The sequence below is a fragment of the Thalia democratica genome, chromosome 8 (assembly GCF_965202585.1).
Source record: "Thalia democratica chromosome 8, ktThaDemo2.hap1.1, whole genome shotgun sequence".
In the NCBI taxonomy this organism is placed as follows: Eukaryota; Metazoa; Chordata; class Thaliacea; order Salpida; family Salpidae; genus Thalia; species Thalia democratica.
This window is the reverse complement of record NC_139172.1, coordinates 6,255,451-6,311,791: the sequence shown is the minus strand read 5'-3', so window position 1 is coordinate 6,311,791 and position 56,341 is coordinate 6,255,451. Positions and strand designations below refer to the sequence as shown.

General features: G+C 25.3%; 1 protein-coding gene across 2 annotated transcripts; it reads left to right on the top strand.

Moving 5' to 3' along the window:
- The first annotated feature begins 18,622 nt into the window (after window positions 1–18,622).
- LOC145842116 (uncharacterized) lies at window positions 18,623–44,632 on the top strand. Of its 2 annotated transcripts, XR_014370190.1 has the most exons (22): window positions 18,623–18,744; window positions 22,009–22,134; window positions 22,897–22,996; window positions 23,263–23,379; window positions 23,871–23,955; window positions 24,944–25,111; window positions 25,347–25,452; window positions 25,880–26,089; window positions 28,709–28,821; window positions 29,321–30,022; window positions 31,013–31,202; window positions 31,522–31,606; window positions 32,008–32,161; window positions 32,631–32,752; window positions 33,097–33,184; window positions 33,425–33,577; window positions 34,818–35,000; window positions 37,104–37,334; window positions 39,109–39,213; window positions 39,839–39,868; window positions 43,989–44,038; window positions 44,336–44,366. XR_014370190.1 is itself a non-coding variant. In XM_082949502.1 (21 exons), exons 1-21 carry the CDS (start codon window positions 18,663–18,665, stop codon window positions 44,358–44,360), a joined length of 3,195 nt encoding a protein of 1,064 aa, XP_082805628.1. In that variant the 5' UTR covers window positions 18,623–18,662; the 3' UTR covers window positions 44,361–44,632. The 2 variants fall into 2 exon arrangements, 1 of the variants encoding a protein (XP_082805628.1); XM_082949502.1 differs by lacking the exon at window positions 39,839–39,868 and having other exon boundaries at window positions 44,336–44,632.
- The last annotated feature ends 11,709 nt before the right edge of the window (window positions 44,633–56,341 follow it).

The window sequence follows — 56,341 nt, the reverse complement described above, 5'->3', positions numbered from 1 at the left end:
AGCTTTGCGTCGTATTTTTGTCACTTTTAGTGTTCCTGTTGAAATATCTACAGCTTGTGTTCCAGAGTTTTCAACAAAAGTTACCAAGGATTTTCTTAAACAAAGGGGTATGCAACATTGTATGTCATCTGCATATCATTCAGTGTCAAATGGTAGGGCGGAATTAGCAGTAAAGGCTACTAGGCGTTTGTTAATGGGAATCGTTTGTCTAAATGGAGAACTAAATAACGACAGAATGGTACAAGCTATACTTACGCAGAGAAATACGCCTGATCCAAGATACAAACTATCCCCTGAACAGATCCTTTTGGGACGAAATTTTAAGAAGTTATTACCTTACGTCAGAAAGAGTGTTATGACTAACAAAACCCCGAAGATCTCAAAAATGTGAGGTGACCTTTGGAATAAAAAGGAAGAGTCTCTCAGTATTCGTTTTGTTAAGTCTCTGGAAAATATAAATGAGAACACAAAATCGTTGCCACCACTGAATTGCGGTGATCATGTCGTGATACTAAGTCAAACAGGTAACTTTCTTAGCAAGTGGGGGAAAGTGGAGTGGTAGTGAAGAACTGCCATCAATGTGTTGTCAAGGTTGATGGATCAGGTCGCTTAACTGTTGAAAATCGTAAGTCTCTAAGAAGATTTACCCCTCCTGTTTGCAAATCTCTAAGTAGTATGCCTTATATGAGAAAAACAAACATACCACTGTAAAAGTTTGTCTTTTCTTGTAAAGTTGAGAAAAAAATGCCAAGAAAGGTTTTAATGTTATGTGTTTCCAGAAGGAAGATTCTATTTGAATAAGATTTTATCATAAATAAATATATCTTTCTTGGTTGAGTTTATTTACAAACTAATTTCAAGAATGATAAAGTCTGTAATACAAAACATAATTAAAACTAGGTAAATACTCATACAAAAATAATATTTTTTTAGTTAACAGTACTGTGTTATACGTTGTTCACAAAAACATATGCCATTTATTTCTTTTAATTATCTTTTATTTTTCCCAAAAATGTAATACTTTAATTTTCTTGTATATTAGTATTTTTCAAATTCAAAATGAATTTTTATAACTTTCACAAGCTAACACAGTTTACAGTGTTAATTTGAATAGCACAGAGAAACCATTTAGTTCAATAAGGAAAAGTAATGCAAAATTTTGTTTTTACTTAGTTGTTATCATTAAGTTTTATTAAGAGCTGAAAATAAACCGCAGGCCGAAAATTTATGTCTCATTTTTGATCTCGGTGACTGCGTTGTTAATAATACAACAAAAATTGAAATATCTGCCTTGCAAGACGAAAACGACGCGCTGAAAACTGAAAAAAAGATCCAGATGTCCTAAAAAAATGGTGCTGTGTTACAGTCATAAATAACCAACGGTTACAATAAGGAAATTAACAATTATATATACGATCTATCAATAAGAGGTGTTCTTGACGAATCAACTAGAGTTGCAGGATGAGGAAAAAAATTATAATATTTATGTAGCAGAGGTTAGTGATAATAAAGAGTTATAGAGTACGGAAATGAAAGTCCCGAAATATGCACAAATATGTAAGATAAAATCGTAGACTGCGATCACATATATATCGTTCAATATATAAGATAATAGCTATGTATGTCAATTTTAACGACTTCAGTTACCAAAGTTGAGTTAATGGTTTTTGAAAATTTTGTCATTTGTAACACTTTTCACATTGTTTTCAATATCGTAGTTACAATAACTATGTTTGTACATTTCTACAAAACTATTTTAAACAGTTATTTATGTCTCCTAAAATTCACATGAGTCACAAATATTTGTTTTTATAATTATTATTTAAAACGAAAGCAGTATACATTGATTAGCCATTATTTTATTTACAGTAGTTCTTCACTATTAATTTTTAATCATTAAAAAAAAACTACTTAAACCCTATCTTATTAATTAAATTAAATAAATTTATTAAAAATCAATGAGTTCTTAATATTTGCTCATATTTATAAAATGCATGGCTTACCACGACTTTATAACATTTTCTTAGCTTAATTTGTGAAATGAATTTGTTGATAAGAATAATAGCAACTATGTTTTTTTTCTTAATTTTTCGTATTCTTAAAACCTAAAAACTTGTTAAATGAATCTCATCCATTAACACTAAGATATTTGAAAGCTAAGGAGTACAGCAAATAATTTTCTAATACAAAGGTTCACAGTTCAAAAATTTTAGTTAGGTTAATTAAATATTTTTTTGTCATTTTCTATTTTAATGAGCTAATTATAACAAAAAAAACATATTGTTTATATTTTATAACACTCAAAAAGTAGTTTTTCTCAATAACATTTACTACTTTTATACATCAACATTGTATGTTGTGCACTGAATTAATTTTCCAGTAATTTATCGTGCCAAACTTTTGAAAAGATTGAGACTATAATCAACATTTTGAAGCTTCCGTAAGTGTAAGTAGAACTGGAAAGCTTAGTACTACTCAATTTTAATTCTAAAACTTTTTTAATAAAGCTGCATCTCAAAAGTATATATTTTCTATAATGTTTTTAAATGAATCTACTGCTGAGCTGTTAATTGAAAAAATGTTGTATAATAAAGTTGGATAAATTTCTGTTCAACGTTTGCAATTTTCGTAAGCTATACAAATTTAAAAATAAAATATTATTATTAAAACCCTATTATAAGTTAACAAAAACTATTAAGTATATACTAAAAAGTGGTTGATAGATTAGCAAAACTTTAAATAGAAGTTAGTGTACCAACACAGAAATCAGCTCATTATTTTTGCTAGTTTATATAGTATAATCAACAGAATACTTTAATATTTAAACAAAGAGATATATGCATAACTACTACTTTATTGAGCTTCACTTGTGAGTAATACACATTAGTTTTTTTAATTTTTATCTTGTACCGTATTTTGGTTAAAATAAACTTTTCACACAAAGGTTTGTACAATTTTATTGCGTTGAACTAATAAAGAAGTCCGCTAAAAAAAAAGAACAAAAAGAAAGAAAAAACTGTGAAAAGTTTGCCTTCTAGAATTTAGATAATATATGCTTTAATATTTTAAGGGTTTTATTTAACCAAGTAAATTATTCTTTTGAAACTTTAAAATTTTCCTCAAACAAATTTTCTATTAATTGATTACTATAAAAAAATAATGGCTATAAATAAAACTTCAAGCATGATCTTTAGCAAGGTTAAGTCAAAGTATATAACACAATTTTTGATGCAGTAGGCACTTTTACAAAAATTTAATCAACTTAAATTTTATTTCTTAGAAGGTTTGAAAACAAAAGAACAATGTGGCAGCAAAAAAATAAAAAGCTTAGCTGCTAACCTAACATAAAATATAACGACTTTTTAGCTCTATAAGAAAACAATAGTACAAAAAGCTTCATACTAGTATGGAACCAGAACTTATATATATATATAATAAGCTAAATTTGTTATGCATTACTAGCTAGTACCTTTTAATAAAATAACATTCGTTTCTTAAAAATAAGTCACACTTATAATTTTTGTAGGTATAAACAATGTTTTTAGAACTTTTATACCTTTGTTGAACTACAAAACTGTTTTAATTATATCTAGACTTTAAAATAAAATGATTTTTTAACTCTAGCTATACAATATAAACTTAAACTATAGATACTGTTTTATAGAACGTAAAAATTTTTAACATAATCCAATGGTGTCAATTTACTTTTTCAATAGCAGAATATACAAATTCAAAATGTGTAGCTAAATCGATTAAATAGAACTAAACAAATATGAAAAAAGCCAAACTAAGTTATGAGTTTTTAAATATTTATAGATATATAACACCTAAACATAAAAGAAAACCTCTTCATTATCCTACTTTCTTAACATCTCAAACTTTTCATTCCAAAACCTCCATATTTCATGAGATCCCTTCAAAACCTCAATTGAAACTAATTCGAGCATCCAGTCAGGAATTCCACATTTCAGCATCAATTCGTGGCTTCTCGGTGCCCAAGCACCCCTCCAATCGAGCACCACTCCCACGAAAATGGGACTGATTGGCGCTCCGTACTTTTCAGCAAGCCAGTCATCAATCTCCTTTTTATCATACTTTTCAGCGTTATTCTGTTCAACAAGCGCAAGATCTTTATCATCAGCTTCAATAACAAGCTTTATGACGACTGTTTCAACTGGTTTGCTATTTTTCATTGAAAATACTATGTGTGGAATAAAGATTACTTTACTGTTTTTAGTTATTATAGGCTTTTGGATAACTTGATTATACTTATCAGCGTCATTCAACAAAAACTTTTTTATAATTGTGACAACTTTATTGTACCTCTTTGATAATAATTTTTTTGTAAGAATACATTCTGTCATGATGTGATTTAAATCAGCTTCTTTGTTTTTTTGTTGCTTTTGATTACAAAATGGGCAATATTCTGAAACTTCAGAACAATTTCTACTCTCACTTACAGGAGTTTTGAGTAAACCCAATCTTGTTTTTATCATGGATTTCCAATCATGGGGTTCTACATAATATAAGGGATTGCTGATCCATCTACTTTGATACCCGCTTTCATTATTATGGTTCATCAAACCTTTACCATCTTCTGTTTTGTACAATCCAACCAAATCGCATTGTGTCTGTAGCTTTGGTTTAGGTACTATTTTCTTTAATCTTTTAACACAAATACCATTACAGTAAGAACTATTGTAATTTTGGCTTATCCAATTAAACCTGTCATGTTTTCTCTTTAAAATCTCTACAGCAATGTTAGTAATGCCCAGTCCTCCTTCCTTGACTTCAGCACTTAACATGCTTTCTGGGGTGTTTTTTGGTAGATTAAGCCACCTTATAATGTATTTATATATACTTTTTTGTATATCACAAATCAACTCGTTATTAGCTTTAGTACTATCTAGTTGGTGAACAACTTGCGGCAAAAAAATATCCTTACATATTTGAAACTTGTGGTGAATTTGAAGTAAACTTTTGTTTATTCTCTCTAGCTTAAGGTTGATTTCATCTAACTTTGGGGTCAACAGATTTCCATAGGCACATATTTCAGTATTTAAAACTTTGTATTTATCTCCAGCTTCCATCTGTTTTATTTCTTTATGTGCAACTAAACACTTTGGTCCATGAGAATCAACAAACATTTGCTTCAGTTCAGTATCAAACTTTAAATTACATATTCTACTTTTATCAAAATTAATACTTAGTCCATATTCTTTCATTGTTTGACTTATTACATTAACTTTTGATATAAGTTGTTTTGCTGATTGCGCAAACAGTACAAGGTTGTCATCTAACATTAAAAAGTTGTAAGTGTTTTTCTTGAACTTAACAGTACCTTTATTTCTGATACAGCTTAAAACTTCATTGAAAATTAAATTAAAAAACAATGGCAAAAAAGGATCCCCATCTACAAGTCCTCTTTTTAAATGTATATAATCCCCTGTAGACCATTGTACATACCTACTTTTGTGACCATTGTACATATCAGCTATCAAAGAGATAAATTCTCTTGTTAAACCTTTTCTAGCCAGAACATCAATAAGCTTATGGTGATAAACAGAATCAAAAGCTATTGAGAGGTCAATAAAAGCAAAAGAAAGATTGTTTTTCTTTTTCTTGGCTTGTTCTATGCACTTTTGCAAAATTCTTAAGTTAATTATAAAATCATCGTTACTTTCTTTTCCAGTTTTGAGATTAAGTAAATCAGCTGCTCTTGAAAATAAAATACTTGAGAACAAGTAACGCAATAAGGACATATTAACAAAAGGCCGGAAGTCTTTAGGATTGACAGCATTTTCAGATGATGCATATAGACTAATGTTTGATAGTTTAAGACTTTTAGGAATTCTCTTTACTTGTACAAAATAGTTTAGAAGGTCTGTGATCTCCTTAAGAGACTTCTGACTTAATTTATCTTTAGTAATGTTATCTTCTCCTGGTATTTTTCTACGATTAATTTTACTTAAATGTTTCTCTACTTCATCTAAAGTGAAAGGAACAATAAGAGAGTCATAAATAGGATCACTAGTGTATTGTATTCCTCTTGACATGTCAGCAATTGATTTCTTGTTTGGGTCATCAAAAACTGCTTCCCAAAAATCTTTGCTACTTTCAGGAATTTCTTGACTACAGTAAACTTCTTTTCCGTCAAGAATCTTTTCACCTATTCTTCTTTTGCTTTTTTCAAAATTTGATCGCCAAACTCCTACTTGGATAGCTCTTGCTTTTTTCTTATTTAGCCCTTTAATGTCCAGTTTCAAAGGAGGATAAGTTTGTTTTGTTTTGGAGATAGATAAAGGATCCATGAACTCCTTTAAAATCTTCATTAACTTTTTGGTTATTTCAAGGTTGGCTTTTCTTAGCCATCTAGGTAGTTCTTTGGGTTCAATTATTTCCAAAGCTGGTAAGGGTTTGTTCCAATCAACATCTGGAAAACAAGAATCTTTATTAGTTGGTAAAATACTACAGTCCTCATTTACAATTTCATTGTGTCTAAAATTATTGTCCTTTTCGAGATTTTGTATAGATTTTAAAGTATTTTCACATTCTCTATTTTGACATCTTTCTATAGCAATATGTTCTTTTTTAACTTCCAATTTAGATTTCTTAGAACTTTGGTGTTCTTCCAAATTTTTCAACCGAGACCTTTTTAAACTTTTCTTCTGTTCCATTTTAACATTAACTTTACTTGATTGTAACACAAGTCGTTTATAAAACCTGTGAGGAATCAAAATTGTTAACAAGACTAGGGATTTTTTTTAATATAACAACTATTACGAGTTTTAACAATATAAATGTTGTTCAGTATATACTTTTGAGTGTTAAAGTATAAGATAAAAATAGAGCAATTTTTTTTAAATATCTAATATGTAGTAAATATTTTTTCAAAATATCTAAAAACCAAGGTATGTATGCTTCCAGGTTGATAATATAAAGTTTTCATTAAAGAAATAAAAAAATTAGGAAAGCATTTTAAATTTATTTGAATTATGCCTCCAAGTTTTAAGATCAATATTGAAAGAAATGGATAATTACCATATTTCAAACAACTAGAAATGACAAAAAATGACTATCACCACACAACTAACAACAGGTATGATTTCTTAAAAGGATGACCCACCAAAAGCTTTGTACTTTTAAGAAATCATCAGGCACACATAGTCGCAAGAAATTCATTGTTTATTATTGATGGCATGAAAGATCTTAGCTTTGTTGGCAATGGTCTAAATAACAATTGGTTAAATCAAATAAAGAAAATGCAGAAAATAATTATGGTTTAAGGACTGGTATGAAGAAAGAAATTTGGTTGAAAATTGTCTGTTTTTTAGTTGTATTTATGTGTTTTCTTTTTAGTGTTAAAGGCATAAGAAGGTAAAAAGGGTTGCCACTCGTTTTTCATAAAAAAAATTCCAGGTTTTCTAAATTTTTTTCAGGTTTTTCAGATTTTCTTCCAGGTTTTTGAAAGCACATCTTTTTTTGATAAATAGATAATAATATATAAAGTAGTTAGTCATTATTTAGTTAAAAAACTGCTGTTTTAAAGATATAAACTACTTAAGACTGTAAGTATTGAAATTTTTTTATTATGTTGGAACCTGTACTAAATTCTTTTAAGATGGTTGTTCAAAAGCCGTTATGTTGGTTTAAAAGAAATAGCTAAAAGTCTACTTATTTTTTTATTAGTTTGAACTTGTTATTTTTTATTAATTTTTGTTAAACTATTTTTTTAAATGATTATTTGATATTTTAAAAGTTCCAATAATTAAAAAATATCTTTTATTAAACAAGAATTAATTTGAAGTATTTTGTGTTTACTTCATATTTTTCTGTAGAAAATTTGTAACCTTTTTGTTACAAGTACAAAGTAATGTTTTTATTTCTTTCCTAATGACTTCCACTCACTAACAATATCAACAAAAAATAAATGTTACAACATCATTTTTTCCATAACAACAAAGTTAGCTAGAACTACAAATTTATAAGTTATAAAAACTACAAGTTTTTTTAATTTTATCTATTATATAAAAATTAACAAAAACTCAAACTTAAAAATTCAACTTTTTTCTTCAAAATTGTCCACCTTGATTTTTACAAGTTGATCTTATGTTGTAAATCTTTATCAGAGGTATCAGAAATTTCTAACCGCTTGAAAAAATTCAAAGTATTTTTTGAGATATGAGCAGTAGTCGGTGACCTCAATAGGTTCCTAATGGAAGGCACAGACTAAAAATGCAAAAAAAAATCCTCCTTCATTTTTAAAGAAATCTTCTTCAAGTTTTCACAGAAAGTGTATTATTAAGTTTTAAAAAGATTTAATGCAGGATTTGTCTTAACTTTGAAAAATAAAATCTTTTTCAAAAAAAAAAAAAGACTTTTTTTTTAAATATTTTTAAAATTCTAACATTCAAAGTCTTTTAAACTATAAAAAACATTTCCTGAAAGTTTGAGGTCTCTTACTCAAAAATGAAGGAGAAGATAGGTTTTTAGTGATTTTTTAATTTTCAAAGAAAATTGACCCCAAAAAATTTGTGGTCCATACGTTTGTATAAGAAACTTTTTATAAAAATTACAATATCTCAAAAGTTAAATAAGATCTTTTAATTCTATAAAATCTGGCTTGTAATTTGTACTTTAAGCTTTAATATAAGGTCCAATGTTATTTTTATTAAAAAAATTGCAAAAACCCCCTTCCCTATGCCCTTAAATTTTAACCAATTATTTTGTATTATAAAATGATATAATATTTTAAACTTATCTAGCCAATTGCAACTTTTAAAGTGCCTTTACATCCTAATGCACTTTTTTTTTACAGGGTTGCCAAATGTTTTTGGCAAATTTTTTCCAGGTTTTGTATAAAAATATTGAAAAAATACTGTAAAGCTACTTTAAATGTGTTTTTAAAGAAAAAAAACTTTGATGATGACAATTTTTTTTTATGATATATCTTTTTTGTCAAATCAAAATTTTACTACTTTGTTAAAATTGTTCAAAATTCCAGGTTTTGAGATTTTTTGGCAACCTTATTTTTATTATGGTAGAAAAACATCAGACTCACTTGTACCTCTACAACAACAAACTTTTATAAAGGTCAAGCAATTTGTCATCCTTTAAATCTACCTGCTCCTTAAAAATTAACACTAAACTAACAATTAATACTTAATTAAGTATCTAAAATAAATGATGGTACATAGCTTCATTAACATAGTTTTTTCTTTACGCCTTTAATTGACCATAGCTTTATAGTTCTTTCATACAGTTTTTTATGTTAAAAAACATCATTCCCACTTTTTTCTCTATAAGATATTTTAATGAAACTTAAGTGCTAAAAAATATCTTAACGGTCTCAAAATTTATATAAATAATAATAGAGCATTCAAATTAGAATAATATTAGTATAAAATTAAAATATTGTAAATACAATTTTTAAGAGAGGTAAATTTAATGCAGAGTTTTTATTATTTATTTTCTAAAACATAAACTACTTGTTGGTGATAATTGTTTTTAAAGTAATACAGTGTTGATTTAGAAGCAAAAATTAGAGTTCTCAACTCTATGTAAAAAATACAATGTTTATTTTTTAAGTTAACTGAATAAATGCAGTGTTTCTTAAATTTTTTTCAAAATTAACTACTTGGCATGGTTTAATTTCTTGTCCTTGAGATTCACTATTCAGACTTTGTGTTTCTGAACATTTTAAGACAGATATACTTTCAATCAGTTATACAGTAACATGCCGCTTAGGTACACACATTTGTACTTAGATACACCAAAAGTGCGTGCCGCACTCCGGCAGTGCGTATTTAAGAAATTTTATTACATTTAGCAAGATACTGTATTTTAAAAAGCCAGTTAACACACTTTGACGGAGCTTTGTTAAAAATAAATACTGTAAGGAAAGAATAGGAGCTCAAGTAGGTATATATATATGTATAAAACATAAGGTTATTATTCAAACTTGAACACCTTCTACAGAGCTCACTTGAAGGGCTTTTAAATAATTTATTAGAAAAATACGACTTTAAAAACTGTAGTACATGTGTTTCATAAAGCTATATGCTTTAAATATCAGCTAATTTAATCTAAAATAAAAAGCATTTTAGTAAACAGAGATGCAAAAGTTCTACAAAAAGTACAAAAAAACATTATAATGTAAGAGTTGAATATTGTACTTTACAAAAATTGATTTTCGATTTTGTTAAACATTTAAAAAACATCCAATAGTTACGTCACATTTACGTTCTTAGACATTAAAATTCAAATAGGTCATTTATCTTGCAATACAAACTAGATAACTTATTCATTAAGTTTGAAAAAAAAAGTAAGGCAGTTTAAATAAAACTATTTACAACTATAAAAGCATTATGTATTAACTTAGAATATACAATTATATTAATAAATATGAAGCAGTGGCGTCGCATCGCATGGTACTTTTCTTAGGTGGTGAAGAAAAAACAAGTCCGAGTTTCCGGTGCTTAAATTACCCCTACTTGAGTTGTCCCTGCCTGATCGAGTTGCCTCTGCTTTAGTTGCCTCTGCTCGAGTTGTCCCTGTTCGAGTCGCCTCTGTTCGAGTCGCCTCTGCTCGAGTCGCCTCTGCTCGAGTTGCCTCTGCTCGTGTTGTCTCTGCTCGTGTTGTCTCTGCTAAGCGCTATTTTCATTTTTTGATTACTATCGCTTGTGGAATGATACTTGAATCTGTACTGTTTTAGGGAATTTTCAATTTAGCTTACTTACAGCAAGATATTGATTTTGCGGTAATTCTTGAAGAAATTTTGTTATTTTGAGTTTATTTGCGGTAGTCAGCTAAGAGTTTGCGGCAGTGTAGTGAGCAAAATGATCGTTGTCTAAATTGGAGTTTTATAAGAGATTTTGTTCAAAAATAACTAAAACGTTATAGATACTTAATTTTTTCCTACAAAATTTTAAGGTAGTGTAATTGCGGCAGTGCAACACCCCTGATATGAAGTGAGTGTGTGTGCTCATGTGAAAGAGAAATGAAAGATGAGAAAACGCCAAGGTGCTATTTAAAGAAGAACTGTCGGCTGTGTACACAGCTGTTTAAAATATTAGGTCTTTTGTTTAGTAACTGTTTACTATCTTCTACTACAATTTCCATTAGTTCAAGGTTGCATATTTGTCAGATCTTACTCGCGCTACTAATATTGTTGTTCTGTTGGTGTGGTGAAGGATGCTCCATTTCATCTCTGGTTTGGTACCATACCTGTCAAACTACTGCCAAACGAAATCTGACAATTTTGTGATATTCTTTTTATTTACATACTCAAAAGTATATCTATGCCCTATCTTTAAAATGACTTCCTGTTGAACCGACGTAAATTTTCTTAATATTATTATGATCGTTATTTTTTTTATTACCATCACTTAGATTTCATTTGAAACGTACTTTATACACGACATTTTTAATTAAGCAATTACCTTGTAACGGTGAGATCGTTTTTTTGACTGACGACAGTCAAAATTTTATTTTCTACCTTCTTGGATTTAAATAAGGTCTAACTACTTTATTTTTATTATTGTTGTTGTGAATATTATTTTTATGATTATTATTAGTATTATTATTGGCTATGGTACTACTAGTATTATCATTATTATCGTTTCTCTTATTGTTAGTATTGTCATTAACAATAACACTTTCATTATCAATATAACGTAAATCATTAAGTACAATTGTGTCTATACTTTATTTATTACTATATTTACTTAATTAGGCTTTAATATTGTTTATACTATATTATGTTATTAGGCTTTTATTTTATATTAAGATTTTATATAATTGTTTATACTATATTTATTTTAATTAGGCTTTTACTGATACTTCTAGTTATAGGTCTATTATTATTTTTATAAGTGTGGTTGTCGTTATCATTATTAATTACGTTAGGCTTACTAATGTTACAATTAATATCAAATACCGTTATCGTTTTTGTCTACACTAGTATTAATTTTATGTGTATCATCTACATAGTTGTTATTAACATTCTTACCAGTAGTGGTATGTTTGTTATTGTTTGTATTAATATGTGTTGTCATTTCACTATATTAAAGTAAAATAAATTCATTATGTCATTTCATTTTAAATTTAACGTTGTTTATACAACTATAAAAAGTTTTTAAAGTTTTTCTAAAAAAATATTTTACGGTAACAATGATTAACTATAAAATGCTAATCTACTAATCTTAAAAATTCTTAACCTAAGTTACGCTGATGCTATAACAGTATGGTGGGTTATACCATAAAATACGGCTACTACGAGACTAATGAATTTTTTACGAACAGTTATATTTTGAATAGTTATATGTATTATATTTATATTCAGGTCATAAAGTTTTTTATTTTATTGTGCTTGCTTTGACATTTTGAACAAAAAAAGTATTTATCTAAATTGTTATTTTTAGTAACTAAACTACTGTAAAACATTGACCTTGCTATTATTAATTTGTGTTTTTTTTTAATAGCTAATTAAGTGTATAAAATTTTACTCATGCTTGCATATCATTTAGCAATTATTTGGATTTTAACCGGTTTAAAAAAAAACAAAAGTAAAGGATAAAATGGTATGTTACTCCTGTCGTAGTAGACTGTTGTTTCCATAGTAAATGTTGGTAGTAATGAATAAAAGAATTTTTTTGTTAAAGTTTGTTTATATGTATTAACCAATCCTTGACATGACGTTAAACTGTTTTGGTTTATGACTCGATAACCGAAAGGTCCTTTGACCAAACTTTTTGAGCGTTTTCTAGTCGTTAAAACAATAACAAAAACTATATATATATCATGTATACCACAATCCAGGTCTTTTAGGCTAGCTAGGATAATTTAGGCTGGCTTAAAATTTTAAACCAAACGAGATACAAGCTACACTTAGAAACTCTACATGTTTTTAAAAGCATGTAATTCTAAAAAAAATAAATTGCAATGTTCTTTATTTCCATTAATATCGCTTTTTTATACGCTTTCTACATTTATGTTTCAATCATTGGGTATGTAAATATTAATTGCACTGTACTTTATCTTTGTTTATCAAAATTTTGTTTGACTTTTTTATAGTTTTTGATTCATTGTTATAAGCATTGGGTATGTAAAATTAATACTTTTTTTCTGGTTTCCTTACTATTAATTTATTTAAATTTAATACAAAGAATTTTATTTCAATTTAATACCTATGTAATACTACATTTACGTTTTTTTTAATTTAAAAGTAAAAAACTGCATTTTGAACACAATGTTAATGATTTCTTCATGAAGTTTACTACAATTTCAGAAGCAAAAATTTTGAATTTATTAAAATTGTGTTGTAAAAAAACATTATGACTTTAGCTTAAATAGTAAAAAAGGTCGCACATACAGTTCAGAAAAAAACTCTATGCAGTGTAAATTATCAGTGTTTTGTTATGAAGCATAATTTAGCTTGCATTAAACATAGTAAATAAATTATAGTAAATTTTACATAGTAAATAAAAATAAAATATTGTTTTCACAAAAACTAATACATTTGTAATTTTATTTGTTAAACTCAAGTTTTTACCATAGTTAACTAGTTTACTAAAGTTTACTGATTACATATCACATATGCTAATCTTTAATTTTGAACGAAGTTAAACTTAAATTGAAATAGAATATCTCTTCAAAATAACAAACTCCGGGAAGAGTAATTGCTCAAAATAATTTTTCAAAACATTTTTGACGATACAACCTGGATCATCAGACTAGAAATTTTCCCATTGATATGTATCAGTCAGTCGTATCTGCAGTAATTAGCAGATTTAATGTGTTCATCAACTACATGATCCAACTAAATCAGAGTCTTCCAAACTCTTAAAAATTTAAAGTAGTTTGAAAAAATATCACTCCCATTTATTATATAATTATCATATTATATATACATATTATATAATAGTTATATAATGTCATTTTACTTTCTTCGCCGCTTTACTGGTTAACGGCCCCTAAAAGCCAAGATAAACACTATTAATAAATCTTTACTACAAAAAATTAAATAATTTATTTGCTTTAAAAAATTAAAAAAATAATAATACATAACACCTACATTTTACATTAGTCTTCTAGTGTACTAAATTTTTAATACTTTTAAGGTATTAGTGCTGTTTGTCATATGACATCATTAGTACTTTTTTTTTATAATTGTGAGGTGTGTAAATTATGTTTAAACTTAAAGATAGCAAAAGATTAAAAAATAACTTAGCTTTTTTATCTTAAAGTATTATAATATTTTTTATTAAATTAGACGTGTTAAATTTAGCAAGGTCAAAATTATTTTATTATGTTTTTAAAATTTTAAGTTTTTCATCCTAAATCTTAGAAGTAATTTATACCTTAGGCTTTGAGACTATCAAATTGCCGTCTAAAGAAACAAAAGTTGTTTTCTGCTCTGTTCGGAAAAAGAAGTCAAGACTCTTAAACTTATTTGTGTATCTTCATCGCTTTAGACTTTTATTTTTTCGTCTGCTTGTACCTTTTTAATATCGTAGCTAAATTCTAGTTTTTTAAAATTTTTAGCTTCCATATTTTTAAATTATCATATCTAAATTTCATCGATAACAGTACTTTTAAAATCTTTTAAGTTTAAAAATTTTATTTTTATGGAAGTTACAGATGAAAATTTCACTGTGAAAATTAATTTGCCATTCGTGTTATCAAAACAGAAAAATTACAACTTTTTGTAACATTTATTGTAGCTGGGTAGTTTTTTTTTGTGTTTTAGTAACTTAAACCGAAAAAGTTAAAATCTCACGTAAGAAACTTGAGTATTTGCAATTTTTTATGCAGTACAAAGAATTTTTAAACATTTATAAAGTTCTCGATTTGAAAAGTTTTTCTTTTTAATTTAAAGATAGATAGTTTTGTGAAGCTCTTCTGACAGACTTTAGAGTTAGTATATGTTAAAAAGATCTGACGCAAAGAAGAAGAAAGGTTTTATTAGACAAAGTAAAATCTTTTGCAATACCTAATGAAACAAGTAGAATTGTATATTTTTAAATTTAAAACGAAAAACTTAAATACAATATTTTATTAAAAATACTTCTGAACTAACACAAAAACGTGCTAGGTGTTATATATTTATTATTTTTTAAATTTTTTCTAGATTAATTGTTTAATTCATACTGAATCAACATTTACTCTATGTAATAACTATTTACAGTATAAAACAAGTTCTTAATTATTAAAACAGGTAAAATTTTTATTTTTGTAAAAATTTTGAACGTGGTTTTGTAATGCTTGCAATAAACTAGCAAAAATACTATTAAACATAAGTGTCGTGAGTTATTTTTTCCTATGGAAAACGTGTAATAACAATATATTCAAGTGAAGAAACTTATTTTTTACACTTTATAAAATAGTTTTTTTTTTAGTTTGCATTTTGAAAAACAAAAATGTTTAAGACTTAAAAAGGTTATCATAACAAAATTATTTATTTAATTTTGTTCAAACTATCATTTTAATGAATTTGCATTATAGTTTGATGCATTTTCAGAAGCTAAGAATTACAAACATTTTATAAACTGTTCAAATTTCTATAGTTTTAAAATTGTTTAATTTTACAACGTTTAAAACTTTTTCTATGGATAATACTATTGTTTTAGTTGTTTTATTATTAAATGGAAAATGCAATAATTTTATACGAAAATGCTACATTACAAAAATTAGTTATTTCAGTAAGCAGTAGTCTAGTTTTTTTTCACTACATAGATAAAGTTTCTTAGTAATCTTTAAGTTAAGACAAATTATTTTGATTTTGCTTTATAGATTTAGAAATTTTTTAATTAATAATTTGGTTTTATGATTTTATTTTATTATATAACAGAACAGTATATAACAGAGTTTAAAATGTTATCGTATTTTAGTTATTGATAGTTTTTTTAATAATGTAGAAAATATTGTTAAACTTTTCAAACCAGAAAATAAAGTTAGTATCTTATCGTGCTACACATATTAAATTATGTTTACCTATCATGTCAAGGATGAATATTAAAATTTTATAGTAGTTTAATCTGCCATACCACACAATTTAAAACCCTACAGCTACCTCTAATATAGTTTACCACAGATGTTCTTGTGTTAAAACTTTATTTCAACTAACGGCGTTTCACTGCTCTCAAATAAATATAGTTATACGATATTTATAGATTATTATTATCGTTCTGAGGAGATGCATAAAGCATCGAAACTAAGTAAACGATTTGAAAACTATTTGTTTTTTTATAATATAAATATATAGTTATATATATGCTCTAATATAGTTTAAATATTTTTTTTACAAATCAGAACATCAAATTTTTTTAAAACTTAATACTCTTTAGTCTACGAACAAAGCTTTAAAAAAATTGATAAAAATATTTCTCTATTTCAATTGTATTTAAATATGAGATTTAAACATAAAAATACTTTAATAATTGTTAAACTGAAATTATTTTCAAACACTTTTGAAATATACAATATTTTTTAAAACTATCAAACGTTTACATTGAAACAAATTGCAGTTAGCGAAGCGAAATTTTTCAAGTGTACTTTTTATAGGTGTATTATTTCGATGTATCTCAACTATTATTTGTAAAGTTAAAAAGTAAAAACCGCTATGTGAACGATTAAATGTTGAAACTACACTAGGCTTAAGATTAAATTTAACTTTATTTAAGTTAGGAAAGAAATGATATGTTTACTTTTTCTAAAGGATGTATAATAATGCACTTAAAGCTTTGGTTTTTAATAAAACTACCTTTTTATAACCAAATTAAAATTTTTAGCTACAACTGTATACTATAGTGTTAAATAAAATAAAAAGTGTACAACTACTGAAATATTATTAAAGTTCATATTTATTCTAATTAAAAACCTTAAGCCAAATGATGTTAAATAATAATTTTTGCTCAAATGCAGTTTTAAAACTATGCTAGTTAATATTATAGCTTATTGAACGACAAAAAAAAGACGCTCAAAATGTTTGGTCCGAGGACCTGGTGCACAAAGAACCTTTCGGTTATCGAGTCGCACACCACGGGTACCTTTTTAACGTCTTGTGCAGTACTTAAAAGTAAATTAGAGATTAAAAAAAAATCATTGCTATAAAAAAATAGTTTCTAAAGTTTTTTTATTTTATATTCAAATTTACCAAATCATCTAAATTACAATGCATCTGTTATTTGCAAACAATAATGATAATAAATTTACAAGTAAGAAAAAAGGTAGATTTGTAAAAATGCAATCAAATCAATCACATATCAATTTTCATAATTTTCATAATTTTCACAATCAAATAATTTGATAAGTATTTTTTGAGTAATTATATTTTTATATTTTTAATATTGAGACAATAGTTTTAAAGGTTTTTTTTGTATGTTAAGCACAAATTTTTTACTTAAAATAAACATAAAACTTTTTTTTGGTAAATTTTACTGATTAATGCTATAGAAACATTATTATTAAATCGAAAATAGTAAGGGCTAAATATAAAAAAAAACAAATTTAACATATAAATAAAATTGTTTAAGGACACGGACTCAAGGTATTGAAAATCATGCAAGAGTTATTAGTTAGGATTTAAGTGTTTTTAGAAAAACTAATATATTTACATTTCGTAAAACAAAAGATATAAAAAGTTGATCAAAAGCCTCAATATAAATTATCTTTTTTTTAACGAAAAACAATAAACAAACCTCGAAGATTTTTTTAATAATTGACTAAAATTATCGTTTTCTAAGATAAAAAAGTTTATAATTTTGATTTTTAAGTTAGCAAAAGTTAAACGTATCTATAAGATATAGTAATTACAAAACTGCTTACTTTTCAATAAGACGCGTAACCCAGTTTTATTTGATTTGGAAGAAGGTTCGGCGAAAGAAGAAAGGTGAGACTCAAAAAGCGCATTCAACTGTGACGAAAACAAACTTGCTTTTGAGAGCGGAAAGTATTGTGTTGTAGAAGCGCGAAAATTACATTTCCTATTTACTTTATAGTTATCAGCTTACAGAAGAAAAAAAAGTACGTTTTACGCAAACAAATTTTTATACTAGACAAAATTTATATCAAAATGCTTAAATCAGTCCAGGCCACAGTTAATTTTATTTTGTATTTTTTCTTTTTCATCAATGATTAGAACAAAACATTTTTTATTAGTAGAAAATGTTTTTTTATAATTAAAATTAATAGATTCAGATTGATAATAGTATAAATTTATTATAACAAAATTAAAAAGCTTACTTATTAACTTTTAAATTATTAGTTAGTATGAAAAGTTTTATAAAAAACTATAATTAAGTTGTTTATAGAATTAATTAATACTCACTTAGGTGTTAATAAAATGAATTAAAGTTTTATACATTGTATAAGTTTTTAAGTAGATTCGAATTTTCTTTTGAAAACAATTTTGTTTACAGTTAAAATTTTCTAAAACTTTTATCAATTACTTAAATTTATAACTTGTGTTTAATATTTCTTAGAAATTCAGTCCGTCATGTATCATAGACTTAATAATAAACGTTTTAATATTAAACATAGAAGATAACTTTAAATGTTGTACATATTTTCTTACAGCTCAGTATAAATAAAGTCTAAAGAACATTTCGTTTAAAACATGTAAATAATTGAAAAAGAAAGCAAACAGTTAAACAAAAACTACGATGAGTGATGAGTTGACATTACATAAAGATATTAAATACGTTGAAAATAACAGCAATCAAAAATCAATTTGCAAAGATAACAGTAAGTGAAACAAAACAAATGTACAAATTTATTGTTTAGTTTAAGTTTTATAATACTGTTTTTATTTAATACAAGCCTGGCTTGTGTTATTGTTGCAGTAGTAGTAATCTATTTACGTGAAAACTGAAAACAGCATAATAATGGAAAGTTTTCCATTGACCGACAACAGCAACTTTTGTTCTTCATTGTGTTTATGAACTTGTACAAACATTTGCTTTTGGAACCAGCTAGCATGCTTATTTTAACCGACAATTTAAAAATAATTTATTTTGCCACAAAAAACGAAGTTTTTTTTAATAGTATTTACAATTACTTAATATTCAACTATTTTTGATTCGACTTACGGTGTATTTAAAAAAATATATACTAATGTTGTGACATAATTTAAACTTTATTTGCAACTAATCTATAATACTGTTTGTATATGTTATAGCAATAGCTGTAGGCAAAATCTCAATTCTAAATAATAATTTATTTGTACGGTTTACCTTCAAGTTGCTCCTGCCTGTCTCTTGGTTTAATTATAATTAAAGTATTTTTTATTAGTCATTTCTATATGTTTAAATTATGTTTTCAATTACAAAAACATATATTAAAGTGTTTTAACTTTAGCAATTTGATAGGATGTAATCAAAAGGTATATAAACTAAATAAAAACTTTAAAGCTATCTAAAGTTTGGAAAAACAAGTTCAAAATAACAAGTTCAAAATTATTTAACATACACACACAACTGTAAACAAACAAGTAATTATTTGTATAATGAAATTTCAGGCTAACCGCTACTCTAAAAATAATTCAAACTAAGCAAACATATAAAATACTGTTTTTCACTGACATTTTCAATACTTTGAGTATTTTATATTACTATGAACTTTATTTTTAATATAGTGTTCATATTACTTTCAGAACTTAAATTTATAGCTACTTTAAATAAAAAAACATTATTTTACAAAATTTTATTTTGTAGCTGACGATTAACATAAAACACTGTAAATTTTTACGCAAGTTTTTAAAACATTCAAGTATACTAACAAAGCTTTAAATGTTTTAACGTAGTTTTAAAAACTATAAAGTTTGAGTAGAGCACACTAAAAAACTTATACAAGGTTTTAAAACTTCATATAAGACATATAGAAAAATTGGTGTTGCATACAATTTGGTTTTTGTAAAATTATTAAAATAGTTTTATCTATTTTTCAATAAATATAACGAACACCTGTAAATCAACAAACGAGTTTTAAAAAATCATCTTTAAAGTTAAAAATCCTGAATTATTTTTTTAATATTTGATAGCTTTATTTACATTAAATTTTTCAAAAACAATAAAAAACTTACTCACTATTTTAATGAAAACAGCATAATGACTTCAATGTCTTAGAAGAGGAAATATAAAAACTTTTTATAAACTGTAAAACAAATCATTAAATTTTTTCTATAGTATTTAAAAATTAACAAGATGCAATGAAATGAGAATTTATGTTTTATTTTTTCAATTGTTAAGTTTTTGAAAAACTCTAGTTTTAATATACATAAACATTAAAACTTAATAAAATAATATCGAATTAAAACGCATGATTGAAAAGCAAACTAGCATACTATACAACCGTTAGAAAAAAGTTGTAAACCACAATTTGGCCAAATTATAATAAGAGTTGTGTAAACACGAGTTACAAACAGTAATATATAAAGTTTGTTAACGTGCGAAAAAGAAATGCACTCATTAAGATAAATTGTAATGATAAAGAACTTTAAGTTTTTGTAGGCTTTAAATTTGATGATTAAGGTTAAGTGCAGACATAGAAAAATCTTATTAAGAAAAAATGCTTGAATAGTATCAGATTTTTTGATATCGTTATAAGTTCTTTTACGGTCTTTCATGTCCTGTTATTGGCTTAATAAAAAATAGCTTTTAGTTTTCACTGTTTTGTTAGTCGTAGCTTTTATTACAGATAAATCTGGTATAAATAAGAGACGTATACAAATTATTTATTACCTATTTAACTAAATTTACTCATAAAAAATTACTATTTTTTTCTAATAAAGTTGTTCATAAGAATTACATAAACTGAAGTTTTAAGGCTTAGAAATCAATTTAAAAAAATGTTTTACCAACTGGTTGCAATTTGATAGTTTAAATAAAAACAGTTATTTATAAACCGAATTTTAAAATTTATACATTTCATTTTGTCATATATTGGATTTAGAAAGTGAACTATTATTACTTTGCAAATATTAAAACTTTTAAAAACGTATTTTCTCAGTAATAAATAAAGGTTCTATAAAACCTAGATTATTAGCAGGCAAAAATCATTGATTTTATCAAAACAAAATTTTGGAATCAAAACAACAGCTAACCTCAAAAATATTGATTTAAAAAACAAAATTTGTGTTCAAGTTAAACAACGATAGATTAAAAAACTATAAATGTTTTTTTACTGATTTTTAGATAAAAATAAAATAACTTTAAATAAATATTTATGTTGTTTATCATTAAGATGAAAACTTTTAATTAAATAATAAAAACGAACAGTTTAATATTGTTACTTTATAGAATTTTCAAAACAATTTGTGTTTTAAGTTATTGTTTTTAAATTAAACATTAATTAAATGTCAATACAAACAAATATGAAAAATTACGACTACACCAGACAAACAAAGTTTTTAAGAAAACAAACAACTTTTACTTTATGTTATGGGGTTTCTAGTTTACTGTCGCCTAAACTCTTTTAATACAGACTAATTCTGTACAGTTTAATAAAACTAAATATAAACTGCTTTAGAAAACATTGTAAGTCTAGAATAACCACACTTTTATTCATTAAACGTTTGTGATAATAACTTATATTCACATATGTAAAACACAAATATTAACTTTTTATGCTTATTTATTAGAAAACAAAAACTTGTAAAGGTATACAATCTGATAATATTTTTTTTTTGAGAATAACTTTTATTAACACATTAAAAAATCAAAACTTATTTAAGTAAAAAAAGAAATAAACAGTACTAAAAAAGTAGTATTATAAAACTAAAGCTTGATGGTTATCTTCAAAATATCATAGAAATAAACAAGTAAAACAATAAAATTTATTTATATTTTTAACTCTAAGCTTGTATTAAAAATTTATAGTTAATACATACTTGAGCTTTTTTGTTCGCTATGAACTCTAAAATCTGTGTCAATGAACATGAGATGTACTTTGATGTTATTTTTATAATATCCAGAAAATTATACCAATGTACATTTTTTTACAAAAACACAGAAAAAAAACACCAAATGAAGTCACTTGAAGAAATTCTTCCTGAAACAACTGAAGAAGGTTATGGGTTGAGAACACCTTATGGAACCCATTTAAATTTAGACTTTGTAAAGTATTGCGAAGATATCAGTGAGTATTAATGTTTTACTTTGGACAGTAATCATAAGCTATCAAATTTTACCGATACATAATATTTTCATTAAGATAACTTATTAATTGCTGTAATCGGACTTTTAAGAGTTGGGCTTTAAAAATTAGCATTTAGTCCGTTTTATCAACGTTGTTTTTATACTATAAATCTAACAATTTAAATACTTCAACTTTTTGGTGTTAAACTCCGGGTTAGATTACTTTATATTAACAATTAAAAAGTTTTAAATAGTTAGTTATTGTTTTAAATGGGTTGCCTGCAGTTCGAAGATTTTGGAATTTTTTGCATTTGTAATATTATGCAAATGAGGTGAAATTGTAATTTAGCAGTATTTTGAAAAACATTTGTACCCTTATCCCTATCCCACTTTACTGAAATATATAAAAAATAAACTAAACAAAAATTTATAACCTAAACTTAAAATAAAAATAAATAGAATACTAGCCTATCAGAAGCGGCTTAGATTTGCAGCCGACGCGTTTAAACTGTTTTGAAAAGAAATGTTTTATACAAATCGCTTAAACTAAGTTCTAATTCTAAAAATCTTAGGTTTATGCCTTTTTGAAAATTAAATTGTAAAGATCTTATAACAAAGGCTTATCAGAGTTCATTAATTAACATACGTAATATGTATATGCGATATAAAAAACTTTAGTAGTACAAAGGTTACAACAAGTATTTTTTAGTTTGTAGTAGTTTTATATTCTATTTGCCTAGAGTTGTATAAACAAAATTTGCAGCAAATAGAAACAAAATAAAAATAAAGAAACAAGCAAACAAAAACAATCAACTGAAAAACAAAAGACCAGAGCTGCAAGTATGCCCAGATATAATAAAAAAGTTTGTAAATTCTAACAATTAATATTCAATACACATAACAATATATATATAAAGTAGTCATTGATAATACGAAGTAAACTTGATACTTACTTATCGGAAACAACTTAAGATTTAAAGATAACTTTAAAATCAATACTCGATTATAAATTTTTAGAAATATTGATTAAAATAAATAAAGTAATAAAGTAGTTTCGAAATTAATTAAAACAATAGTTTTTAACATTTTTGTTTTCAAATAACCTAAAATGTTATTTTCTTTTAAAAAGCTTAAACGAAGGAATAAAAAGTAGCGAAGAAGCAATAGACATATTACAACGTAACGTAATAGACGCAAAACAAGAGAAGTTATTACATGATACTAGAACTAAGTTGGAAGGATTATGGTAAGTTTGCTAACCACTGTGTAAAACGCTTAACACAATTAGTTGCTCACTCTATTTTTTATATGTAGTTGTTTAAAGACTTAAGTATTAAAAAGACTAACGACACAATAAAGTTTTTGAATGTAAAAGCCATAAAGTATATTATTTGTACAGTATTGTTTTAATTAGCTATTGTTTGCAAAATTAAAAGCAACTAATTTTTGTTTGTCTTGATTAATATAACTTTAGTTAGCAGGTAAAGTTATTTTTAAAAAGTAAAATGTTTTTTTGTAAAAGGTATTCGTTTATAGTTTATGTATATAAATGAAAAATGCTTTTAAACTACAATAATTTTTTTTTAATTGCATTGTTTTAACTAAAATCACAAGACAAAAATTGTTACGTAATTGTTTATTAAAACTACTGTATGTATTTTGATTTTAAATGCACTGTTATGCTAATTTGTTAAAACCTCATTGCAAGTTTTATTTTATAACAATATTTTTTTTTAGCAATAGGCAACGATCAAAAACGTTTAAAACGGCTGATAAGATAACTGAAAGCAGAATATCGACCTCAACTAAAAGTTCTGACATGGTAATTTTTTCAGTATTTTTTGATAAGTTTTTTGTTTGAATCTTTCTTAAAATTAGAAAACTTTGAAACTTTATATTTAAATAACGTAACAGAATATTATAAATTATAACTTAAACATTTTTTTAGTTTTAATTTGTTTAGCACGTATTTCATTAACGTTTACTGAAGTAATGTTTAAGAAAGTAAATTAACTTTTTTTAAACTGATAGTAAAATATTTATTATTTTACTAAGGATCTTTTATTTTATGGAAACTAAAATAATTATACTTTTTTTCGTTAAAGTAAATAAAAATACGTTATTGACTAAATAATAAAAACAATTATTTACTGTTATAACATGTTTAAACTAATTTAAAATAAAATCAGCACATTATATTTTGTATTTTTATTTAAACGAATGTATAGACTATAAAATTTTAAGTTTCGACTTAAAAAAATATATTGAAGTGAACAATATACCTCTCTTCTTTTTATACTAACCTAAGAACAACAAAAGATATTTTTTTAGGTTTTAGTTGTATTGAAAGTTCAAAATGTTCAAATTATGATAGTACTTATAAGTTTAAGTTTTAATTAGTCTACAAATACTTTGTTAAACTTAAGCGAAACAGTGTTCAAACTTCACCGTCATTTATAGGAGTACTCAAAAAAAATTAAACAATTTAATAACAATAAGCTTTTCAAATGCTTACTAATTTTTATTTTTACTTATCGTTTTAAAAGTAAGCTAAATATGTTTGCAATAAACGATATTTCTTTATACTGAATAAAGAAACTGCTTGAGGCTTAATTAGTACATTAAAGATGTCAAAAAAAGTTACAATATTTGTAAAAGTTTTGTTAAAAAATTGTTCGTTGTTTGGTAAAGTATAAGTATTTTAGTATAGACAATGTTAGTTTAAATAAACAGATTAATGTTTATTGGACACTTTTATTTAATAAGTCTTTTTTTAAACATGAAACGGTTTAATAACATATTAAAAACAGAGAAGAAATGAAAGAAGTTCAAGTAGCGGTTCCAGAACCCCTTCAAGTGGCAATGATAGGACGCCGTCTAGCGTTGAAGAATTTACATACCTTCCAACTAATCAGCTGTATTTGTTGAGAGATCAGTTTTCACAAGCTCTATCATCGCTGCGGATGCTGGAAAATGAGGTAGAAATTTAAAAAAAATTATATTATAAATTATATCGTTATTAAAATTTAAATTAAAAATCGGTATTTTATTTGATTTAAACATAATTTAGTCACCTTGAATTTCCAAAAAAATTGTACAAGAAGTTAACTAAAAACGAAATTGTTATTTAAAATGAATTTTTTTTTAGTTTTAGCACTAACTTTTCAGTATTTTATTGAAGTTAGCAAGTAAGTGTTTGTTACACTTTTGAAGGTTAAACTTGTACCACAATTGAAATTGACAATTAAACTACTACAATCTGAAAATAAAAGTTTAGAAGAAAAGTATTCACTGGCATGCTCGCAAAACAAATTAAAAGGTTTTAAATTTAATTTAATAGTAGAAATCTGCTATTGAAGTCAAAAATTGATTTAGATTTTTAAAGAAATTTTTTCTTTGTTTGTTAGTTTCTAACAAAGTTTTGTATAAAACTTTAAAAACCAGTTGTAGCTAAAAATTTAATAACAATTTATAAATAACCATTTAATTAATTATTATAAAAATTTTCAAAGCTTTAGAAGTTTTATATTTGCTTTATATATTGGTTTTTTTATCATAACATTTAAAATTATCGATACTAGTAAAAATGGTTAATGTTCTAAAATTAATTAGATGTTTCAAGTCATGCGTCAAAACAAAAATAACTGACAAAATCAACATAGACATAGATATGTAGCAAATATACTACTTATTTTATTTTAAACAAATATTTTATTATAATTAAAAAAAATATTTTAAAATAATAGAAGAAGAATCGTCCAGTGAATTTTCATTAACGTCTATCGAGTCTACTCCGCCTGAAGCAAAACATGTTTCAGTAAAACCAAGACCTCCTATCCCACCGAGCCGAAAGTACAAATCACAGAGTTGTGGAGATGATTTCAGCATTTGGGATTTGAAGCTTGTTCGAAACTCTGTCACGACAAGTGTCAATACTCAAACCGAAAATCAGATCTGTGAGTGTGTTATTACATATTAAAATTTTTTTTAACTTTTTCGTATTAATTTTACAAAAAACTTTCAAATTTCTAAGATTTTAGAGTAAAAAAAAAGAAGCTCATCTACTGAAAATGACAAAAAACAAAGATAAGAACTAATTTTGCTGTAAATATTAAACTTTTCCAGAGCTATAAAATAAACAACAATTTTTTTTAGCTGCTTTGATTTTTCAAATAGTTTTATAACGGTTTTCATAATATGTACTAAGCATTGCCTAATAATTTAAAATATTTTGAGTCTAAGTATAAAAACTAGTGATTTTGATATTTAAAATAATTATTTTATAAAAGTAAAACCTTTTAGATCGTTTCTAAATAAAACATACATTAATACTTTCTTTAACAATAACAAAAACTTTATTTTGAAAAATGATTATTATTGCAAATTTATTAGTTGTTTTAATATTAAACCTTATTATATATCTAAATAGTAAATAAAAACTATAGTTGAAAATATTTTTTAGATATTTAGTTTTAAAAATAAGTGATAACACAACTAACTAATTAAAAAAGAATTTTTAAAATCATTTTTAAAAGTATTTAAACAAAAAATTTTTAAAAAATAAAAAGTGCGTTTAAATAATTTGTTGTTCTTTAATTATTTTCTGTTGTATTTATAACACACAAGATTTCAACATGTAAAAATATAAAACAACTTAAGTTTTTTTTTCAGTTAGTTGATGGAAAAATAAAGATAATAAAACAAAATAATGTAAATATGTTTATACACGTTTATTTTAGCCATTATTTATTCAGTAGTAAACTTATTTATTTGATAACTTAACGAACATTTGATAAAATTCAACAATCTCTTAACTTAGTCTTTACATGCTAAGTATCTTTATACTTTAGTGTTAATATAAAAGTACTACTAAATGTTTTCTTTAGTTTTCAACTAAAAACGTACATTTTTTTGTTGTTGTAAAATAGTAGTTTAGTTTAAAAAAAAAAAGTTATTTTATGCAGAAATATAATTCTTTTTAAGTAGCTTGATTGACAGCTTGTTTATAGTATTTTTTTTTTCTTTTCTTGAAAAATTAATTTTATTTTTCACTGTCTGCATTGATATTTTTGTTTAAAAAAATGTTTGATCGAAGCTTTAAATTTAAAGTAAATGATTTATTATTAATTTTTGACATACTTTATATAATGCTCTAAATGAATAAAAACGATTATGTTTTGTATATGTAACTATAATTTCTTTAGTTTACTTTCGACATAAAAACGATTGTTGTTGTAAAAATATGCATTTTTGATATTGGAAACATAACAAACAAGAGTTTTTATAAACATTGTTGACAACAACTAAAGCAATAACAAATTTCTCTACTAACCTGAAAATTTATCTTTGGTTTTTGTTTTGTATCTCATATTTATATTTGTGTAGGTGTACCTTTTTTCAAACAGTTTTTATTCTTCTTAAAATATTAAAATAAACTGTTACCAGTAAAACGTTTGACAACTAACAGTTTTTTGATTTTGTAATTAATATTAATATGTTTTTAATGTATTTATTTAAGTTTACTATTTGTTAAACTTTTGGAAAAATTAAATTTATCAGTAAAAAAATTTGTCAATTAGAAGTAAGTTTTTATTAAAGAAGAAAAACTTTTTTAATTCTTACATAGTTATAATATTAAGATAATTAAGTTTTTTATCATTAAAAATATTAATAAGATTTTTAATTTTCTATTTTAGTAGCTACAGAAAAATGAACTACTTTCAAAACTCATAGATTTTATCTCATAATTTTTTTTTATTTCTACTCTTAGTAATAAATTATCATAAATAAAAGTTTATATAATACTTTTTATTAAAATTAGGGTGTGTTTTGAATAAAACTATAGTATGTTTTACATTTAAATAAGAAATTATTTTCATACTAAGTGTATAAAGTTTTGTGTATATATTTAGTTTAATTTTACTTTTTTTTTTGTAGTAGACATAGTTAAAAAGATGTAATTTTTTTATAATTATTAATAGTTACTGCTTTATATTTCTTATTTTCCAAAACTTTATTTATACTACAGTTAAGTTTAGAAATATTTAAATGTCACTAATTTAAATAAAAGCTCAAGTACAAATGCAATCTCTTTGCACTGCTCAATAAATTACTTGTGTATATCTTGCTTTTAAACTACTGCTTATCAATGGGCTCTAATTTGAGCAACTGCTGTTGTGTTTGTAGTAAATGTTAGTTTTCTACAGTTGTTGAATTTGTTTAAAATGTTTTACTATCAGTAGTTTCTTTCAATCACGTTTATTTTTTTCTTAGCATGTCTTAAGCTTTTCTAGCATTTACACTGTTTTCACCAGTTAGTATTTTGTTTATGTACTAAGCTATATTAACTAGAGTTTATTTTTATTTGCGTTTAAAAAACATATTGGCATAACTGTTTTTAAATCAGTTAACCATAAAAAAAATCACTTTTTTTTTCTAGTTTTTTTAATTTTCTAACAATAGTTTTATTTTATGTTAGTTTATGCTTATTTTATAATAGTTAAATTTAAATAAGGTTAACTCTTTAGTTTAAACTAGTTTAATTTCTTACTTATTGTTTACATTTAAATTTTCAGGTACAAAAGCAGAAGTTATCGATAAATGTGTTGGTGAAAACGTAAATACAAACGAAGCTTTTCATGTTAACCAAAATGAACCTGATACAAGTAAAAAAGTGGATAAACCTGTTGTAAGTTGTTTTTTATATTTTATTAGTTTTTAGTATTTTTTTATTTTAAATAAAAAAAATACGTTGTTATAAGTATAAAGCATATTATTGTGATATTGTTCTCAACTGTTGTTTATTTTCACAAAAGATGTTAAAATTTAGAGCTATAGTTTATTTTACATTTTTGTTTCATTTAATGCCTTTTTTTAATTTTCACTAACAAATATTATTTTAAATTTAGGTTTCAGTTTAACTACATCTTGAAAAAGTTTTTGCTTAAATTTTATCTGAGTTTTTAACCATTCTTAAATATATATAATAGAACTATTCTCTCAAACTTGACTTAAAACTTATTAGAATTATATATAAAAGACAAGAAGTTAAATTTAAACTAAATAAACCAAACTTATGGGGTATTTTCACTGATAATCGGTAGTTAATGGTTTGAAATTATAATAAAAATATTAACTTATTATCTACATTCATTTATTGTCATTTGAAGTACTATACTTTTTTTTAGCCAGTTGACCAATCGTGCCAAACTGAAAGGAGTAATATGAAAAATGCTGAAACAATGGCTCTACCTCTTTGCTCAGTACAAGCAACGTCTACATCTGACTTTACAGTCAAAGTTATCACAAAAAATTCAGGTTGCAATCCAATACAGTTTGAAAAACCTCAATACAAAACGGTAGGAGTAGGCACTCCAATGCCACCCGTTTGCTTGCACCAGTCAACTAGCAGCTATGACCTGATAAAAAGCAATTCTGTAGCTGTTGGAATGTGCATACATGTTGGTTGTGCTTCAACAAACACAGAAGCGAGCTTTGACCCAAAAAGAAAGTCAGGAATTTGTCTCAAAGCCAACTGCAATGTTGCCACAATGACTAGCTTTTCTCGCCCAGTTTTAAAAAGCACCACCTCTGGAATTGCCCAGTCAGTTCAGATAAGCAGGGGTACAAGCACTGACACTCCCCTAAGATGTAACTTGGCAACTCAAACAAAAATAGAGTTACCTGCTTTACAACAAGTTGATCGTTCCACTTGCACGTTTTTGTCCCCTGGCAAGGACGCATGTGTTGGAAATGCCAGGTTTGTAGTGGAAAGAGGAACAAATGCTCTGGAGTTGAGCTTGCATTCTAAGTCCACACAGACTGTTGCGGCTGGTGAAGATTCGCCTGATTCTGTGCATTCTAACCACATTTCAGAATTTGTTGGAAAGGTATGTTTAAATTTGTTGTACTCATTTTAAATTGTGGTGTTTTTAATTTTTTTGTGCAAACTTTTCTTAAACCACTTTTTAATAGACATATATATAAATCACACTTTTCTGAAGTAGTAAAATAAACTCAATTACTTGTTTAAATCTATAGTTGTTTTTCCATTGCTTCCTAAGAGTTTTCTAAACTCCTATAATTAAAAATCAGTTGATATTTTCAGGCTTATTTAGAATTTTTGATTATGTTAGTTTTTGTTTAGTACTTCTTTTTATAGTTACACACAACAAATTGTTTATATTTAGTACAAAACAAATACTTATTTTGCATATTTTGTATATACTTGATGTTTTATACAACAAATTGTCCTCAGAAGTAGCATTTATTAGTGAAAATTTAGTGTTCATACAAAAGTTTTGAGTAGTATGACAGAATGATTTATAATGACTGTTCATTTCAAAATTTAAGTTGCTTTTCTATAAAATATTTTATAATTATTTAATTTATAAGCTTTATGTAATAAAGTGTAAGAAAAGTTGGTAAAAATTATAAAAAATCTTTATAAAATCTTTTTTTAATAGTTTTCATTAAGTTTGTATAATTCTGAATTAAAAAAAGGTTTTAAATATACAATGTATATACAAAGTGAACATATAGGTTATAGGTTATTGCATCATTTTACTTAATGTCTTTGTATATTTATTGCATTCGCGCCAATAAATGCCCTTTTTGAGGATGGTTAAATGCAAAAAAGGATCGAATCTAAAACATATAAAGTTATTCTTTGTTTTTTAAAATATTAATCACTTTCAGCTGTACTTCAAAAAAAAACGACGCATTATTAAAAGTGTATTAAATTTTATATATACTAGTTACTTTATATTGGAGTTTTAATACTTTATATTTTGTGTGTTTCAATTATGTTTTGTGTAGCCAATATTTGGTTTTTACAAATATTCCACTTAGTTTCTTAAATATATTTAAATTTCGAACAGGTGGAAAGTTTAATACAAGAGCAAGAAGATCTGCTCTCAATGCAAAACCAGCAGCAAGTTGTTGAGGAGGAGATCATCGAAGAGAAAGTCATTCATGAAGGATATTCTTCTGAAGATGAAGTTTTCAACAATGTTGTGGAGTTCAGGGGCGGCGATGCAACAATGAGCTCTTCCATGTCTGAAACCACCAGTTAGTTTATGTTATTACTTACACTATCTGCTTGATTGTGGAGTCTCAGTGACTTAATATGAAAAAAAATTTTGTTCATATGTTTGTATAGACCTTATAATTAAAAAAAAATGTTTTCTCACAAACTTTTACATTTAATAAAATTTTCAAGTTTAATGTTTTCATCAAAGGATAAAATTGATACATTATAGTAGCTAGAAAAAGTATCAATCATTTAAATAAATGCTTTAAAAATGTTAAGTGTTGTTATTTAAAATTTACAGTTTTAACTAATAAATACAAAACATTATAATTGATGAAAACTTTTATGACTTTACAGAACCAGTTTCCATAATGAAAAAACCAGGAAGCTTTAATCGTTCAACAAAATCATTAAAATTTGCAGAAGATGTACAAGAAAACAGGTTTATTTTAATTATTTTGCTTAGAATTTTGATAAGTTAACTTGTTGTAATTTTGTTTTATTACTTAAAAATAGCGCATTATTGTACAAAAAAATTATAATAAGTTTCCTTTTTTACGCTTAAAAAGCTAGACATGTATATTCTATATTTAAAAAATACCTTAGTAATGACTTTGTTGCAATTCAACTTTATATCTTCTACAAAAATTTCATTTTAAAAACTTAACAATTTTTTTGATTAGATATGTTTTAGATTGGTCATTTAAGTGCTTTTGAAATTATAAAAAAATTTCAGAAAAAAAAAACATAAAAAAAATGAAAAATCCTCATAAAATACGTTTCAGAAAACTTGTTTATAAAGGCTTTACCTTGAAATTTTTAATTTATATATATTTTTTAAAGTTTCAGTTCAGATGAGGAGGAAGTTGAAATTTCTCCATTTATAAACGAATCTTCTGAGGATTGTGGTGTGAGGGGCAAGTTTCAGTCGAGACCTCTCACTCTACCCATCGCTACTGAGAATTTCCTTCAAGATGGCCTTCATGGGTCTTCAGCTGTTAGTTTTTTTTTGGTTTTAGAGTTTCATTTTAAACAAAACTAAGCTGATTGAAATATTAATGTAATATGATAACATTGTTTTAATTGTTGAATATATAATTTAAAACAATTTTACACATAGTTTATATTTTATATTTATTTTTTTTAAAACTTTGTATAGTTTTGATAGTATATATGGTAAATATCTCATATATATAATATATACTAAAAATATGTTTTTACAGTTGACAAAAAACTAAAACGAAGTTGAAGCTTAGTTACTTGTTTTAATGCAATATCACTTAATAAAGTTTTAGTTGATTTAATAATAAAATTTCATATATATGTATTTAGTCTTCACAAAAGGTCAAATAGAATATAGTTGACAACACTTATTATTTATGTGAGAGACTAATGAACAAATATGAATTAATTATCTCTTATTGTTAAATATTTTTTTACAACAGTTAAACAAGTTATTTTTGCAGGTAAACATGTGCCACTCACAAGAGGAAATAGTTGATTACATGAATGACGATGCCAGGTTGTTCAAGCAAGCAACTGTCGAGTCTGATTCAAGTTCTTCTTGCAGCGAAGTGCAATCTACAAGGTTTGTGTTTTCTTATGGTAAAGTAGTATTTTTACAAAATATGTTTATAAGTTTAATTTTTAGGTAGTTTAGTTCCAAACAAGTTTTTTAACAGCAAGACATTTGAAAGTTAATTAAAATTTTAACAATGAAGCTCTGCATACTAAATAAGAATACCAAAAAGTGTTTTCAAACGTTTTGAAATGTTTTACCTGTAAATGTGTATAGTTATATATGGAATTTTGCATTTCATCAAAATGAAACAGTTTTTAGAGTTTTAATAGTTAAGTCTAGTGTATATCTAGAAATTACTTTTTTATGCTATTAATTTATATTCTGACACTTAAATATGTTTTTTTTTGCAGCTATCATTTTTATGAAGGACTCGGTGAAGCTTGTAAAGTATTAGAATGCAGTCTCGAAAACGAAGAAGAAATTGATGAAAACGACTTGGTTAGATTTTTGTTTATCACTTTTTATGTTGATAAAATAGTTCTTATCTTTAAAGCTCACTATTTATAATGATTATTCAAGTATTTATATAAGTTGCGCTTAATAAAAAAAATAGATTTATAGACTGTTTTTTTAATTTGTTTCAGTTTTACTAAAATTTAACAGTAAAAATGTTATTATATTATTTAGCTATTATTTAAGTTTTTAAATGTCTTCATGAATTTAACTCACAACATTCAGCTTGTAGCAACTCACTTGTTGAAGAAGGAGTTCTTCGACGTTGCAGCCCAACCCGATTCAAATTCGCAACACCTGCAAATATTCGTGCACAACATCAGGCAAATCGCATCCGACAAGCTGTTCAAGAAGATCATCAACATGACTGATGATAATGTTTGTTTTGGTTTTGTGTTATATAAAAACATGTTTAGTTTTTCTTAAAATTTTGTTTATTATTTTCAAAACTTACTTTGTATAATGTTCCTAACTAGTTTAAGCTTAAAAAATCAGGTTAATTCATATTTAAAAATAAAGTCGTTTGAACTGTAAAGATCTCTAGTTATTTACTACCTTATCACAAACTACAAACTAATTAAGTTTTTATTTTATTTATTTGTTTTATGTATTACGTTTTTAAACGGTACAATCTATTGTTTGTATATCAAATTTGTAAGCTTATTTGTATTAAAAACCATCTAGATTTAGAAAAGTTTTTGTTCTGTAAACTGTCCAAACTTGTACAAGGATGTGGAAAGACTTTTTGGCGTGAAATATTTTTAAATGTTAGCAAATATTATTTTAAAAGTCTTAGTATTTATTTTTTGACTTAACATTAAACTTCAATCTACGATGAACTATGTTATTTAAACGTGTCAAAAGCTATGATTTACACTTATTTTTTGGTCTTAACGTTTTAGCTAGGGTCATAGTTATAGCAAATTGAAATTTACCTAATCAAAACTTTAAAATTTAAAAACTAAAAAATGCTTGACTTAAATTATCACTGTCAAATAGTTTTAATTACTAAAAATCGAAATTTTACTTTCGACTGAAAAGTTAAATCAAAAACGTTTTATTTTATATTTTGTATAGTTTTTGATACTTTTGTTTTGCTGTTGATTTCATTGATTTAATTTTTCATGTATAAAAGTTTGATAAGATATTTATATTACATTAAGCGGTAAACAACAATGGGCCTTGACATTTAAGTATGTCGTTAAACAACATCTAGTTTATTTATAACTTTGTTTTTTTTTTTGTAAAAAAAGTTAGTTCATAGTTTTTTCGTGTGATACTAAACTAAACGAAGTTACATAAAAAAATTAAGCATTTGATTTTTTCAAGTTTAAAAATAAATGTTTTTTTTTAAATATAGAAACATATTATATGACAGAGTTATATTTGTATAAGCTTCAAATCATAATAACTCAGTCGTAAACTTTTATTACTAATTTTCAGTCTACTCAATCAAAGTTCAAACGTGAGTTTTATGTACGTAATCACAAAAGCTGATCTTTCTTGTTTGTTCATTGAAACGCATTGCAATATATTTTCACATACATCAGTATGACTAGTAATTATAAGTTCTTCCTTTATTCAACAACACAACCAACTTTTAATATATTTTTCACAGGGCAACAACGTCCTGCACTACGCGTTGTCGCACGGTCGGATCGAGATAGTCGAGGTGCTGCTGCAGATAGAAGGGTTGGACGTGAACCACGGAAATCAGGCGGGTTACACACCTTCCATGCTGGCTGCTCTGTGCGATACTGAGAGCGACTACCAGCACAACGTGTTCAGGCACCTTTTCACTGTTGGTATCACTGTTTATTAATTTTTAAACTTTTACCGTTTTTAAGTTTTAAGTTGTTTCAATAGTTGTAAAGTTATTTAATTTGTTATCATTGGTTAAGTATTTTTAAATGTTTTTAAATTTAAACTTTTTCAATGGTTATAAAATCATTTTATTTGTTATCATTAATTAGTTGCTTTAAGTATTATAAAGTATTTAAATGGTTTTAGCTGATTGTTTATGTATATATTTTTTTATAAGTTATTTTTGAAGATTTATAAAATTTACTTCAAATCATTCAACTTCATTTAACAATTTTTAAATTCACTAATGTAAAATTTTTTTTTATATTCTAAGGTTTCATATACTGTTTTACAGAAAATTTGTCTAACATAACTGCTAATTTAAAGTTTAAACTAAATGTTTTTTGTACATGACAACTAGTGCTTTCTTTTTATGAAAAGCTTTAATTAACTTGATAAAGTAGACCAAATTTATAATAGTTGTTTAAAAACTGTTGTTAATTTAATTAATAAGGAAGTAATTTATAAATACCTTTTATTAACAAATTTACAGCTGTTTACATGTGGGAGTCGTAAAACATGATCTCTAAAAAAACAGTTAGTTTCACTTAGATCACTCAAATTGTAAGATTTTTTGTTTAAATATTGAAAAACGTACAAATCAAAGTCAATAGGTTTATTTGAAGCGTCAAAATTTCTCAGTCTGCTTAGGTTAATTTCAACGTCAAACTTCAAACGGCGTAGTAGTGCGCATTAAATGAAGTCATTGTTTTATATAACTTGAATGGCTCCGTTTCATTAAAAATACACCTTTGTTTTTGCGCTAAATATATACATGTACTGTTTTTTTTGTAATTGAATTCAAATAGCTCCAAATACAGAAATAAATTTGAGGTTTTTTTATGTAAAATTACGTTAATTTATGTTTAAACTAACTTAGCTATGTAAGATTAATTTCACGAACATAAAATGAATATTTTTTCTATTAATAATAATTTATTATGTAATGTAATTTTTATCAATAAATAGTATTAATTTCTCTGACTTTAAAAATTTAAACGTTAGCTTTATTTTACTTTTTGGCTATTAATAATATTGATTATATCCTTCTCGCTTGTTATTTGGCTTAAAAATGCATGCGACTGAAAATTTTTTATTAAGTTTTTTACCGGTTTTTTTATTTGTTTTTAAATCTATTTTACTTTAAAGCGTAATCCTCTTATGCATGAAAAGTATCAGGAAATTAAAGTAGAACAATCGAGTAAATTGTCGCGGGTATAAGCTTAAAATAGGTGGCAATTTACACTGAAGTGTCACTCATATTTAAAATAGATACTTTTAATAGTATTGTTTTTCTTGGTTAAAAATCAAGCAATAAAATTAATGTTTTGTCAACTCTCTAATACAAGTTCTAGTCTAAAATAGTTTAAAAGAAAAACTACCATAAACAGAAGTAACATACTATCTTTCTTGTATGACAAATTTGTTATTAAATTAATGTACATTGTTATACGAAAATTTGCATTAGAAATAAGTCCAATAAATGTTTTTTTTTTAAACAAACTTTTCAGTCATAAAATAAACAAATTATTGTTTTTTACTTCTAATATATTATTCCTTGTTATATTTATAACATTTAACCAGTTATTAAGCGTGAGTTTAAAAGAAATAGTTTTAATTATTTATTTCTACCTTTAAAGACTAAAAATAATAAAAACCAATTAACTTCTACGGGTTCAAATCATAAACCTTTATGAATACTTCAAAAGTACATAATCAAACGTGAAAAAATTATAAATACTAACTACATAATAAAACATAAACTTACTAGTTTTAATATATTAACTATAATTTATACGTCATTTTATTTATATTATTTCACGGTTATCAAACATAAACTTTTTAGTTATTACATATACTAATTAATACTTATAAATTCTTATATCATATCCAATTTTAATTTTATTTGTTATAGTATTTATCATATTAAAATTTTTTTTGGTCAGAAACTTTTTATACACTTTACAGTTTTCTGTCATTGTTTGTATCAATATTTATTACAACTTATTAATATTTATTGTTAATATTAACTTATTAACAGTTATCAAACGTGAACAAGCGAGCTAGTGAGGCGGGTCAAACAGCGCTGATGCTGGCTTGTTCCCACTGCAAGCTCCGCACCTGCAAGCTGCTGCTTCAGTGCGGTGCTGACGTCAACGTACAGGACGATGACGGGTCGACCGCTTTGATGTGCGCCGCCGAGGAGAACCAATCACAAATCGTCAAACTGCTGCTCGACCAATCAGATTGCAACCCTGAGATCACCGACAAGGTTTTTAAATTTTCTTCCCTAGTTTGTATGGTGATCATATTATAGTAGAAGGACTCTGACTTGAAAAGAATAGTTTTAAACCATGGTATTAAACAAAATACTGAGAAGTATAAACTGATTTTAACCAACTTATTACATCATCAAATGTACTTTTAGGTCATACCAAAATAAGAAAAATCACATTTAAAGCAGTTTGAAAATTAGATTGATTAGATGAAAAAAGTTTAAAAAATAGCATATATGTGTTAAGTAAAAAGACAGTGTTAAAGTGCTAATTCTTATGCAATAACTATATATATGTTATCTATTTTAACAACATTTGTTAAATTTTACGATGTTAAAAATTTATTAATTTATACATATTTATATTTCATAAAAATTTAACACACTTTTTTATAATCTTATTTTCATATTACCCAAAAGAGTATCTTATTTGGTTCAATATTAAGCTAGAAATTTTTATATTAATACTTTAGGAATATTTTAGTGTTTTTGATAGTTAAGTAAAGTTAAAAGTACATAAAAATAAGTTTTGTCTATTGTGTACATTTATAAATCTTAGAAAATAAGAGCTCGATTTCAACTGAAGATCTCTAGTAAGGTGAAACATTGTTTTATAACGGATTTCTTTGAAATAAAGTATTTGTAATGTCTATTATATTTGAGTAATATACTAACTTTTTAATTTGTACTAAAAAGACTAACACAATTTAGGTCCTTTTAATCTATCTCAACTCACAAGCTTAAACGATTATTTTATAATGATAATTAATCAGTGATAGGTTCTATTGTTATATTTGTACTGTTTTATAACTAACATTCAAGTTATTCATAATACTGTTATTCATAATACAGCATGCTAACGCTCTTTTAACGTATTTACAAGACCTGAACTTTTTCTAACAAGTTTTATGTTGTATAAAATCCTATAAAAACTTTTAATTAAAGGTTCTCAAATATTAGTAACATTAAGAAAAGATGATTCACCACTACAACAACATAAAAAATAACTATCCTAAAAAGAGACATAGTTTAATAAAATTTTTAACATAAAATATTCTAAAACTTTTGACTTAAGATTTAAAGTCGTTTCTACAGTAATATAAATATTTTTCCTTAAAGTCGTCACATGAAAATCTATTAAGCATTTGTTAATATGTTAATATACTAATATAATATCCTGGCTAAATTCTAAGTCTTATTGTAACTAAAAATTTAAACGAAACTCAATGAATACTGTGCGAAAAGAATTTTAAAGCAAATATTTAATTTAATGAATTAAAAAAAAAGCTACAGTACAAAATTGTTAAGACTCTGACTAATCAGTAAGTGTTAGTGTTGATTTTTATAATAAATTTTTGTCTAACTTTACATTTTCTAATTTTTACATATTATAATTTGTAAGTTTTTTTTGTTTATATTGTATTTACTTTTTTTAAAATATAATCTTTGATTGATGAATAAAGTGAAAATTAGACTATTAGTTGTTTTAATGTTTTTAGTACGAAAACTATTTAACACTAATATATATAGTTATACTGAGTTTGTTTATTTTTAACATCCATTAGTTTATTTTGTTTTCTTAGTTGTTGTAGTTAATGAAGATTTTGTTTTAAGTTATTAAAGCGTATTTATGTAATGTTTAACTATTTAAATAAGTTGAAGTTCAATGGAACAAATAAATAAAATTAAACTTTATTTGTAATCATAACTATAAAACATTTACCTAACTAGTTAAATTTTTACGACAAAAAGCATTAAATGTTTTGAACAGGATGGTAGCACTGCGCTGTCAATTGCACTGAGCAAATCTCACAAAGAAACATCTTTACTGCTTTATGCTAAAGTTCATATCAACAAGTCTCCTTCCACCAATGTTGTTAGTTTATCGAAGTATATTGTATCCTTAATTATATTTTACTGATTATCGAACTATATAAAAATAATTCCTCTAATATTACTAGAACTACCCCTTTATGCTGGATAAATTAAATTTTTTAATGCTAAAGTAAAAATAAAGTTTGATAGTTAAAGATTTTCTACAAAAAAGTATTGTAAACTTGGTACAAAAGTGAAGTATATAGCTAAAAGTTTTAAGTATAACAGATTACCCCAATATAAGTATTTTAACTAATGTTTTTGTCACAAAATAGTTAAAAAGTTTTAAAAAGGCTTGAAGTTACTTGAAATTATAATATTATCTAAGAGTCTTTAAAAATAATAACATTCAGCTCATAACTTTTTTAAAGTTTTTATTTTTTTAAACTTTCAAGATCCAACCTCATAAGTATTTAAAAAAAAACATTTTTAAGTATTTTAAAAAAGCTCAATACTTTTCAACTACACCTATAAGTTTTAAAGACTATGCTTATTTTTAGTTGAGTTACTTATTACAATATTTGATGCATTAAAATTTTTAAGAGACAATTTATTTAGTTTTTTATATTAAATAAATAAAAGTCAGTTACTAGGATTAAATATGTTTTAACCACTATAATCTTCAGAAGAGTGATGAAGATACTGCTGAATAAAAAGTATTTTATTGGTTTTTCACTTTTCATTAACTGATCATATCAAAAAACCTTTTGATTGTTTTCACTGATTGATTTTTATTGATGAAAAGATAATATTTGTTTATTAGTTTATTATAAAACTAATAATTTTCAATTTAAAATCCACTGGTCATGGAGCATCACACTGTGTCGTTTTTGCTTCACCTTACATTTTATTTTTCAAATAATTTCACCAAAGTTGAATAAACTTTTTATGATTATTTCAATAATTTCTTAAAAAATAACATGCCTAAATTCTAATTAAATATTTTATTAATATAAACACATTGATTTTTGGTTCACCCATGTATATCGTTCATTTTGAATTGTGAAACACAATTTTTCAAGCTTTTTATGACTTGAAGTTTTTTATGCCTAACTGTCTATAGAGAAATAAAAAGTTTAAATCTCTAAAGTTAAATAGGGTTATAAAATATCATGATAAATGTATTATCATGATATATTATAGTGAGTCGTCTGTATTAAAATCATTAATATTAATACACACTTAGTATAAAGCTTAACAACAGTAAGATTACCGATAATTTAAAATGTGTAATCCTCACTCAGCACATATTGTTTGCGTTTATGTTTTATTAATTATTAAAAGTATATCTTGTTTCAGGTAAGAGTGTTAAATAGTCTAAGTTTGAATTATAAAATATATGTTGTTGTGAAAATATGCTCAGACCACTCCATATTTTTCCTACATTTTTTTTCGCTTATTTGTTTCGTCATAGATTCATGTTTTAGTCTACCTACTTTTAAGTATAAAAAGTTCTTTTAGTTTTTTTTTCAGCTTCAAATTAAACATAACTTATGTAACTGTTTTTATTAATGTTAAGAGATTTTGTTGTTTATCCTAGGTATTTTAAACTAATTTGTCTGGCAAGTTGTTTTTGTGACAATACTTGATATTTATTTTAAGGGCAGGGTCTTTTTGTTGCAAAGCTCATTGTATTACTTATTTTTATGAAGATGACTTATAAAACTAAGCTGAGTTTTAGATACGTTTTTTAAAGATATTACTTTGCATTAAGATTTTGACTTAGTTTTAATTTATTGAAGGTGTTGTTATTGATAAATTCATACATTATGTTAAACTCGCTAAAATTTATTTAAGAAGACGAAAATTTTCTTCAGTAACTTAGAAGTTTTGCTAGATCCATAAAAGGCATTTGAAAATTCTATTTGTGATAGATTTTTTCTAAGTTTTGGTTTGTATGAAGAAAATTTAGTATGAGTATGACGTGTATAGACTTTTTTCAACAATTTGTTTTATTCATAAAATAAAATTCTAATTAAAAATAAGAAGTACTCTTATTTTGTATCTCAAAAATCATTAAGATTATTTAATGTATCGTGTAATGCAGTGCTTCTGAAATGGGGTTCCGCGGAACCCTAGGGTTCCGCGACGCCTCTCAGGGGTTCCGCGAAACCTTTCGAAATTTAAAAAAGAAATTTGAAAGAAAAAAAACATAAATCGTAAAACTTCAAAAAAAAAGGAAAACATTAATAATTATAGCGTTCATTGATCTGCTTAGTGTGTATCTAGCGGTAGGACTTTTAATGGGTATTCATTATTAATAGGTGTTTTTGTTGCCTAATTTTTTTGAACTTCTATTTTTAGTGAAGTCATGAAAATACTTGTAATATCACTTTATTAAACAATGTAGGAGCAATCAAAACAAATTCCTAATGTTTACACAATAAAACTATATAAAAAATCTTTATAAGAAACTCATTTCTGGTATATTATATTGTTTCAAATGCTGTAAAAATGTTTAAAAAAAATGTCTATTAGCTTGATTTTAAATTTAATGTGTATAACAACTTATTTTTACTTAAAAAATGCTACTATAACTTTTTTAAATATGGCCAGGCCTATAAAATTTTAACAGAAATTGAATTTTAAATAAATTTTTTTAATTTACATGATAAAAAATGATACTCTAATTTTTAAAAGTTGTGGCCAGGTCTTTAACATTTTAACAGAAATTAAGTTTGAAATAATTTTTTAAAATTACATGATAAAAATGTTTAAATGTATATGTGTTAGCAAAGTTTTAAAGTTTGTTATTTAAGTAATTGCTTTTTCTCTTTAATTATTATAACTCTATGATATTTTTTTTGATACTTGTTTATAAAAAAAAAACTTCTGTTGAAGTAATGAAATGTGTCGAAAATTATTTCAATCTAAGGGTTTAGAGTGGAATAAATATGACTGGGTCCAAAAATGGTGTAGTGAGGAAAATGAAGGATAAAGCAGTTGAAGCTAAATGGATACATTGTTTTTTACATAGAGAAAATTTGGCAACAAAACATATTCCTTCTTGTTTACAAGAAGTTCTCTGAGCGTCGATTAAAACTGTTAATTTTATAAAGAAAAGTGACACAAAGGCCAGATGTCTCAAAGACCTATGTGAAAGTTTAGATGCTGACCATCTGCGACTTCTTTATCAAAACGAAGTTCGCTGGCTGTCGAAGGGGCGGACACTGGTTCGTTTCGTTGAATTAAAGAAGCAGGTGTTCACCTTTTTAAAAGATGAAGGCTCAGAATTAGTGAAGTTCTTCGAAGATGATGGTTTTTTTTTAGCCAGGATAGCTTACCTCACCGATATTTTCGAAGAATTGAACGCTTTGAACTTAAGCATGCAAGGGAAGCAAAATTCCATTTTTGTCATGACAGACAAGATTGAGGCCTTAAAAAATAGAATCAATTTTTGGAAAAAAAAGGTTAGCAATAATAATTTTGCGATGTTTCACCGGTTTGATGAGGCCCATGAAAAATGCATAGAATTCAATTTCTCTGACGAAATATACAACCACCTTAATCATTTGTCTATAAAGTTTCAACATTATTTTCCTGAAGATGTTCGCATCAGAAATTTATGGATTTTGAATCCTTTTATGTGTGATATTGCTTTTATGTGTGATATATTCTTCCTACAGATAAAGAAAACGAATTGCTGCAACTATCTGAAGATAGAAGTTTAAAATTGAGTTTCAAAGGGAAGGAGCTTTAAGATTTTTGGATATGTGCAATTTCAGAGTACCCCGTCTTAGCAAAGCGTGCAGTAAAATTTCTTTTATCATTCACCACCACTTATCTTTGCGAGTCCAGCTTTTCGCATGTAACAAACATTAAAACGAAGCAAAGGAACTGTATGCTGACTCCAACCTTATCTGCCTGTCTCCGTCTCAGTTTATCCAAAATCCAGCCGCGCATTGATATGCTTATTGCAAAGAGACAAGTTTAAGTTTCGCACTAAATGTTTTTTATTTAATTTTCGTTAGGAATCTTACCCTTTTATTACGGTAATCTGTGAACTTGATTAGGTTCATGTTCATTTCGTTATTGTTTGTAGCTCTCATTTTGTTTTTATTATGCAAGGAAAGATTTTTATGACGTTGCAATTAATCATGTTTGTTTTCGTTTATTTATTATAGAATCATAAAATACCTATTGCCTCTGGCGCACTTTGAGTTTGATTCACCTTCATACTATTACAATTGGTATGATTTCTAACAATGATAAAGTTTTGCTAAAAAAATAGTTTTTCACTGAAATTCTTTTTTTTTTGCAGGAAATATTATATTAACATTTTATGTAAAATTAAATTAGGGGTTCCGCGGATAAGTTGAACTTTGGAAAAGGGTTCCGCCACTAGAAATAGGTTCAGAAGCACTGGTGTAATGTACTAGTTGACAAAACTAATTAGGAATATAAATAAACTTTATTATTGTATAGAAGTTTTATTTACGTTTGGTTTGGGTGTTCATGTCTTTCATTTCAGTAATATCTTTGTTAGTATTTTTGAGAATAATAAAGTTAATAAAATAAATATTGACTTTCTATACTTTAATTTGTGATTGTTATTACAGTAATTGTCTTTTTAATTTGTAATTAACACTAAACACAGTTTAAAATCAAAAAAAAAATCTTGTAAAATCAAAAAAAAAAACTTGTAAAAAATTAAATTCGTTAAAAAAAATGATTACAGTTTAAGATTTTTTCGAATACTTGTCATAAATTTTTATCATACAGACATGCTGCTTATTTATAACTAGTATTATTTTTAACATTAACAATATTTTAAAGAAAAAGAAAAAAGTCCCTCAAAGAAAGCCAAGTCAAAGTATGTTGCCAAGGTACGTCATTTAATTGTACAACTTAAAATATATAAAATGCTACATGTGAACGTATTATATTGTAGTTTTTCTTAAACAAAATTTTTTATGGTATCTATTTTGTAAATACTAATTAAAAGAATTATTTTAAATTTATACTAAAAGTCGGTTGTTTGTACGTCAAGTTTTCAAAAGCAATACATTAGTATTTAAAATAATTAATTTTGATGCTGTAGAAGTAACCACTTATCAAAAAAACTCTAATTTTTAAATAAAATGATAATTAAGTGTAATCAATTAGATTTTTATTATATTCAGACCAGTAAGACACGTGAAACTTTGAAGAAAAAACTAACAACTTTGAAGAAGAACAACAACTTTTAATTGGATATTAGTTGAACTAAATGTGCCATTCTTTTTTTTTTTTCAAAAATTAAAAGTACGTACATTTTGTGCATAAAAGTAGGTCTTAATTATTCTAATGTAATAAATGTGTTCAGCACGATTAAATTAGGTCTTTTTTAACTTTTTATTTAAATTTTTTTATTTACGCCTATGCTAGTTAATCTTCCATTTTAAATATAGCAATTGAGTCTAAAATACGCCTTTTTTACATTTTCATAAACCGTTTTGTTTCTTGAAGTTTTTTGAAACGTTTGTATAGTTTATACGACATCAATTGTATTTGTTTTTTTTGTTTCATTTTAAACTTTGACGATATTTTTGCTTAATTTGTATTTAACTTTTTCTTGAAGTTCAGAAGTTAAGAAATTTAAAGTTAATTGCTTAAAAAAACAAAATTTGATTTATCAATTTATATTTAATCTCTTATCAAAGTATTAGTATATTGAACCTCAAATTTATAACTCTATAAATTACATATTTTAATTTGTAAAAAACATATTTATTATCTTTTTATTATTACTTTGGTGCAAGTACATCGTATAGGTTTCTTTAAAAAACTTATTATTAAAAAGTTAGTAAAAGTAAAATTATTTAAATCTTTGAACTTAAAAATATTGAATGCAGTTTTTCGACTTAAAAACAAAAATCATAACTTAAACAGTCTGAACCTATATTTGTTAAAAAAAAAAATTATGATACTGTTAATTTTCAATTTTTACAGTTGTAACTATATTATAAAGTATTCTTTTATGCAGATTGTGAACGTTTAAATTTATTAGTAAAATTAAATATAAAGTTTTAAAATATAAAGTATTTTTATTCAGCTTAAATTTAAGAAACTATATTATTTTTTTGGTCTTGTCCAAATTTCTTGTCTAAAAACTAAGAAACATTTTTGTCGATGATTATAAATATTTCATTACCTGTAAAATTTATTCAAGTATGTAACTTCTTTACAATATATAAACCAGGTAAAAATTTAGTGTTTTTGGTACTAGTCATAACTATACAATCCATATCGGACGTTCACATTAACTAAAAATGATTTTGTTACTTAAACTTTTAAACTTAATGATAATTTTTTTGTTTGAAAACTTTGTTAGAAGTAAGTAAAAAGTTAATATTTTTAGGTTTAACTTCCGAAAGAATTAATTTGTTCTAAAAACCTCTCGTTTGATCCTTTTGGTCACAAGCTTTCGGAAAAATTATTTAAACAAGTCAGACTTATATTTTATATTTACGAGTGAGACTTTACTTCAAATTATTTTGTACTTAAATTTTTATATGATGTAAAGCAGAGATCGGCAGCCTTTTGTAAATCGCAGGTCATTTTGGATAGAAAAATTTGCTCGCAGGCCGCACAAAAAAAGCTTTTAGAATTTACATTGTAACTTATTTTAACTAACTAAAAGAAAAACACTAGTTTAATCAAAAATAATTAATAATTACGTTTTGTATCAATTTCAAGAGCAATGTCAGTAAACAGTAATAACAATTTTAAGATGCTAATATAGTTTTTACCACAAAAACCTATTTTTTGATTAAACTAAAGCTCATTTGGCTAAAAAGTAACTCGTAGTTTGCCGACTCCTTATCTAAAACAAGGGTCGTTTGGTACTTGTTGCTAAATCTCCATACATAAAAACCTTTCAGGAAGGTTTTAGTTACACAAAAGGAGTGCTATTTAGAAATTACTTTGCGTGTTTGTTTAAACTAATGTTGGTTGATATTTTTAATATTAAGTTAATTTTACTTAATAATAAGTACTCTACTTAATAAATTTCTTTTTTTTTAATTTGGTAGTATTGTTTATTGAACAAAAAACAAGCGCCTAAAAAGTTTGGTCTAAAGACCTGGTGAAGGATAAAATCTTTCGGTTATCGAGTCGTACACAAAATGTTTTTACCACTTCTTACGAGCTACTAAAAAGTTTATTTTTTATCTATATTATTTGAATATAATAAATATTAATATCTTAATTACCTTCAGAAAAAACATTCATTAAAATGAAAGAAAAGATAATTAAACGAAAATTAGCTAATAAAAAATTCAAACAAAGGGTAGTCCGTTGTTTTTAACATCATGAATACACATCATACAATAGCACACTTTTGAGATTTATTTGAATAAGAATCGAAAATGTTGGTTTTTTAATAAACCAAAGATCTCTTCGAAGTGTTTGTATAAGACTGAGACTGATTTTTTTGGTGGTACTTGTTACCAAAAATTCATAAGTGAAAATCTTTGCGGGAAGGTGTTAGTTACACAAAAGGGATGCTATTTATAAATTTGCGTGTTTGTTTAATTTTAATCTAGTGTTGGTTGATATCTTAAATATCAAATTAATATTACTTAGTAATATATACCATATTTTATTTTTTTAAATTAACAAAGTTGTAATTTTTATGCATAATGTACTCAAAAACTTGTCTTATAAGATAAAAATGAAAATACAGTCTCAGCCTAAAACTTAAAAGAATAAAAATAGAAGTAGAATAGTTGATAATTTTAATTCACACCGACTTAAAGCTAAAAAATAATGATAAGTCACACCTGCATTGTTTTCCATAATCAATCTACTTTACTCAAATCTAGTGTTAACTTAAATGGTGAAAAAAAATCATTTCACATTTGATGATATTAAAAGTTTTGTTTTTAAATAGAGTGGAGCTATAACTTTTATCAGAAAAAGTTAAAATTATATTTTGTAACAATTTAATAACTTTGTCAAAACTGTATGGAGGCTTTAAAATTTCTTTTTATACCATTTTCAGTTTAAAAGTAAGTTATTATTTAAGTTTCTTCTAGTTACTTTATAACTAAATCCTTAAAGAAAACTGGTGAAATAAATAAAACTGATCGATTGTTATTAAAAAGTATCTAATTTATTATTAAAATCTAACGACGTTTTTTTGTGATTTAAATAGCACAATTAAAAGGATTTTTATAAAGAATTGAAACTGTGCTATTTATAGCACACAGGAACTTCATAAACTGTATATTTATAACAACTTATATAAACATTACGTTATATTTTTTACATCTGTATTAATAGTTTAAATGAGTTTCTTGTTATATAAACGAATGTAATTAAATATTAAAAAAAATTTTATGTTTGTAAGTAATCACACTTCAAATAACTTCAACTTATTTACATAACAAAAATTATAGTGTTAATCAAATTTCGATGACAATACTATTTTCACTGGCAGGGTTGTCATTTTAATAACTTTTACATAAAAAACGATATACACAATACTATTTTGCTCTACCAATAGGCCGTTATGATAATTACGTTTATGGTATAACAAAGATTTAAACAATTAATTTTCATTGAGCTTTTTTTTTTATCTTACATGTAACTAAAATATATCAGTAGAAAAGGAACATAAAGTAAAATGGAATTTTAAAACAAAATATGAGCAACCATAATGCTGTTTTACAATTAATCTTTTACAAATAAAAATGCAACAAACTTATAAAATATTGTTTACATAAATTCAGTTTTTAAAGTCAAACAAGTATCTTAACTATTGATAATAGATACTCTCTCAAACAGTTTTGTCTAAGGAGCTGGTGTATAAAAAATATTTTGTTTATCGAGTCATAAATCAAGGACGCAGTTTGATGTCTTGTCAAGGACAAAACTACCACAAACAAATTAATAAAAATAATTCTGATGCTGTTAAAGAAGTAACAAAGCTAATTGCGAAAAAAAAACATATTTTAAATAAAACATATTTAAGAGTAAAGATTTAAAAACACTTAATATCTTTTACCAGAAAAAAAAACTTGTTGTAACTTTTTTTTTTAATTTCTTCAAAGATCAATAGTAAACAGTATTGCGAAAATACCTAAATAATTAGATCAAGCAAAACAGTCTAACTTATATTATTTCATTATTCACTAAACTGTATTTAAGAGTGTACTGTACTGATTTTATATGTATTGCTTAAGCGGGAATATTTTTGTTGCATGTTCCCAAAATATAACAATTTAAGACATTCATGGTTTAATTTTAATGCAAAAAATGAAAGCAGTCAGAGATGTTCAATAGAAAAATATTGCATTTCACAATGCTGATCTCAAAAACTAGTTTCTGGGATAATTGAAATTTTTTTTTTGTTTTTGCTTATAAAAGATTACATAGTTTTGAACTTAAAGATAATTGGATAAAATATCATTGTCTAATACAGGAATCGGCAAGCATTAGGTGCTTCATAGCAGATCCAAAATACCTAGTACAATTTTCGGATCACCGTAATTAATCTAAATTTTTTTTATTTTTACTTCCAACATCAGAATTTCTAGTAAAGTGAGTTTCAAAATACTTTACTTCATATTCTGTGATTTTCAAGCTAGCCGGTTATACCTTTCATGGGCCGCATTTTGATGAAAACAGAAATGGTCTTGAACATAATTTATTCGGTTTTAAGTCATGGTTGTATGCTTGCACGTGTCTATCAGCTAAGATGTTAAAAGTATAAGATTTCTAATACTTTCTAAGAAGTATAAACGATGAAAATAAATTTAAAGGTGCATTGCATTGTTTTATTTTTAGTAGTTTTTCTTTTAGTAAAAATAGTAATGAAAACTTTTCAAAGACTTTAAGAAAAACAATAAGTAAATTTTTTTAGATAATCTAGCATTCCAAAAATAAGTTTTTGTTTTTAATCAAAATGTAGGTTTCTGCTTATCTGTTTTACTTAAATTAATTTGTTTATTAATTAAGTAAATCACCCTTTAGTTAAATAATTTTCGTATAAAAATTAAGTTATGAAAATGAAAGCCTAAAAATTTAATTCTTAAAAACTTTAAGAACTATAAATTTAGTTTAATTTTTGTTAATTTTTTCAACTTTTCAAAAAATCATTTACTCAACTTGAATTGTCGGTAAGCCTTTGGTTGTCGCGGGCACAGTTTCATAAATAAAAATTTTATGTGGCCGCAGTTGTAGTTTTCATAACCCAAGATATCGAGTGCAAGTTTCGAATTTCCCGTGAATTATACATAAAACCTTTTTTACTCATCAGTTCAAACTCCATTTATCTAAAGTAATTTTCAAAATTTCTATTTTGCGTGAATCATTTGCATGTTAGCGGGCCGCAGTCTTACCTTTCATTTGATAGTTTGCCGACCCTTGTATATGAGGTTAGATCCAGTCAAGCACAAAACAACAACAAACATTTTTTGACAAACAACGTTTTGCTGCCCATAAATTTGAAGTTTTTGCGGAGTTTTAAATTATATATTTGAAATATAAAAATAATAAAAAGAAAACTGTATACAATTTTATTTTAGCGTTTACGTTTATAAATAAGCATATTGTGTTTTAATGATATGGTTTAAGAGTGCTTCTATCCAAATAAACCGTTGCAGTAGCTGAATATACCAAATATGGTTAAAACACATTTGAAAACTGCTTGTAATTGGTTAATTGCTATCATGACTGGAAAATCAATAAACAGTTTATTCAAAATGAAAATATGGATACACAAGTAAAATTTAATTACGAAGTAGACAAGGCTAAACACAAATAAATTTAAAGTATGTTTTTTTAATTGCAGTAAAAACTACCTTAATCTGTAGAAAATTATTTTTGCGAGTAAGGTTATAAGAATTTTTTTTTTGCGGATCATAGCAGTTTTGAAAGCTTTACTCTAAATCTAAAATAAAAAAGTATATGGCAACAAATTTGTGAAACAAACATAAAATTAGCAGCAAAAATAGAACATTATATAAAATATTATTATAAAAACACTTAAATTAGTTTTTTCTGTGTTAGTCTTTTTTAATAAAAAATCATACTCGGGAGTATATACAATGAATATATCAAGTACAATCTAGTGCAACCATTTCTGTTATTAAAACTTTAAAGATAGAGGTAATGAGTGTAAAGTGTTTAATTTTATCGTTTAAATTTTCCGCTCTAATTTTTGATATTTTTTTCTGAAATTTATGATGTCAATTTTCTTTTAAATTTGGGTTTTGCTAAATTTCCAAAATTAATAAAAATGAATTAATAGTCTATTAGGGGTGGCGTAAGAATTAAAAATAACTGATATTATAGATAGAAAAATGAAAGAATCACTAGTTAATTTAGATGAGATAAATATTAAAATAAATTATTGTTTGCTTTTTGTCATTTGTTTTTTAATGGTAACTTATTTATAGTTTTAAAAAAAACTTTCTAGTTTTAAGCAAAAATGTTCCACCCTCTCACAGGATACCACATCCTGTGGTAACTTGTCCACATAGTCTTTGCTTTATGAAAAAGTTAATCTTGCCACTGAATTTTATTAAAATTATGCATACATAAAATTTTCTATTATTACCTCGTGACTGATATTTGTTATGGGAAAAAAACTGAAAAATTGACTGAAAAAAAAATTATGTTTGCCATTAATATTTTTATAAAAAGTGTAAATAAATCAAATTCCCATCTTCTTTATTCTGGAGCCTTCAATCCAAGTTTAACTAATATATCATTATATAATGTATTAGATATGTTACAACGATTACATACAAAACATATAAAAATTTTCTGCACAGACTCTTTTATTAATGTGTTATTTCAAATAGGGGGACCAAATTAAGGGTATTTAATTCAAGCATAGGATGAACGTATATTTTAAATATTTTTCTCAGAATCTTAGCTGAATTAGTTTTAAAACTTTTTGTTGTTTAAATAAATGAAACTTGTGCAACTTTATATAAAAAATTATGTGTTAATTCTATTTTAAAATTTCAGAGATATGTATTTCTAAATCTTTAAAAACTTCAACTGTTTGTATCTCAATTTATTAACAGGTAAATCGGGCACGGTTTGTTTTTCTTTATGATTAGAAATTTACATTTGTTTTGGATATCAATCAATTTTTACTGTTTTTAGCCATTTGTAGATAGTATCTGGAGTAAATTGTAAATAATTTTTTTGTAAGTATTTGTTGAATTAATCTACCCACAAAGTTTATATCAACTGAAGTTTGTGCATTGATGGTTACAAATATTCAGAAATGTTTGACTTACTATTTTTTTTTTTTGCATCATCCTGCAAATAAACTCATATCTTTTTGCTTATTAATGTTTAAATAATTATCGTTTATATAAATTAAAAAAAGAAGGGGACCAGTTACACCACCTTGTGGTACTGTATATCGTTAAAGGATCTGATAGAGTATCATTAATGATTACTCTTTTTGATCTCTTAATTAAAAAATAATATACCAAGTTTACTAAGGATTCGTTTAGTAGGGGTGGCCAACGTACAGCCCACAGGCCGGATCCGACTCGCAGTGTGGAAATGACCGGTCTCTTAACGTTTTTTAAATTTCAATGGGGTCGGGCCCGCAGATAAGATTGATCGACCGGGAGTAAAGTGACCGGCCCGCCAAGGTCAATATTACAAAATTTGTATTGTATCAAATTTTTACAAAACAATATGTAGTAGTTAGACTTTAAAAATATATTTTTAGTTGTTTTAGTTTTTTGTATAGTTACAAAAATACAGTTTTGTCCTAATATATTTTTTGTTTAAACTCATTTGGAATATCCTTTTTTTAAATTACCCCAAGTAAAGTGTTTATTTAAATGTGATATTTTAGCATCTACCTTAAACAATGTACTATGTTAATGACATTCATAAAAAATGGACGAGTCAAAAATGACAGGCTTTCCCGAATAAATAGTGAGTTATTTATACTAGTATTAAGAAAAGAAGATTTTATTATTTTACAACAACTGACAACTTTTTTCAGTCAAGCTATTCAATTTTACACTTTTATAAAGTTTATGGAAGTTTTTAAGATACGTTTGGGATCTAGAACCGCAAATTCGGCAACTTTTAAAAATAAAATAAAAGTACAAAGATTTTACTCAAATTTCAAACAAGGATTAGCTCTCAGGTTTTGCATTCATGGTAGATTTGTTTAGGCATATAAACGAACTGAGTACTTAACTAATTGGGAAGGGGACTTTTGCTCATGAAATTTATACTATAGTAAAGTCGTTTTAGTTTAAGTTTAAACGATTTTCTCGCTATCTCAGTAAGAATAACTTGACGAACTTTTGCAAAACTTGCAAATACAGAAAAATCAGCGATATTAACGGAAAACAACACTAATATCAAAGTTTCATATGACGATGATAGTGACGATGAACTTCAGTTTGACAATACAAAAAATTCGAAATTAAAAGTGTTAAGAAAATTTATGTTAAACTTAACAAGTCAAAGTTTTTCTCGACTAGTTTTAAGTAATCAAAATATTGTGTTTATAATATTAGTATTAACTCTGCCCAAAGTTATATAAATGTAGAGTATGAATACTTAATAAACATCAACTTAAAATATCATATTTGAGAAAATTTTCTGAATTAAATGGTTTCAAAATAGTTATCTACCGGACCCAGGAAACTAGTATCCAGCCGGATCCAAATCGTTTTTTAAAATTAGTATCCGACCGGATAACAGTTTCTAATTAGGATCCGACCAGATTCGGTTAAAAAAAGGTATTATCCGTTTAAATCCGTTTACTGGATTTGGTAGACTAATACTTCGAAATATTCGTAAAATAATGTTGCCCGTAAAAAACTTAATTTTTTCGGATCCGGCCCACCGATTAAAAACATTACCCCTTATTTAGATCATACTGACTCAAAATTTTCAATGTGTGATACTTCACCGAAGGCTTTTTTAAAATCAGTGTAAATCAGTTTAACTTATTCGTTTTTGAGATAAGGAATTATCCATTAATGTAAGCATGTTAACAGTTGAGTGTTCGACGAGCGGTAGGGACAAAACCAAATTATTTATTAGATAGTAAATTATAGTCAAAAAATTTTTTACTTTTTTTAATTAATAACTTGTTTAAAAGTTTGAGAAAAGCCATTAGTTAAAGATATTGGCCTATAATTTAACGTGTTGTTTTTCTTACCTTTAATATGGACTTGAATGACAAAAAACACTTTTCATTGTTTTGCATCTTCAGCTAATTCTATAAAGCATTGAAAATTAATGAAAGTAACAAAATATTGAAGGAAATGCATACTTAATGAAATAGGGCGGGATATTTTCTGGGGTTCTTATGGTTTTATAAATCTACAGCGTATTTCTATATACAAGTTTAAATTTTCACTTACACACCTATTAAAGTAAAAGCTTTTATGTTTGACTTTAATAGTAAGACATTTGAATCGTATAATAAATGCATAACAATTGTAACACGAGTTAAAAGTTTGGCAAGTTACGTAAATACAAAATTAAGTTAAAGGAAGTAAAACTGAAGTTTTATCATCATGACTAAAGTTGATATAAAATAAACACAAATATTTAACGTATTTTCGCCCTCCTTATCTTTTTTTGACACGTTTATTTTTCGTAAGTCATTCTAAAATAATAAAACTACTTTAGAGAAAAAAGTTTACAGTTTTCAATAGTTTTTAAGCTATTTATAAATAAAGGTTGTAAAGTATGTTTTTTATCTATTTAAAACTTATGAAAAGTCTATAAAAGGTCATAAAAAAAGTTTTATTATTACTATGGATTAAATTATTTTTCATAACTTAATCTAATACTATATCAAATTATTCTTTTAATACTTGAACAAATTAAAACCAATAATTACGATGAAAGTTAGATTATATAACTAACTTATAGGCGACGTTAGTAAAGTATAAAAAACCTTTTTATACTTATTTACTTATATAAAGGATATTTTATTTATTTGTACTAATTTGTACTTACAATTAACATGTTTATTAAGTTTATTTAATTAGATAATGTCAGTTAAAATAAACTTGGAGTTGCTACTTTTTCTTTTATGTGCTGTAAAACTAAAAATGACATCTAAGGTTAACATTTTAAATATAATTTAAACAAACAGTTTTAAAAAACCAATTACAAACAAATACATAAAACTGATAGCTTTAAATTTCATTTCTAAACTAAGCAGTAGAGAAACGACGAAAGTTCTCAGTGTTTTTATTAATACGATTATGATTATTATTGAAAAGTACGATTATCTTAAACCTATTCATAAAATTTTTTAATAAATTTTTTTTTAATCTTTCCAAAAATTCTTTGAACTTTTCAATTACAATAAAAAACAGTACCAGTATACATTATGATTGTGCACTTGAAACTGAATTTTAATTTGTTGTTATTGATTTATAAACTTATTGATAGTTTTGTTTATACTTGCTCATAAAAAGTTCTTTTATTTATACATATTCTTATACATATTGTTAATAACTGTTATTAACTTTTGAAATTACATGGGCTTATTTCATGATGCTCTTATATAAAGAATTAATACAACGACATTAAAAGTAACATTCAAAAAACCAACAATTTATATTTAAATTAAGTAGAAATTAAACAAACATCGAAAGTTAAATAAATTAATTATCTAATTTACGTATGCTAAATAACCAATTAAATTGAATTATCTTAAATGTTTAATTAGTTATGTATTAAAGTAAAAACTTATATAGAATAAGTAAAAAAGTTTAAAACTTTGTTAATTTTAATAACAACATCCTTTGTAAAGCAAAAACTAAGTAACTTTATTAATCATCAAAAAACTAAGTCAAAAGTATACAACCGCATAACTGAATAAGCTTATGACAACGAACAAAGTAAAGCACAGAAAAAATCTACAAATTTCATAAAAAGAGTGATGTCAATTGAAAAAAAGGTTTTTTATAGAAATTTTCGTCCGCTAATTCGAAACCAAACTAGTGGTTTTTTTGGTTACAAACACAATACTTGAGTCTGCAGTGAAAGGGTGTGTAACAATTCCAAACATTATACGTATAAACCACTAGGTACTTTTTTAACCTCATCTATTGGATGGATTAAGTTTAAAAAAATTCTTTTAGGAACAAGAACGTATAAACCGATAAAAATTCTGCGCATTTTGTAGATGTTTTCTTTAACAATTTTAGAGTTATTTTTTAGTTCGTGTTAATAAAAGAACAAATCAATCAAAATAATTACTGTGTAAAAATATTCACGTTTTAGAAAAATACTTTTAACTCGTAAGATACGGTAATAAAAGTAATATACGAACTTTCAATAACTAGTTATAAAACTGCAAGCTATCGTATGATTTTATAAAAAAAATACACGCAGGATAAAATCTAATAAACTTTTATTTAAAAATTGTTGAAAAGAAAAAGTTGTTTATTTGATATGATTTTCGCCAGTTCGTCTTGTTATATAAGAACGCTTTCTTATTTGTTTAAAAAACACTGATGTTATAAAAATCGAAAAACTATAAAAGTTTTACATACTTTAGACAACAATATAATTGTTTAGTTTAAGTTAAAAACAAGTTACTTACTCTACTTAAACTTACAAAGTTTAACTGATAGAAATGTATTTTATTTTAAAATTTTCTTCAAAAAATGCATATCTAAAAAGCTAAAAATATGAAACTTATTTTCTTTAAAGTTTTGTATATTTACTTGAAATTTTTGGAAAAACTATAGTATATTTTAAGCATGGTAAAATTAATATTTTGCAACATCACACCATTTAGCTGAGGTATTTAATTTTATAACAAACAGATTTACGACCTTAAAAATTAAAAATTAGTGCAGCTTATTTTCAAAATCATGAAATTTCGATTACTTTGCTTATAGTTCCACAATGATAAAGACTATAAAAAGTAGACAAATTAAAAAATATTCGGTGGGTGGTCGGGTCGGATAAGCAGCAGCTAAAGAAACACGAGAACAACTAAAATCAAATTTTTTCTCCAACCTTACGCTTGGCGTAATAAAGTGAGTTTTTACTTCTGCCTTATTGCTTTCGTTCAGCTGGGCACTTCGGTAGGCGCCTGTAATCTAGCTGCTAAAAAGGCATGTTACCCGTTGTGGTATGTCGATCGGGTGTCTGCGCTAGGATCGACGTCAAGA

What these genes read in the sequence shown, in the direction of transcription:
- LOC145842116 (XM_082949502.1), top strand. Translation starts at nt 18,663, where the DNA reads ATGAGTGATGAGTTGACATTACATAAAGATATTAAATACGTTGAAAAT. An exon ending in ACTAAGTTGGAAGGATTATG is followed by an intron (nt 23,380 to 23,870) that starts GTAAGTTTGCTA and finishes ATTTTTTTTTAG; the next exon opens with CAATAGGCAACGATCAAAAA. An exon ending in TGCGGATGCTGGAAAATGAG is followed by an intron (nt 25,112 to 25,346) that starts GTAGAAATTTAA and finishes ACACTTTTGAAG; the next exon opens with GTTAAACTTGTACCACAATT.